This window comes from Carlito syrichta, unplaced genomic scaffold (assembly GCF_000164805.1).
Source record: "Carlito syrichta isolate Samal-C Ts95f unplaced genomic scaffold, Tarsius_syrichta-2.0.1 Scaffold301886, whole genome shotgun sequence".
Taxonomy (NCBI): Eukaryota; Metazoa; Chordata; class Mammalia; order Primates; family Tarsiidae; genus Carlito; species Carlito syrichta.
Window position 1 is genome coordinate 59,422 of NW_007245982.1, and position 72,089 is coordinate 131,510.

A 72,089-nucleotide genomic window follows, 5' to 3' on the forward strand; every position below is an offset into this window, starting at 1 on the left:
TCTTGTCATGTCCTGGGAGTTTTTAAGAATAGACTACTCTGTTTAGTGAGCAAATATTTGAGGTTGAGTAAATATGTATGCTGTTTCCTAAACATTAAGAGTAAGAGATTGTATGTAAATAAATAGCTCTTTTTGGGGTGTGTGTGTGTGTGTGTGTGTGTGTGTGTGTGTGTGTGTGTGTGTACACAAAAGAGAGAGAGCGAGAGAGAGAGAGAGAGAGAGAGGAGGGTGGAAAGAGAGAGAAGAAAAGAAAGAAAGGGAAAGAGAGAGGTAAGTATCAAGGAAATAAATTTAATTTCAAATGGTTGCTTGCTCATAAATGCCTGGTTGACCCTGGAAATCTAACTAAGTCAACATTTTGAATATGAACTGTAGGGTTCACCAAAGTAGGGAACTCTGAAGGCACTGTGCTCAGAAGGCAGCACCTGGCATACTTTAATTGGAGTTATTCCTGGCTGATTTGCTTCCACATTGGGGAACACAGAAGAGAACACTTTCCTCTTGCCATTTGCCCTAGGCCCTTCTTTCTGACTTATGAAGAAATATTAAAAGAACTCATATGTACAACTTGAGTAAACAGTGACTAAGAGGGGAAATGCTAATTATGTGCAAGAGTTTAAAAGGTACATACACTGAGGAGAATGAGAAGTTATTTAGCCTGGTAACTGAATATTGCCAGGAGACACAAAAGCACATTAAGCAAAGGGAGATTTATACTAAACACTCAATCCCAGAATAATATACTACTTGGTGATGTGAGCAAGCTTGTGGAAATTGGTTGAGATGTTTAAAATACCAGAATAGTAAAATTTGCATTTCAAGTAAATATTTCTGCAAGGGCAGAAAATAATAAATAAGAACAAGAAAAGGACCCAAATTGTAGCCAAGGAACTAGTCTATGGGAGAACTGAAGCAGTAGGTTGTATGTCAGTTTCTGGCCTGAGAGCTTCTTAGGGTTGAGAGAGTAAAAGGAAATGATGGCAGGATCCCTGGGTTAAGAGCAGCCAGGCAACGTGAACAGAAAGAACTGGGGGGAAAAAAGGTGCCCCCATGGAGAGGGACACATTGGGGAAAAGGGAAGGAATGAAACAGAAGAAACTAAGTGCAATTTAGAATTTTGAAGCTCAAGATTCATATGATACATTTCATGCCTTGAAATGAGAAACTGCACTTGCTGAGATGAAAGAAATGGCATCGTATTGTGCTTGTGTCCACTGGGGGCTCTGTTGGTTGCTGAAACAATAACTCCACATGGTGAATAAATCCTTAGGACATGGCCAGAGATGGCCCTGTGCAGCCCTTCCACAGCAGAGTACTCAGCATACCTTTTCTTCCCCAGGAAAATAGTATTCTATTAGGATGGTTAAAAAGGGAGTGAATCTTTACGCCAGCTTCTCTTACAGAAATACTTAGCTGCTTTTCGATTTTTAGCTCCATTCTCTTAAGCCGTATGAAGGGTTGAATCTGACTTTAGTATTTGCTTGAATTTCTTAATTCAGTTCAACTAAGTCTCAGTTCCTTCAGGCTGCTATAACAAAAATAACAGAAGCGTATTTCTCACAATTCTGGAGGCTGGGAAGTTCAAGATCAAGGTGTCAGCCAATTTAGTGTCTGGTGATGGCCCACTTTCTGATTTATAGATTTTTTTCCCCCTTATGTCCTCACATGGTGGAAGAGACAAAGGACCTCTCAGGGGTCTCCTTTATAAAGTCACTAATCTCATTCACCAGGGCTCCATCTATATGACTTAATCAACTCCAAAAGCCCCGCCTCCAAATACTTTACAGATTGAATTTCACCATGTGAATTTTGGAGAAGCAAAAAGATAACTCAACCATTTAATGAGTGCCTAATCTGTGCCAAATGCTATGCTAGTTTGAGGGGATGTTATGAGTAAGGCATGGTCCCCTCAAAGCTTACAATCTGAAGTTTTGTAACCATCCCTAAGATTATCCTTGTTCTCTCTTTCTTCTACTGGCCTCTTTACCCCTCTGGGAACAAGGTTTATAGGAAACGTGGTGGTGGGAGGAAGAGATTCTAAAACATTCTGAAATCATCATTAACTATTTTCTCATAATAATCTACAATTATTCTCAAAATAAATAATACTGTCTTACTTTCTGTTTAACCTCTGCACTTCAAAATTTTAGTGAGCATACACCTATTTCAGCCTGCTAAATAAAAAAATAATGGTCAAATTTGTCATTAACCTTTAGGTTGTTTACACTCTACTAGGAGATTCTTAGCATCAAATTGTTGGCTTGGTTCTCAGTCCATAGATGCAAGTATACAGGAAACATTTTTTTTTCTTCAAACTCCAATCCTGCCCAGTTAATCGAAGAAGTTACCCTTTCTGAGATTTCTGTGTTATTGCCTACTACATTCCACTTCTATAACATGCACAATTAGATCCAGTCACTTGCTTGAATATTGAGAAGGGAAAAATACAGACAGGAAAAAAAATTAACCTTTTATATATAATACCCAGTTATATACTATAGACTAATTCTAAAGCATTTTCAGTAGAAGCATGTGCTAGATAATGTGCAGAATTTCAGAACCAAATAATGTTATAATCCTATAATGTTAATGTTATAATCTGTTTTTTGTTGGGATTGCAAAGTTTTTTCTGAAGTAGCAATATTGACAATTGAGAGAAGACTTGAAGCTTGAAGTATTCCAAACAGTTGTGTTATAGAATGTTATCAAAGAGGCCCTATATTCTACTGGGAGCCTAGTTAACAGGCTTAGTTGACATATTTAGACAGTAAATTTGTCTCTTTGCTGGCTGGCTGTTATGTTGATTTGGCCATCAGGGAATTTCCAGAAAATGAAAACAGCTTGTGGTATCTGAGCAGAGCTAATAATTGGTACCATTTAGTGTAGGATGACCAGGAACAAGATCCCATTATGGTGGCAAGACTGTTTTCTTTTACACTGTCCACAACTGCTCTATCCTAACCCAAGTAGCAGTGGAGGTTTGAAATATGGGGGTGAGGAGAGTTCAATTTAGCTAGAGTTAAAGTCCATGGATATGTCTGTTCAAGCTCTGACCGAGCTCTTTCTGTTGCCCAACCTCATTTCCTCTTCACTTTCTCTTTCTGCTTTTTCTTTTTCTCCCCCTCCATTTCCTCTTCCTTATTTCTCTCTCTGTCTCTTCTGGAAGAAAATCATTCAATCAATTATACTCCACATGAAGGGAAATTTAAACAAACTTGCTTACCTTGAGATTTCTCTACTAAAATGTACACATCCTACTTTGTAGATCTTTCCAAACAGGGCCTCCATATCCCTCATCCCAACTTTAAGCCAGTAACATTTAGCTTCCTACCCTAAGCTCCAGGTAACACAAAACACACCATCAGCAGCACATTCTCATGGATCTGACTCATGGCCTGACAGCCTCGATGACGACATAATTTGATACAGAGCAGAGAAACTACAACTGCAAGACAGGGTTTATCCCATGATCCTTGTGAACAGAATCTCACATAATGTGGAAAAGGGTAGTAGGTTCTCAAAAAAAGTCACTTCTTCTAATAATCACTTTTGTGTAAAAAGCACTTTGCAGCATAGTATAATTGATGCTGGTGCTTTACCCATATTCCTTCAAAGAGCTTTACAGCTTGCATATTTCTTCCCCGCTACCACTTTGTTCCAAACCCTTAACCAATGACTGATGGGTGTGGCCATATAAACACTCCAGCTCCTTGCATCATGGTCAGGACAATGTTAAAGTAGAACTTGGGCTATCCCCAAACCTTCTTGAAAGATTGAGCCAATGTTGCTCTCTGTGGGACTTAGCTTGGCACTGCACCCTGACTTGACTTCTTTCTCTTCCAGGTTCCATTTTTTTCACTCTCCTACCGGTTTTCCTGGGGACATTTCCTGCTCAATAACATTCACAAGACTTGTTGTCTGGGGGGCCTGCTTCTGTAAAATCTAATGTCAGACACAGTACATTGCCAAGTTACTGAAAAGCCATGCAGATGTATTGCTTTTAAAAAGAAAAATGAGGGGCTCTGCTGCATATTTTAGACTGTAAAAAACAATCGTGCAAACCTCTGTTTTTCAGGAAGAGAATTTGAAGGAGAAGAAGAATATCTGGAGATCCTCGGCATCACCAGGGAGCAGTCAGGCAAATATGAGTGCAAAGCTGCCAATGAGGTCTCCTCGGCGGATGTTAAGCAAGTCAAGGTCACTGTGAACTGTGAGTATGGCAGAAGCCAGCAGGTGCTATGTGCCCAGGGCACACCTCCACCTCCAGTGAGCTCTGAGGATCCCATTAGCAAAAAAGCACTGTATTTCAAGCAGCAAGCAAACACTCCTCTGGCCAGAGATACACATTTATACATTGAACACATCCAAGGGCAGGACTTGGCCTTTGAATTTGATAAATCAACTCTACCAACTCTAAATATAATCCATAATACATTCAACAATGCACTGTCTTTTACTCAGACTAAAGAATTAAGAAAACATGCAGACAGCACTAACATTTCCGACAGTCAGTATTCTGGAAATCAAGGTCATACTACTTTAGAAAAAGCAATAATTTGTATCTGCTTTAACTGGAATTTCCATCTTAATGCATTGTTTGTCAGAAGGGAATGACTTAGGATTATATTTTATCCTTTACTATTTAACTAATTGGTCTTGGGAACATATTTAAGTCACCGTGGTCAGATACCATGTGTCTCTGATGTCTAACAGGGATGCCTGATGAGTTAATTTTAGTTATCTATTTGTCCCAAAGTATGGGCATTAGAAAGAAAGATTTCACTAAGATGCATAGGTAAGTGGGCATACTTTGAACTTCTCAGATGAAAGGATTCTTAGATGTAGTTCAAAAGGGGGTGGGGGGAGGAATCATATGATGTGTGTCACCCAGCAAAGGAATAAAGAGAATTCGTTTAAACTGTTCAGTTAGGAGTGACTTTCTACATCATTCAAATTCAAGTTCCTACCTCACACAATTGTGGCTAGTGACAGGGACAAAGGGATGTTCTGACTACTCTTCCCCTCTATGTGTTAAACACATACACACCCTACATACACACGTAGGTATACATATATTCACAAACATCTTAACCTGTATTTTTATCCTTTATTCTGTAATGAATTACTTTCTGTCATATCAATTTCTCCATGCAGTTATCTGTGTGCTAGAGATTCTGTATAAATTCTTTCTGTTCTTCTCAACAACTCTGGCAAGATAGATATAATTGAATCCATTTTAGAGTTTGAGAAACTGAAGCCCAAGGAGGTAAAATTGCATATTTAAAGAAACTCAGAAAACAAAGGTAAGAAAAGGGATTCAGAATCAAGTCCACTTGATTCTAAAGCTCTTGGGAGGAAGAAAAGGAGAAGAAGGAATTTTCAGTTCTTCATAGGGACTATGTGCAGCATTGGGTTAAGGGATTCACATTTGTCTTTTAATCCTCATAGTCATTTAAAGCTAGGAGATAAGCATTTAAGCCAGGAGTCATAGCGCAACTGTACCTCCAGCTACTTGGAAGGCTGAGGCAGAAGGATCACCTGAACCTAGCAGGTCGAGGCTGCAGTGGCTGTGAGCATGACACTGCACTCCAGCCTGGGTGACAGACTCCAACTGAAAAAAAAAAAAAAACAGAGAGATAAGCATCATTAGTCTTACTTTAGAAATTTGGAAACTGAAGCTTAGAGAGCTGAGGAAACTTGCTAAAGGTGACCAGCCTGTGCTGGGATGCACTGTTACCTGGGGCCTTGTTCCAGCCTTGTGATCCTCTAAAACAAGCAGCAAAATCTCCTTCCCACCATACCTAGAAGAATCCAAAGATAAGACTCTGCTGTACTTCATGGCACTTATTTCCGAGAAGCAAGGGGCTGCATTTCATGAGCTCTGAAGTGCTTCTATCCCTAGCTGTCTTCAATTTTTTTACTAATAGAAATGCCAGTGTTACTATTCTTTTCTAGTGCTGGGTGTGTTTCAAAGACACATTAATGATCGCAACGTTGTAAAATGCTTTAGGACCTTTTTTTCACATGAAAGGCAACTTCTCTGGATGTTTGTATAAGTTTATAATTAGGTTCGCTTCTTTTATGTACACATAACCACGCCATCATCTTCCATCTCTTTCCTGACTTTTGGAGTCAAGATTCATTTTCTCTTAATTGACCTTCATCTTAATTAGATTTCTGAAAGTCCAACTATAGAGTACATAGAAAATATTTATGCTTCCATTGTGTGAAACATCAAAGTGGTCTGGATTGCAGATGGTTCCCAAGATCAAAGCTACCATCTGAGCCCTATTATTATTAGCACAATTAGTCTGACATTCCTCCTTTTTGACTGTCCCCAAAGTGTAATTTAGAACAGAAGAAAATAATTTTTAAGAAAATACTTATATGAAAATGTGAGCATTTGCTAGTGATGAGTGAGCTGCAGAAGAATAGAGACAGAGCTTTGAGATTCTAAAATGACACCTTGTAACAAATTGTGTGGAAAACTAGAATGAGTTTAGTCAAACAAACAGTAAGTTCTAACCAGCAGGACCTAGAACGTGCCTGACTTTAAACAAATTGCTCCATAAGTTTTTACTGAAGTAGGTGAAAAACTCACAGGAAAACTCTTTCCTCTTAAGATTCTCCAAACTTTTCAAATGATATGATCACAAATCAGGAAGAATATTCTAATGACAATTTCCTTTGAAATCACCTTTTTACCAAGACTTCCTAAACTGTATTTACATTATATTAAAACTAGTCATCCCACCAGTTGTCCTATTCAAACAATTCAGCTTACTTAAATATAGTTGCATTAACTAGATGAAGTCTCCAAGATTGAATTATGGAACTAGGTCTGCCTAGCAAGACTCTTGCATACAGAGAAATGTCCAGGATCATCTTTGCCACTTCGTCTACATCTGCCTGCTGTGAAATGTCCCATTGTTTAAAATGGTTTATCTTCCTTTTCAAAACAGAGGCTTTGGAATTCTGTCAGAGGATCAGGATGGCTAAGATTACTTCCTGAATAGATAATTGTAATGAACAGACCCTGAGTACTACTTTAATAAAAGAGAAAGAAAGAAAATCCAGTGCTGGTAACTTTCTCCCACCAGCACTTCATTGACTCATGTATTCAGTTGCCAAAAGATATTTGTTACAGGGCACTGAGACTGAAGCAGTAAACAAGAGACAAAACAGTTTCTTCTGTTGAGCTCATTATAGTCTCTCCTTTTACTTCTCTTGGATAACCCTTCTCCGCAGTAGCTCTACAGCATTGCACATAGCCATGTTTACATGCAAAATCTATTTTCTAAGTTCTAGGCGGTCCTGAAATTTACAGAAAACTAAAATATTCACCCCAAATCTCCTCAATTTAAACTCAGTAGAATTTATGCAATAGACAGGACTTTCTGTATCTTCCACAGCATAGCTGCTAATATAAGACTTGGGGCAATCTGTTCTTTCATTGCAGGTTCTAGGTGTAATTCTTCAATCCTAGTTATCATAGTACATTAAAAGTAACTACTGTACTTTTGAGTTTGTCTCACACTAGTGCCCAATATACCTAGGTTAATATCTAGCACATAGTAAATGTTTAATAAACACAGACTATTAAGTGTATTTTGACTCTTTCTGTACTGAATTTTTTGGCTATTCCTGGAGAAATTCTTCTCCAAATCTACTTACAGCTTTCAAGCCTGCCCCATGCTCCATTGACTGGCTAATGTTCCCGTCATCAGCCTTCCCACAACTCTCTCTCCAAACAAGTTCACAATGTCACTCTTTACAACTTCTTTTTCTTGTACTTGTCTTTCTCCACCTTGGTTTCCAGAGCTGACCAACCCAACCAACACAAATAGTGAGGGACATGGAATGTTGACATTTCTAAATGTAAGCTCTCCCTTATATTTGATAGCCATTTATTTAGGGGAAGCAGAGGTTACCACAGAGTACACAGTTGGGGCTCAAGATGCCTGTTGCCTCCAAATAATATATATGTGTTTTAACTGAGTTTTCAGTGTTTTGATTCAAAACTATGTAATGAGGAAACTTTGGGAAAATAACTACTCAATATGGAACCGGAATGACCATCTTCTCTAGCTATTCACAGCTACACCTATCTAGTCTCTATGCTGATCTTTCATTTATTCTTGCATTTGGGAAGGACACATGCTAATATTTATAAACCTGTTATGAGTTCTTCAGAAAAAATACCCAGAAAGAATCCAGAGTGCTATAATTTTCTACTGTAATTTCACAATATGGACAAGAACCATAGTTTTCTGAGTACCCTCAGAGTATCAAGACTATCCTAGAGATTTCATATCCATTCACTGGAATCACCATACCAACAGTGGCCACCCAGGTGGATTGGTCCTAGTCTGCTCCAGCAAGGAGAAACATTTACTTTATCACTGGCATCATTTAGTGTTGCTTAGTTTGGTTTTATTGGTACATTGTGATTTTTTTTTTAAAGACAACTTTAAGTCAACTTTAACTTATTATTGTTTCTAAGTTCTCTAGAGACAATGCCTTTTTTATAGCTTGTACCCTCCCTCTGCCTCTGTTGCCTTGTTTCACCACTGTACACTAACCCTGGGAGATAACTGATATCATTCCCATGTTGAGAGAACAAAAACAAAGCTCAGTAGATGTCATCATTCTCTGCCACAAGATCAAAGAACTTGTGAGTGGTAGACTTGGGCCTCTAACCCAGGTCTAACTCTGGAGTCCTCTCTCCTTCTGTGACACCAAGTAAAGAACTGTACAATAAAATAACAAATATAATCATTTTAGATGTTAACAAGTACTCTCATATGAATGGCTTTATTTGATATTTACATTAAACCTGTGAGATAGGTAGGCAGGTGTCATCATCTACATTTTCAAGTGAGGAGCTGCAGAAAGACATCATATCTATTGATGACAACCTAAATGGCACAGGTGGAAATTGAACCTGTACCTCCTGACTTCTAATGTAAGTTTATATCTTCCGTGTCCCTGCAGGCTGTGCCATTTTTGGTATCCTGGAAATAACAGAAATATGCAAAACTTACTATTCCAGCACAGTCTCCTGAATGACATATTTTCTTTTAGGAATAAATTGTTCTCTAAAAAGACTAATTTAAATAGAAGTACCAGGGAAGAGAGGTTCACAGAATGGATTTCAGAATATGATCAACCTGAGTTCAAATTCATACTCCACCAAATACTGACTATGTGATTTGGACAAGTTACTAACCCTCTGTAGGCCTCATTCAGAAAATGGGCTAGTAATACTTACCTCCTAGTGCTATTATTTAAATGAAGAGAACATCTAAAGAAAATATCTAAAGCCAGTAGAATGATGGCATGTAGTAAATGCCTATAAATTCTTGATTCCAAATTGTATTCTTTTATACTGTTATTCCCAGTGTTAGTGAGATTAAATGAATGACATTTTGTTTCCTGGGACTCTGTCATTGTTATCCTATGCATGTGGATTGAGAGAGTGTTGTCACTGGTGATGTCAGAAGAAGAAAACCCCATTAATATTTTCAGAACATGGAATTTTGAAGTAATAAAAACTGGAAAAGTCCTTTGCCAATTGTAGGCTATTCCAAAGTCACATAAAGAATAACAATGGGCCACTCTGTGCTGCATTTTTATGAAACCACATTTTTATTATAACCATATTTTGAGCAAGGACATCTATTATTTTAACTGCAACAGGCATGCTGCAATATGATTTGTGATAATCTTTCTTAGCCTCACCTATACAGAATTCATTACAAATGAATTTTGAAATGCTCATTCTAATAAGCCATGCAAGAATAGACTGGGACCATGGTGTCATTTGAGAAATATTAGGAACAATGAGCTCATTGTACATTTATCATTATTCATGGATTTACCCTGGTACAAGGAATCTAGGTTTTCAGAGAAGCAAGTGGTTGGCCATTGTAATTGACGAGAGCCATCTTGTCCTCTCTTGACCCAAGATTAATGCACTTATAAGTGCTCAACCCTAGTTTACTGCTAGCTTCCCCATGCTGGGGTTTTTGAGGGGCTAATAAATATCTTACTACTTAGTCACTCAGATTCCAAACTAAATTGAGAAGTAAAGGAGTAGTCTGGGAGATCTAAATGCTTCCATCTTTGGAGATGAATGTTATTAGGGAGAGCAGCTTAGTGTGGTCAACTTACATTCCCAGGTATGGCAGCCCTGGGCTGGGGTTGGCCTATCTTCATAAAAGCAGAAAGGATAGAGTCCAAGTAAGACTTCTAACATGGAGAAACAGAGGAGAACCTCAGCTTCCTGCCAGTAACTTAGCCCCAAGAGGAAAAAGGGAAAGAGATGAGCCAAACAGGCCCAGTTTCTTCTTCCCAAATTTCTCAATCAGAAAAATCATTTATTCCCCATGGATCCCAGGAGCAGTAGGTACACAAAATAAGCAACTGCTTTATCAAAGAAAACATACAGAGTTAGCAAGAACTCTGTGTGAAACTGTACAACTGGTGCTCCATTCCTGGTCCCATGGTAGAGGGACTTGAAGGCATCTGTGATGACAGTGTGATAGTGAGGTGCCACAACTATGAGCCCCAGAGGTGGTAATGGTAGCAAGTGTGAAATCTGGTCCAGGTTTGGGACAGGTTCAGCAAAACAATACTCATCATTAAGTATTTTTCAGCTATAACTGTGTGGTTCCAGAAACTCACAATCACTGGTTAAAACTCCTTTACAAGTCATGGAATTGAGCAAACAGGAAAAACCATAAGCAAAATTATCTCTCCAGCCAACATTAATGGGCCACTGTGCTGCAGACTGGCAGCTTAAGAACCTAATATAGTGAAAAGAAGTGAGGATAGGAAACTAATATCACCCAGATGCCCAAGTCAGAAACCTAACTGTTATCTTTTAAACATTCTTTCTTTTTCTCCCCCTTCACATCTAATCTATTGCTAATCTTCTCTATTCTGAGGTCTCATATATCTCAAATCTCCCCATTGTTTCCCAGTCTCTTTATCACCAATGTAGTTTAGGACATCCTCTGGATTCCTTCAGCAGCTTCTCAATGTGCCTCCCTGCCTTGGAGTCAACACTTCATAAATGAGGAAATTGAGGCAATGAGACTCTGGGCAAAGTACTAAACTCTCGGGTGAGGAAGAACAATGACGGACAGGGCCTGGATTTGAGGTCCGCCCTATCAAACTATAAATCTAACCCCCACTCTTCTGTGTTTCAACCCTATTCTGATATATCCCCCACAACACCACTACCACTGGTCATTGCATTATCCTTTGAACTAATATGTTCTAATGAACTATGTAACCAATCATAGAAGGTAAAACTTTTCAAGGAATTGGTGGTGATCCTTTTAAGCTAGCTTCTTCTTTTAGAAGATGAAAGATGAAAGGTTTAAACTGGTTTACATTACCCAGGCCATAGCTCTGGTTAAGAGTAGAGTCAAAATCGGACCTCAGGTTTTCTGTTACTGACTGCTAATCCAGATTCTTAACCCATGGGAGAGATGAGTTCTAATTTGGTTAGTTAGCAATTTGAGTTAAGGGTATGAAAATATACTTGAATCATAATGATACCAACTGCCCATTTGTAAAGAATGGACGTTTTACCCGGGCTCGGTGGCTCAGCCTGTAATCCCGCACTTTAGGAGGCTGAGGTGAGTGGACTGCCTGAGCCCACGGGTTCGAGACCCGCCTGGGCAACTTGGCGAGACCTCATGTCTAAAATAAATTTTAAAAAAATTAAGCCAGGCTCAGTGGCTCAGCCTGTAATCCCGTGCCTTTGGGAGGCTGAGGTGAGTGGATTGCCTGAGCCCGTGGGTTCGAGACCTACCTGGGCAGCGAGACCTCATCTCTACAATAAATCAAAAAATCAGCCAGGCATGGTAGTGCATGCCTGTAATTCCGGCTACTTGGAAGGCTGAGGCGGAAGGATCACTGGAGCCCAGCAGGTTCAAAGGATAATGCAATGACCTGCGGTGGCCGAGAGCGGCCACTGCACTCCAGTCTGGGTGACAGAGTGAGACTCCAACTCAAAAAAAAAAAAAAAAAAAAAGAATGGACATTTTAAAACTAGAATTGTGATATTTTATCGCAGGAAGGGATGCTATAGATCATTAAAGTGTAGTGTCCTCTCATTTTATAGGTGATAAAACCAAGGCCCAGAAAGATAATGTGTATAATGCAAGGTCCACACAGCCAAGCCAAACTGAGATAGAATCCCAGGACTTTTAGTTTCCAATCCAGGGTTCTTTCCACTACATCTTATTTTGTGCTTATGTGAAAATAAGAAAAGTCTAGAGCAAGACGACAACAACAAAACCCTGCTCTGGCATGCCTGTTTACATACCATTGTTTTTTCAAAATTCTTTCCTAGCTGGATGCAGTGGCTCTCACCTGTAATTCCAGCACTTTGGGAGGCTGAGGCGAGAGGATTGCCTGAGTCCAGGGGGTTGAGGTCAACCTAGACAACTTGGCAATACCTCATCTCTAATATAATAATAAATGAACAAATTAGCTGGGTATGGTTGCTCATGCCTATGTAGTTCCAGCAACTTGGAAGACTGAGGCAAAAGAATCACCTGAACCCAGCAGGTCACGGCTGCAGTGGTTATGAGTGTGCTATTGTGCTTCAGCCTGGGCAACAGAGTGAGACTCCAACTCAAAAAACAAAACAAAACAAAACAAAACAAAACAAAACTCTTTCCTCTCTGACCCATTCCATGGGTTAGGAATCAAAATTAGCAATTGGGAATAGGAAACCCAAGGTCTGATTTTGATTCTACGGTTAACCAGATCTGTGACCTGGGCAGGCATCTCTACCAGTTTGAGTCATTTCTTTCTCATCTTTAAAAAAAAGGAACTAGCTTAAACTGATCATGAAAGTTTCATTTGAAAGTCTTTCATTATATGATTTAAACATTTCCAAGCTGATTGGAAAATAAAATGGGAAAGGAAATTGTAGACAAACCTGATGCTTTTGTATATCACTTTTAACTCAGAGGATAAGAGTTTTCTACAGATGGAAAACTTGGAAAATAGTTTTCGAACATGAAGACAAAATCTCAGAAACAAGGAAGATGGACCAGGTGCTGAAGAGCAGGGATTTAAATTAGTTTGTATGCTCAAGTTCGCTTCACTCATTTTCCTAAATACGTTTTTTCCTCTATTGTCTAAAAAGATTGTTTGAGCCTATTTTTCCCATGTGTACACAGCCAAGTTGCCATTTTCTGGCAAATGACCTTTGGACAGGAAAGTTCTTCTCTGCTGGAAGGTACACAACCTGCACACACACAGCGGCATTAAGCACGGGAGTTTAAGTCTACAGTCCTGTCACAGTCATGTAGACCTGTAAACACTTGTTCCACCCTCAACACTTAATTCATTGTCTGAATGAATCATCGCAAATTAGAACATCAGATGTGTTTCTGAGCTCACTTCAAGCCTATAATAATTTTTTAGGCTCATTCCTGGGCATAACAGTCAAGTGTGCAGCTGTCAGAGAGAGTAGAAGACTGTCACATCAGGAAGTCTTCTGTGCACTAGCATTGAATTCAAACTGCACCTCCGCACATAAAAGCAAAGTTTACCTGGGTCATAATGATAAGAAAACACATAAGAGAAAAGAAGATAAATCACCTTATACTTTGTTTGTTTGTTTCTGAGTTCTGGAACAATATCAAACCACACTTGCTGGGAGGAATTTAGCTCTCTGTTATTTTCATTAGACTCCTCAAAGCCATCTCAGTCTATAATAATGATGATGATAATAATAGTAATAAAAAAAACAAAAATGGTCAAATTATACATCTAAATTCCAAAACCCTTTGATAGCATCACTTAATTCATGAAAAGAAAAAATATATATACAAATATTAGCAATCTGTAGTTGGGATAACTGATGATCTACTAGAGAAGGGAAAAAGAAATATAGGTTCCAATTTTATAAAACCCTGTTAAGAATCATATTTAAGTAAACCAAAGCTGTGCTTTCAGTAATCATCTCTTATCTGTATTTAGTTTTCTAGTGATCAATCCCATTCAGCTGATCACATAATTCATGTAAATAGAGCTGTAAGACTGTTCCTTTCCTACCTGTGTCCAATCAAATTGTCCTTAATTCTTTTTTTTTTTTTTTTGAGTTGGAATCTCACTCTGTCGCCCAGACTGGAGTGCAGTGGCCACTCTCGGTCACTGCAGCCTCGACCTGCTTGGCCTCCGGCGATCCTTCCACCTCAGCCTTCCAAGTAGCTGGAACTACAGGCGCACACTACCACGCCCGGCTAATTTTTGATTTATTGTAGAGATGAGGTCTCACCAAGTTGCCCAGGCGGGTCTCGAACCTGCGGGCTCAGGCAATTCACTCACCTCAGCCTCCCAAGGCGCAAGGTTACAGGCTCAGCCACCAAGCCCGGCTAATTCTTTCTTGAGTGGAAATTCTGGAGCACTCTCTGATTGTGATATAAATCCGTGTGCTTGTCCTTCCTACAGATCCTCCTACTATCACAGAATCCAAGAGCAATGAAGCCACCACAGGGCGACAAGCTTCACTCAAATGTGAAGCCTCGGCAGTGCCTGCGCCTGACTTTGAGTGGTACCGGGATGATACCAGGTATGTTCCAAACCTATCATGTCCCACTTCTTCACTAGGTGGGCCTGAAGGTACCAGAAGTCCCATGACAAAACCAAGCCAGCTATAATGATGTAGAACTATAGTTTAGAACTTTTCCTTTTTAATATATCTTTATCAAGTGCTCTGGAGCCTGTAGCTCTTAAACTGAAGTCCCAAAGCACTCAGGTAAAATGTAAAAATGGTTCAGTTTGTAGTTTCCACCTACATGTCTCTCTTCCCTATAACAGAAACTCAAGGCCATTCCTGAGTTTTCTCTGCTGATTCTGATAATAAGATATTGTGCAATTAAAATGAGGAATGGAGCAGGGAACAACAAACTCTAAGCTACTTCCTTTCTCTCCTTTTCCTCCAATGTCAGGATGGGGAAAGAATTACTAAACTAAAATCTTCACTAGTATTTCTTTTTACTCTTCTTTTCTTTGAACTCTTAGGATAAACAGTGCCAATGGCCTTGAGATCAAGAGCACGGAGGGCCAGTCCTCCCTGACGGTGACCAATGTCACTGAGGAGCACTACGGCAACTATACCTGCGTGGCTGCCAACAAGCTTGGGGTCACCAATGCCAGCCTAGTCCTTTTCAGTAAGTATGACAAACCAGGGCAAACTGAAATCGAGTTCTTACATGGAAAACTTGAAAACTATGCCCTCATCTATTAAAGGTAAACTTATATAAAAATAAGGATATACTCATTGAATAAAAAATGCAGTGTCCTCAATCCATGTGCATAAGGAGAAATTTACAAACGAAGCAACATTTGTAAATATGTTACTTTTGATAATCGCCTTTTTTTGTTTTCTTTAGTCCATTTTTGTCCTAGTTGGTTAAGCTGAAAAACTATTCAGAGAACACAGATCTCTTTGGTGGCGGTCTCTTTAAGAGGCAGAGATGATGTAAGAGCCTGGAAATGGATAGCAGTTACAAAGTGACAGTGATAAGAGTGATTGAGGAAGAAATATTCAGTGAGAATGGATAAGGTGCTGGGAGAAGGGAGAAGCTGGAAAAAGAAAGTGTATTTTTAACAACACAAGAGGAAGTGTGGAATGAATGATTAAAACATAATATAAAATCTAAAGGAGGAAAAATGGTTGCAGAAAGGTTTCCATATGACAGTAGGAGACATTACTTTTCTGATATATTTTTGGAACAGAGATGGAAATGGTAGGAAAGATGAACATTTCTGAAGAACAGAGAAGATCCCAAAAGTCGACTGAGGAGGAGGCCGTCATTTTAAAGTTTCTGATGTTAGTAGCTCACCCCACCTTGGAATCTTGCCTTTTAGGAATATATTATAGTCAGGTCTCTGAGTCACCTGCCTTCATGGCTGGGTGACTATGAGCAGAGAAGCAAATGTCTCTGGGATACAGAAGGATGCAGAATGATATCACAGGAAAATGATAACATTTGGAATTGAAACAAGCAAAACAAAAAAGTTAACCCATATTGAGTCAAAGTTCATTTGGATGGACTAAAGAGAAAAAAAATCCAAAAAAATATACCATTATTTTGGAAGAACAAACCACTAACAGGTTTGTTTGTTTTTTCCTGTACAGATTCAATTGGAAAAAACTAGAAATACTATGACCCTCTTGCTTTATTCCATTTGGATGAGCCTTTAAGAAAAAAAAAACAGATTTTAGAACAAAAATCAATTTAAGTGAGAGTTCTCTTGAAATACAGTGGTAAAGTCATTTAAAAACTGTTCAAGATCCAACTCCACTTATCAAAAACAACAACCACAAACTACTCCAAATTTGGCCTTCAGTTTCTCATTCATAACTCTCATTGACTTCAGTCTGTGACAGTTTGATGGGACACAACTATACTAATGCTGCCTCAATATGAGGTTTAAAATTCATAACCTGTTTACTTGTCTCCAAAGACCAAACATCAGTATTCTTTGCTTCAACTAGAGATATTAATATCCCCGAGATACTTGAGAAGATATTTATTAAGAAAGGTAGTTAATTCATTCCTAACATTAGGGATTCCATAATTAGGGAGGAAAACCAGCCTCAACTATGAATTTGAGATTCCAACAAATCTAAGGTGACCTGGTTCAGTAGGACAACATATACTTAACAAGAAAGCTTTATAGAGATTCAAACATAGAAAATGGAACAATTAGATTAGTTAGAGAAAGTGAACAATTTTACATTTGCGTTATGGCATTTTTTTCCTCCCCCACCTAGACTAAGTATGCTAATAATATATTTCAATTAATTAATAAAAATTGTCTATAGACTAAGAGAAGGCAAAGGAAAGAGGTGGAATGATGGAATATTTGAGTAGAGAGAGTGAGCATGGACTAGGTCAAAGACAATGGAGATACGGCCAGAAGGCCTGGAAGGTCATCTCAAGCCCTATCATGCTGGTGCCCTATCACAAAAGTCTGTTGAAAGGACTTAACCCAGTAAAATTGAGAAATGTCAAGAATCTTACAGAATCTGTTTGTAAACTGAGAATCAGGGAATCAGGTTATTGTTTCCTGTTATACTGCCCTTTATGATTTGGTAGAAGTCATCCTTAATTACATATTTGGGAAGTACACAGTGTAGTGATTAATGATGTACTACTTCCCGGTGGGCCCACACTACCCTCTCCAGAAAAGCCCACACAGGCACTACTATGGGTCTACATTTAGCAGCATGCAGAGGCAACATATGCATCAACATTTGGCTTGGAATTGATTTCCCACCTTTATGTAAGGAAACATTAGGAGGTATGATACTTACTGAACAATAGAGCACAAAAGGTCATTAGGCTTTGAGGTGAAGAGGAGCTGTAAACATTGCAGAAAACTGGCAAATCTACTTCCCCATTTCTCAGACCCAAGGCTTAAGCTTGAACATTTTAAGGGAAAGCTCTGCTTCTTTTTGTAACTGGAATGGCACTCTTCCCTAGACCCCTACCACCAATTTGTTTGGAGAGGTGCATTGTTATGACTTGCATAGCTAGAACCCCAAGATGAGGCCCTATGGTAGCATAATTCACACAGGGCCAAAAAAGGAAAAAAAAAAAAAAAAAAGAAAGAAAAGAAAAAGAAAGGGAGGGAGAGAAAGAGAAAGAGATGGAGGGAGGGAGGAAACAGAAAGACAAAAGTGTGTGTGTGGGTACATTACCCACTACTTAGATTCAAAGTAAATGGGATTAATGGTGGGGGGGAGACACTAAGCAGGTGTCGGTGGTGGTACTTTTTCACAGAAGTGTCAGAAGGGGAGGCTGCTTGGGGGCTGGTGTCTAGGCCGCAGCCTTGACAGAAACACTGTGTGGCCAGCAGGGTGCTCTGCTGACCAAGCCAGTCGAGAGCAGAACAGGCAGCTGGCAAGCTGCTGCCAGCCAGAGGCAGCAGTAGGTAGAGACCCAACGCCAGAGCCCCTGAAGAGTTCACGATTATTCATCTTTGTTGGTGTGTCAGCACATTTGCAACCGTGTCCACCCCAGTGATGTGCTGACTTTTCACATGGTGTCAATTTGCGGTCACATACATATGTACCCTTCTCCACTCTCTATTCAAATATTGATCTCCAAAAGGGTCAAAATAATTGAACGAGAGTGCAAGAATACATTATATTCATAGAAATTTTTCCTAAGCCAGTGGAAGCATTCCTCTCTCAGTCATCTTGTTCTCCACACATTCTAGCACTGTTCCAAAGACCCAAACCACCTCAAGCTGTATAGCCAAAGTTATGCCTTTTAGATCTTTTTTTCATCCCTGGGCTAAGTGTTACCTTAAATAATTTTTGAATGTATTATTCCAATGGCACAATGTGTCAGGGCAAAGGATTCAGCTCCTTGATCCTTGTCAAACAGGAAAATATCTATCATATGTGTGAAGACTTGAACTTTGAGTGATGCCAAGAGAAGTTCCTTTGTCTGCATGTCACATCACAGATTCTGCTTTCACACTGATGACTGAACTGAACTTCACTAATAAACATAATATGTTTATTTTATCTCGTACTCATGTTGAGTTAGTTTTTCTTTTGGTTTGTTTGTTTTTTTAATGTTTTGAGACAGAGTCTCACTTTGTTACCAAGGTTAGAGTGCAGTGGCACAATCACAGCTCACCGCAGCCTCAAACTCTGCACTTGAGTAATACTCCCACCGCAGCCTTCTGAGTAGTTGGGACTACAGGTGTGCATTGCCACACCGAGCTTTTTTTTTTTAAGAGACAGAGTCTTGCTGTGTTGCCCAGGCTGGTCTCAAATTCCTGGCCTAAAGCAATTTTCCTGTCTCAGAGTGCCAAAGAGCTGGAATTACAGGTATGAGCCACTCCACTTGGCCAGAGTTAGTTTAAACCAATGGATATAAAGGAAGAATAAGGGTGATGATTTAAATGTTGTCATTTTTTCTCAAGTGATTGCTTACAAGGTAGCAGCAGTATGTACTGTGCTACATGCTTCATATACGTGATCATATACGTGAATTGTCATAACGACCCTACTATGTACTCATGTTTTTCTTTTCTTTTTTTTTTTTTAGAAAGTAGGATTTATCTACAAAAAAGCTCCCATAGTAGGAGGGGACCCGAAGGGGCTGTCCTATGTACTTATGTTTTTCTAATACACAAGAGGTTTAGTGTCTAGTGTAACTAAGTAAAGATGAGCTTGGGACTTAAATTTGGCTACTCTAGTTCAAGACTCCAGACTCTAGACTCTAGACCAACACATTATCTGCATTTGTGTAAATGGGCAAAAATGTTAGAAGATATGTTTTGTAAGTTTGTAGGTGAGCAGACATCTATTTTTTTCTCCTTTTTTTTCTTAGTGAGGTCTTTCCAATGACTTTGTACAGCTCTATCCCTTCCCACTCAAGAGCACTATATCTGCCACCTCCATTTCCTCTTGCCCACAGTAGCCTGGGTCCACCAGAGTAATTACACTATTGGTTTATCTTTGCATGTTGAAGTTCTCAACTAATATTCCAGCCTAGTGGCGAGCGGTGGGCTCTAGGAGGAAAATATTCCCACATATTAAAAGACAGTTCTACTGATCAGTTACCATATACTTTAGATAAATGTATGGATTACTAAGGTATTTTGAGGCTATTGAGTACAGAAGAATAAACACACAAAGAACTCTACACTGGGTCTTGCCACAACAGTGTGTAGGAGGTGTTTTTAATTTTTTTTTTAATTTTAAAATATCATTAACTTGTAAACCTATAGTTGACTAAATTTCAAGTACTACCTAAACAATTCAGCATTCAACAAGGTTTTTTATAATGAGGGTCTCTCCCTTTTCTTTACAAATCATTTAAAATTATTATCTGAAGGGCTTGGTGTTTGAATATACACTGCTTGATGATGCTGCTTAAGACTTGGCAAAGCCTTTTAACCAGCTACTTTTAGATGTCCCATAATAAAACAACTGGAACTGTTATCTACCCACGTGTATGAAAAATTAGCTGCAAATTCCTTAAATGAGCTCTCTGTGGATACAAAAGGAAATAGGTGGGGCACTGGGACTAGTTTCATTTCAAAAATAGGCATCCAATATGTTGATGTCCAGAAAGCCCGTTGAATCTTTGTAATATTCATAGGAAAGTAAAAGAAACTCACATCTGTGTTAACATATAACTTCGATGTACACACTCTACCCTCAACTCCAGTTTTGCCATTTAGATGCCCTTAATTCAAAGGGTTTTCTTTCTTTCTTTTTTTTTTTTTTGAGTCGGAGTCTCACTCTGTCGCCCAGACTGGAATGCTCCCGGCCACCGCAGCCTCGATCTGCTGGGCTTCAGCGATCCTTCCGCCTCAGCCTTTCAAGTAGCTGGAATTACAGGCATGCGCTACCAGGCCCGGCTGATTTTTTGATCTATTGTAGAGATGAGGTCTCGCTGCCCAGGAGGGTCTCGAACCCGCGGGCTCAGGCAAGGGTTTTCTTGTAAAGTGTTAATGCCCCTTTAGTTGCTTCCCAGCAGAACTAGCCCCCTCCTACCCCCACTTTATTTAGCAGGTTAGAAACTAAAGCTCAGAGTCAAAGGACTTGCTAAAAGCCACTGCATATAGTACTAGGGCCAACCTTAGAGTTCTGTTCCTAAAGCCTCCCAATCAGTTGCTAAGCATGTTGACCTCCTCAGGGATAAGCAGCCAAAGGAGAAGCACACAGCACATAGCACTATGGTTTCTGCTCTCCTCTATTTTTGAAAATCAAAAGTCGGGACATTTTCATTTTAAGCGGTATTTACTTCACTTGACACTTTTTACAGGAACACACAAACCCTGGCATAAACTATAAAACAACAGCAGAATGATGGGGGAAGGATAAGAATTAAAAAGTGGGAGAGGGAAGCTTCTAAGAAAAGATAAGTCAATAGGGTGGAATTAAAAGAATGAGAATCATAATGGGGCGGGCTAGGCCTAAATTGATGATCACAGGGTCAGGGTGGAGCTAAGATGGTAATAGCAAGCTGAGTAGCAGTTGGAAAAGCAATGAAGGGAGGGTGGGTGAGATGGCTCAGCAATATAAATGGTCATGTAGAAATGAGGGCAGAGTGCCTATACCCAGCTGGGAACAGTGTGATGAGAAAATATTAAGCTGAGTCATTTAAACAGTCTGAATAATAATAGTAATGATAAAAAGAAAATACAGTAGAAAGAGTATAATAAGGGACAGTGGTCTCCAACTGCTACATAAATACTGAAAGCAGTTTAGCTATTTATTTTCAAAGCTGGAAACTTAATACCAAATAGTAAGTAAAGATTTAAGCCATTTTTCTACTTGACACTTGTGTAACTAAGACACAATTGTTCACTGGGCTATTATTGACCTGCTGCCTCTTAATGGACTTAGGAAACTTTCACATTTAAGCTACAGCTTTCAGCCAAGCTAGGAAATAGCTCACACTGCAAGGAGACTGAGTTTTCTCAGTATCCAGATATATCAAGTGCCCAAAGTCTGGGTAAAATTTACTCCTCCTAAGCTTATGGTACAAGATGATAGGCAGGTCAAATGTGAATATGCACATATGCTTATATGCTTTTCTCTGTATAATTTTGATTTGTGTTGGTTTTCATTTCTCACTGGTCTTTATTTAATGTAGAAACGTGGAAAAGTGTGGGCTAATTATGTTACACCATAATGTTTGGCAGTAGCAAAGAATGCATTCTATCTCTAACATTGTCACTTTCTGAAAGAGCCTTGGAAGAGGATCTAGAGTTAAATTTGGGTTTTTAATGAGGTAAATGATGAAAGGGTACCTGAAAGCCTGAACTCTGTCAGCACATCAAGTTGTCAGTAGCTAGGTAGGAGACTTTGAGAAACTTTTAAGCTAAAATTCCAATGTTCAAAAGAAAAGCACTTCTTATTACTCAGCGGGATGTATCATCAAGTAACTTTGGTTGATCAAATTTCGGATAAGATTGTATTATAAAAAGAGGCGGAGATTAAGGAATAGACTAAAAATCAAATTATATCATGCCAAGAAACTTATTACCTTGACATTACTCGTGAACTGGTATCAGTAATGTGGAACTAAAAACCTGAGGGAAAAGTTGTGTTAGTATTTCCCTAAATGAATTTTCCAGATGTTTTGCTAAATCTGATATGAGCTGTCAGGTTTAGGGAGAGGAAAGATGTCCATAGCTACCAAAAGTCCATCTGTCATGAGCTAAAGAGACAAGAACGTAGACCAATATGCACCACCTTATTTGATCACTACTATTAGCACCCTCAACTCCAACTCTCTAAAAGATCTAAAATCTTGGTGGTGATTTTTCAGTGGAGGGTAACATCCTGTTTGTAGGGTTATCACAATTTGCTGTTGTCCCTCTCTTTTAATTTTTTGTAATTTTCCTTTTAATAATAGCTTTCTCTTGATACTTTAGTGTTAACAGGAGGGCCAGACAAATGTTTTATGGGATATATGATCCTGTAAGCATGGAAATTCATCTGTTTTATAATTGTTTGAGTAACTAAACATGAGAAAGATATATATATATATGTGTATGTATATATATATATATATATATATATGTAAAATCTCCATGATGCTTACTATTTTTTCCCCTTTAGAGCGTGTTTTACCCACAATTCCCCACCCCATTCAAGGTCAGTATGATTTTTATCACTGTAGCTCTGTTGCTGGGTCATTCTCCATCACCTATAGTGTGCACACAAAGGGGAAAAACACATTCACAAAATTCATATATAATATAAATCATCTTTTTTCCTTAAACCTTCAAAAGAAAGTCAATCAGTTGCCCTCACATCAGTTGATGGGCATGTAACAGATATGTCATCTGACCTAACTTCAAGTTGGTCAGCAGCTGGGAAGACAATATTAACCCAGAAAACATATTTTCTAAAATCACTATTGCATCTAACTATGAACTCACATATTTGGAACACAGCCAGTTAATTTCTTTAGTCCATAAAAATACAAATCCTCTGACTGACTACCCTCAGATCTGGACGTTTATACAATCTGAATCTGAAGTTACTGGTATTACTTGTAAAAATGAATATATATATTGCCAAAGGTTAACTCAACCAGATTATAACAAGGACATTACATTTTCTTAAAATCTTGGCCAATTCATGTTAATTTTTTTTTCCTTTTAAATATAACTATCTTAGAAAACACAAATAAAATAGACATTGTGTATTCGTTTTCATAAAATTTCCTGCACACTCAAATTAAATTTTACCTCCTACATCACATTTAGATGCAAGTTGCAGCCATGACTCTCTAGCTTAAGGCTATTTAAAGGCAAATTGGCAAATAAAATTAAAACAATATAAAAAATCTGAAATGAAACCAACCTACCATTGAAATTAAATTCCAGAAAAGTGATTTGCAAATAGCACTCAAAGACCTGAGAAAAAATGGAAACTAGGCCATGCGGGGCCTACTGTGGAAAAAATAAATCCAATTAAACAAGATTATCATACACACTATAAAGGAAATGTGCTGAGAATTAAAGGTAGAAAGCTACTGTTTTATAAGTTTGAAGATGAATCATGTTTCATTAACACTTGTCCAAACTAAAAATTAGAGCAAAATTGTGTGTTGATATTCAGTGTCAATAATGCAATGTTTTGCATGTATATATGTAGTCCCATATATATGCAAACTTATTTTAATTATATTTGAAATAGGAATTGTAAAGTTTCAAGGATCAACTAGACAGCTTAATAAAAGAGTTATTCTTAACTTTTAAAAAGAGTTCAAACTATTTTTAGTGTGAAATTTTAGAAGAACTCTTTTCTAAAACAATGAAATCTGTTCCTAATCCCAGGCACTAAAAATAAGACTGTTAAAATGTGCCTGTTGTATAGACTTGACATGAAATTTACTGTTCATGGACACTATCCCATTTTGAATTCCTGGCATGCCACAATTATTTTAAGACATTTATACACTGGTGTTGCTGTAGAGATTGACACCATTTTATCATGTTGCCATCTTGCAAATATCTTGATATGAAACACATGCATACACATTTGTCCCAATGGATAGCATTTTCAAAGAGGCCATGCCCCATCCACTGCGACTCTAAGTATCCTTTGTGTGGGAGTTCTGTAGCCACAAACTCAAATATTTATCTGATCATGCATTATGATATATGTAACACTGAACAAAGTGAAGCCAGACACTGTTCACAAAGGACAGCTGTCAGATATTAAAAAACAGTCTGGACTAGGGATGGAGCATGTGGGATTTTGTTGAACCTTATATTTCCCACAAACTGAATTGTTGATTGGAGAATGACCCTAGTTTGATTTTACATTATAGGTAGACTGTAGTTAGTTTTTTTAGTTTCAATAATTCTTAGCGAATATAGTTTATCTTACTACTAATACTTTGGGCTTCTGCTAGTGGAAACTGAAAAGCTGTTCATTGAGTCTTGGGATAGCTGGTGTGAGAGGTTGCTATAGAAAGATAGTCCCCTTTTAAGTTCCCTACTCTTTATAACAACTTTAACTTCCCAGGGATTGAATAACTTTTCTTCTCCTCTTTCCAATCAAGAGGACAACCCATGTGAAATGCAGTTTCCTATGGAAGGAAACACTGACAATAGGATGCTAAACCCTTCTTATGGTGTCAATTGAGTACCCAAACATCTATGAAAAGCATGCCTCACTGTGGTCATAACTATAGTGCAAGACACCTTCATTTAATTAAATATCACATATTGTCATCATCTATGTGAAATCCTAAATTTCATCCCTCAAGTATTAACGTGTCTCTTAGCAATTGGCTGATAAAAAATGGCCTGAAGCATTTTGAATCAGTTAATTTCCTTAAGGTGTTCTGAAAGTGGGAGAAAGCCATAAAGATGCTTTTCTGGCCCCTCATCATGCAGAAGAGAACTTTCTCTCCTAAGTTTTTTTTCATTTCAGCTGTTTCGTTGTTAATGTCCCTCATCAGAGAGTCCCCCCTCCTTGCCCCACTCGACAGGGCTCATCAAGCTGACTGGGTATGCACAGCAGTCGCAGCAGGAATGCAGTCCTAAACCCCTGCAAGCTGTGATTAAACAAAAACAAGGCCCAATAAATCAAATGCATTTCCCCTGGGTTTCCTTCATCATATTGCTTGATTTTCTGCAGTGATAATAATAATACTGGAATTACACCAAAAGGTAATCTGTATTGGCTGTGGCCAATCAGAAGTTTTCAAATGTCCTTTCCCCCTCTGCCCAAAACAAAACAAAACATTAAAACCAGCTTGCATCCCTGCTCCTTAGTTTAAAAGATATAAATAAAATAGTTTTCCATCCTTAATCTGTTTCTGATAGGTGTTTTTTTCCATTAATTTTAATTTAGGTTTATTTATTCTGAAATGAGTCCTGAATTGCATAAATTTACATAAATACATCTAACTCTATTGCGGCAGAAAATCCACTGAATTGTAAAATGAGAAAAGAGTCAGCTCCAGACATCTAAGGGAACTTTTCTCACTTTATTAGGCTCAAGTCATTTTCTGAGGCCCTGAATACGGGGCAAGGATAGCGTTTCTCCCCCTTGAGCTTACTAGAGCACCGTCTTTCTTCATAAATGAAGTGCACCCAGAGATGCCCTCACATTGAGAAGGTTCAGAATGAGGTGATAAAACCAGTCTCAGAAAGTTAAAATGAAGTGAAATAAGGGGAAAGGACAAGGACAAACAACCATTGTTTTGTTTATAAAACTCTCAAATGAAGAATTCCCTTGAATGTGGGGCTCTCCAGGCTCCTTCAGTCTATCCTTTTCTGATCACTGCCACTTTAAAAGAAAACAAAAAAACAAATCCTGGAATGTGTCTCACTTGTTTGCCTCCCATCTGATTATTTATCCCAAGTGAACAGCCTTTCCATTCACTAACCCCGTGTGGCAAGTGGGTTTGGGAAATGTTGAGATTATCTTCCAGGTTCAGGCATGGCACTGGGTTTGTTCACAGCTGCTTGCCATTCCGTCCCTGTTTTTCCATTGATAAAACGCATTGCACATGGCTGGGTTTGCATGATTAATACAGCTGTCCAAAGTTTTTTCTGAAAACAAAACAACCCCCTTCCCAAATTAAAGTTAAAAAAATAAAATGAAAATCCAAACCACAAACAAACCAGGCTTGCAGAAATCTGAAGTCAGCCCAGCACATTTCCTCCTGAAGGGAGACTGATGTTCATATGAGCCGTTTGACATCAGAACAGTTCAATTTTGTCTATGCAGGAGAAGGAAATACACCTGCCCTCACCTAGTACTCCCAGGAATGGATTCTTGGAATCAGACACCCATGTGATGAAAAGAAAAATGAGAGAAAAATCCAGAACATATCCTATGCTGTGACGATCACTGGGCAATTTCTAGAGTTTCATTCATTTACTGCAGGGTACCATCCTAAGTACTAGCGAAAAGACGCCTCTTTTCAGTTCCTTAATATAGCAGTATTTCACCTTGTCTAATAATGGTAATATTAACAATAATAACAATAGCTAACATACATAGTGAGCTTCTTATGTACCAATGGAGTTCCAAGGTATTTTGCATGTATTAACCCAATTAACCCCCAAAAACCCTAATAAAGTAACATACAACCTCTCCAACACTTTTTTAATGATCAAAAGACACCCAAATTTCAATCTACACCTTGCTTGCCCAGACACATGTATAAATCTATAATAAGTATAAATAACCATTATGTTTATATTCATGTTCATTAGATATGCATCTGTCCAGTGAATGTTAAACATTCACCTAATTTATTTTATGTTTTATAATGCTTATAATACATAAAACTCAGTTACTTTAATATCCATACCTTTTTACAAAGTCCATTTTCAAATATGCTTAACACAGAGAAAGATGTATACCCAACTCACACAGATTTATATGAAAGCATTCATCTTTTAAAAACATGAGCTGAGCTATCTGGCATTGGCACATCTAATTTCACACACTTATTCAGGCTGATTTACATACACACCTCTATTAATCATGGATAATTACTAGCATTGTTCTCTGTAATTCAGTTTTCCCAACTGTGAAATGGGAAAGAAATTATATTTTTCATGCCTACAAGCGCAAAGTGGTGTTTTAAATAACATACAAAAGAGAGCTTCAAGTTCCTAGAAAGAAGGCAGATTGAATTTAAAATAATCGTTTTCAGATACATATATTTCTTACAACTTTTAAAAGCACTGATATTTAGAGGCATACTTGTATCATATTGCATGGACATTAGCTAGATATAAGTTCAGAGTGCCTTTGTTATAATTTGATGTATTTTGGATTCTAAGGATGTCTGAAATGCCCATACTACTATGAAGTTTAAATAGAGAAGCATTCAAAGGCCAAATAAATTTTTCTTTATTTAAATCAGTATCCTAATATTACATTAAGAGGAGCTGCAAAATTGCACAGTTCCCTATTGTGTGCCGCCCCTACACACACACGCATACTCTCACACACTTTTAGTGGATGCCTATCATGTGCATTGCCACATCCTATTTATCCAAAGTCATCAGCCTAAAGGACCCAGGATTTTTGCTGGCCAAGGAAATAAAGCTTTTTAAACAGTGTTTCTGTTTTCTTGTTTGTTGGTTTTTAGGTTTGTTGTTGTTGTTGTTGTTGTTGTTGTTTTGAGACAAGATCTTGCACTGTCCCCCAGGCTGGAGTGCAATGGCACCATCATAGCTCATTGCAACCTCGACCTCCTGGGCTCAAGGGATCCTTCTGACTCAAGCTCCCAAGTAGCTAGAACTATAGGCACGTGCCACCACAACTGGCTATTTTTGTTTTAATTTATTTTTTATAGAGATGGGTTCACTATTTGTTGCCTAGGCTGAACTCCTGGCCTCAAGTGATCCTTCCACCTCAACCTCCCAAATGCTGGGGTTACAGGCTTGAGCCACCACAGCCACCTGCATTTCAGTTTTTAAATACATTTCTTCTTTCCCACTGAGTGGCAGAAACAAGGATTTCATTTCTCCTGCCAGAACTTAGGCAGCCATGTCAATACAAACCTACAGCGAGATCACTGGCCCGAATTAATGCACATGAAAAAAACTTAGAGACCTTAATACCCAATCCCGTGCCTCCTTTATTAAGAACAACAGTTTGATTTCCTCCCGATTTTCTTTAGTGATTAGAATCAAGTGAGATAATTGTATCAATATTTCCTGTGGAATCCACAGTTTACTTGTCAATCCAATGATTTTGCCCCAGCTGTAATAGGTGTGGTCTTCTGTGTCTTACCTCTCCCCACCTTTCTACTCTTCCTTTGCTCTGTTTCCTAAACTGTTCTTGTTCTCTCCCTGCTAAAATCTGCTAGCAAGGATAAATCCAAAATGTATTCACACCATTATTTAAATGTCCAACAGGGCCTTAGAAGTGGAGTTTCTCTCAGAATTTACATTTAGCTTCAAGCTAAATGGCTAAAAATCCTACAGTATTAATTTAAAGATAGGAGAATGTTTAGTCCTAGGACTACTCTTTTCTAATGCCTTTTTCTGTTTTCCTAGTCTGGATTTGCCTACACTAGTTGGCCTTTTCTGGTGATCTTCCAGTGCTTATGCTTTGCTGTGCTATTTAGATTTCTAGAGCCAGAAGGGATTTGAAGATGAGTATTTTTTTTTTAAAAATCCAAGCTTCTGCTAAATTTTAATTTGATGGAAATATTGCTCTTCTATGAGCTTTACGGGGAAAAAATCTTTCAAAGTAACAATTACATTTGGGGATTAAGTTTAAGTAATTGGCAGTCTTGTCTTTTTAATTAAAAGGAATAAAGCTGCCTAAGACGAGCTCAATGAGATTTGCAGTGAAAAATGTTGGCATGCTGCCCCAAAGGGTGAGAAGACCAGGATCTGGCATGGATGGAAAATGATGCAGCTTTCTCTAGTCTCTAGAGTGCACCCCAGCAGGACTTGCCTTGGTATTAGCATCTTGTGCCATTTAGCAGGACGGTAGCAGCCTCCTGTGAGAGGTATTGCTGAGTGTTGACAGGAAGGAAAGCCTTTCTTTGGGAGCTTAGCACTGAGTTTAGGAACACGGTGTGGAGCTATAACCCTTAAAAAATGAACCAGCACTTTGGGAGTACAAGACTAGCCCAAGCAGCATAGCAAGACCTCATCTCTACAAGAAATCAAAACATTAGCCAGGGGTGGTGGCTCACACCTGGAGTCCCAGCTACTGGGAAGACTGAGGTAGGAGGATCAACTTGAGCCCAGGAGGTCAAGGCTGCACTGAGCTATGATAGTGCCACTCCACTCCAGCCTGGGCAACAGAGTGAAACCCTGTCTCAAATTTTTTTTTAAAAAAGTGGTACTTAGAGTCAAAACACACAAAAAGAATGCATATTCTCCCAAGTATTAAATCAGCAAGATAGTTCTAGCCTCTGACAAATGTCATATCATAGCCCCAAAAGTATAAGGCTTAATTGTAGTTAGTGTCATGGTCTGTTTTTTGGTTCTCTCTTTGTCACCTGAAATTCTTATTCCAGATCTGTACTTCTTGATTTTCTTGACATTTTTCACCATATTCATTTTGCTTTGCATATACATGTTCTCTTCGACATCCTTCAAACAAAACCAAAAAAAAAAAAAAAAGTTTTGATAATATTAACATTTACTTCTGAACTCTGGTTCCTAGCCATGGAAGCACCACGAAGCCATTATCCCATCTATTTGGAGGAAACATCAACTTCTGAAGAAGCAAGATCAAATTAAAATGCCTAGTAACAATTTCCTTTATACAGTCTCTCTAGCCTCAAGATGTTTTTACATCATCTCAAGTTATTTGTAGGTATTAAATTAAACAAGCACCTTTATTGGGAAAAAAATAATCAGTGTAAGAGATCCCACCTTACACCTCCCCTTGTAGACTGCTGTGAAGAAGCACACCTGCCAAGTAAGGACACAGCATGGCATAATGAGTTTGGGATTCCAATTTAAGGTGTTCGTACGTACTCAGATGTATGACAGGAGTAGGCAGACTACTCACTAGGACTCCACGGAGAATTGTCAGCTTATATCCACCACACATCGGTGGGGGAGAGACCTTACAAGCCATTTATCATGCTTCCTAATTGGACCCTGGGGAGCCAAGCTCTGCCATAGATCCCTATACTGTTTTGCTTATCATTGTGCTGTTTGTAAAAGAAAATGCTCCCCACATCTCTGAAACACATATACACATTTAGCACCTAGACATTACCACTAACACAATCTCTTTAACTATAAATCACAGCTATCAGTTCATTCTACTTTTTAACTTCCCAATACTCACAGTGAAGATTCTGACTTAACCACCTACCTTCTAAACCATAGTTCCAGTATCTCTTTATGTTAACTGCCTAGAAGGACATTGCTAGGGGCAACAGAAGCATCCTGTAGCAAAGAGGGGGAAAAAAATCAATAGAAGCAGAAGGTAGCAAGGTAACTGGTAACTGTGCCTTGGCTGAGTGTCCACTGTGTTTACCATCTCATACTTTTGAACTCACACAGCAGCACGCATTCCCAGCCATGTTCCATGTTGGAAAGTTGCTGCCATTCTACCATAATTTCTCAACTATACATGTGGATTTTGTATGACTTGCAAGCAAAGAATGTTTCAAGAGCAGAAACAACTAAAAAAAAAAAATCCAGGCAGTAACTTGTATTTCTGTTGAATCGCGAGCTAGAGTAACTTGGGAAATTTGTTTTATTTTTCTCTATGGAGTTACAGAACACAGGTAAGTTCGTTGTTGCAAACTGTTAAGTGTAGCTGTGCTGAAAGGGGAGGAATGATCCCATTCACTGAAATATGGTCTTCCCTTGAGGGATCGACCTTCCCATTCTAACTCATTAATAGTGTGACTTCTTGTTCTGCATTTAGATGTACTCTCCACTTGCTTTTGCCTTTGCTTTGTAGAGCTTCTTTTAGAGTTCACCTTTTCTTTTCCTTATGATTTCTAATCATCAGGTAAAGTACACAAGAAAGAACTTTCATTCTTGATGAGCAGTTAAAACCAGTTTTTGGCACAGGTTAAGTTTATTTGACATGCACAATATTTTGATGACTCCATTCATTTAAAGAAATATTTATGCAAAGAAATATTTTTGTACCTGATAGACTAGCTGGGTCTTGGGAATGACAATGGAGAATTAGCCAGGTACAGCCTCTACACTAATAGTTTACAGACCAGATGGAAAAGTACATAATGAGTTAAGCAACTTCAGTCAACTTTAAGTTCATGTTAGGATACCTGTGAGGTGTTTGGAGCAAACAGAATGGGGCACTGTAGCTAGCCTAGGCTGGTCAGGGAAGGCTTCTAGGCAAACATCAAGTTGAAAACACAGAAAGGAAAAACAGAAGATGGGAGCAGTACATACAAAGCCTAGAATCCAGAAAGAGCTCATCTGATAGGAATTCAATATCAAGTTCAATTAATTTTTAAAATCTAGAAAAAAAATGTTTTTTCCCTAATAGTTTCTTCTCCTTTCTTGCATCTGCCTTGTTTAATATGAGAAAAAAAGAGATGTGATAAATCTGTGGAGCTAAAGGTAAGAGATTTCTATAGTTAACAGTAATCTATTGTACATTTCAAAATAGAAGAGAGTAATTCAAATGTGTCTAACATAAAGAAAGGATAAATATTTAAGGTGATACATATCCCAATTACCCTGATCTGATCTTTATACATTATATGAATGTATCAAAATTTTAAAAATAAAGAACATTTCTAGGGAAAAAAAATAAAGATTAGGGATTGGGTATATCCACATTCTTAAGACAAGGAGGAACGTTTGTTGGCTTAAGTGTATAGACACGCATTGATACTATATACTATTATATGGTAGGCGGCACTGTTTGGGGTTAGTTTTCTGGGGATACTGAGAGCCTATCATTCAACAGAACACCTAGAGAAAGCTTAGGGCCTTTCAATAGTGGGTTTGATGGTAGGTTTTTAATTTTCATTGTAGGACTAGTCAGGTTGTAAGTTGCCATCTCTAATTTCAGAGCGTAGCACCAGAACCTGGTTATAATGTTGGATTTGGAGTCGGTGACACAGCAGGAGTTACAGATAAACCACACTTGTTATTGAGGAATCCTGGAACTCCGAGGAATAATGTCACTGGAAAGTGTCCAAAGCAGAACTGCATTTCCTATGTTCTGCACTGTGGTAGTTAGTGTGATGGTCCAAAGGCAACTCAGAGCATACCAACACTTTTTAATCCCTTATCTCCTAATTTCCAGGAGCTTTAAAACCCCAGGAAATCTCACAAATTTACTTGTTATCTCTGCATTCAAATTCCGCAGGCTAGTTACCTCGATTCATGGTATTTGAATGGTTTTGATTTTAAAACATACAAAATGAAAATCCACATTACATTGATTAAAGACAGTCTTGCTGCTCTTAGGATTCTGAATTTTAAGTGTATTCTAAATGGATCTGAAATTCACAACTTAGGGCTGGGAAATAGAGAGGAGTAAGACCAGAAAGGACAAATATCTCCAGAGACCTATCAAAATCTGTGTTTTTAATCCCTCTTACCAAGTCAGATAAATAAAGGTACACAGGCTTTAAAGTATTTATAAAATACAACATTTTTAAATACAAAAATGTAATCTACTTTATGTTTAAACAACTAAGTCGATTTGGGGCTGAAAGGTAGTTCTTGATCAAATGAGTTGACTGGTCCCTTAATTTTAACAAGGGGCAAAGAGCAGGATTGTACCCATAGGCGCAATGTCACATTTGAGGCACAAGGGCAGAGACACTTGTTTCTTTTTTTAAGACAGAATCTGCATGTATGGCCCTAAGTACCTTACTCACAGCTTATCCAAATAAATTTACCTCTGGAATTTTTCTATCTTACACACATTTTTAGGTGGCATAGCCCAGGGAAACCCCTTTATTAAACTTAGTCTCTTGGGAATTCTTGAACATTTAAATTCATTGATTATTAAAAATTAAATCTCTCAGGCTGAATTAGCAGCTTTCACAGTGAGAGAAAGCTGACTTGGTGTAAGAGAGTTAATAAAGTCTCCTTTTTATGTTGAGAGTGTTTAGTGAGACTGCACTTTCTGTATCTGTATTGTCACTGAGAAGAGCCCACAGCAGTTAAAGTCAAGTCGTGCACCTACATTTAAACTACACGACAGTTACCCAGAACATCAAGCCTCTGGTTAGAAGGACCTCATAAACCCATATTTTTTAAAAATGACATTGCCATTTGATACTGTTAAGACAATGTTACTTTAGAAATTAGGTCTCACCCACCTCAACTTCTCTTTTGTTTTGCTCCATGGTATCACCCAACTAAAAAGTGAAGAAAAAAATTCAGTCTCCTGATAATGATGTCAGCCCAATGCCAAACAATAAGAAAGTGATTGTTTTCTTTGCTCCACATTTAGTTTTTTAAATGTGTTGATGTATTTGTGTGGATAGTTTTCTATTCTGATAATAAATGTAATGCATTCTCATTATAGAAAAATCTGAAAATAAATGAAACTATAAAAAAGAAAATAAAGATCATATGTAATCCCTCTCCTAAGAGATAACACCATTCATATCATATAAACGGATGTTTTGTCTGAATGTTTGGATTGTTAGTGTACTTTAGAATGTTCAGGTTAAAAACCTGAAGTCTCTCCTCTTTTCTACCCTTTTTGAGGCTGGGGATGTTTCTGTTATTTGCTCAAGGTTGTAGCAATGGCAGGCCCAAAAGCAGCCCTCCCTCTGGGGCCAGGGTCCTCTCCATAGTGACAGCCCACCCAAAGTGCTTTCAGGTGTAAGGCAAACCTGATTACCTTACAAGAGATTTCCCTAGGGTCATCTCCAAAATTCGCCATAAGAGTCTCAGACATTATCTCTCTAAAGTGAAGTGTTAATATTATTTATTTTATAGATTTTTTTAAAGCAATGACTTTATTTTAAAAACATTTTTTCCTTATTTCATTTATTGTAGAACACTTGTTTAGGAAGTTTGGTCATCCAATTGATGAAAATAAGAAATGAGGCTCAAATGTTTTATTCATATCTTATAATAATAAATTATACCAGCATTAATTTTAGTACAGGTTTATTCATTTCCCAAGGAGTTAGCATCATATGTCTAGGGTTGCAATATTCTGGTAAGTCTACTCCTTCCTATGTTATTATTCACTCCTGCATAGCATCAAACACCTGAAGTCCATTTCTGGTCACAATCAATTATAACAAGAAAAATCCTTAGCAGTATTTGAAAGTAAAGTGTAGGATTCCTTTTGACCCGAATCTAGCTAAGAAAAGCCAATATCCTTCTCAATTATTAATGACATGCTAAGAATGCTTAGTTTTCTCAGCCAGTTTTATGTATCTTCTAAGTCATTATGATGACGGTCAGCTTATGAACTAAAAACAACAGGAAGAAGGTTAAGGTTAAGATTCAGATCCATTTCTCTATTTTGACTCTTTCCCATCCTAACTAGATCAAGAATGATTACTTTGATTCTTAGTGAACATTATTCCAGAAATATTAGGCAATGGGGTTTATACAACTTGAATATAGTACACGGGAGAAAATCAAAAGCTCTAACAATGCAAATAGAAATCACAAGTCAAACCTTTTCTATGGCAAAAGAAAAAAATAATAAGTAGAAGTCACTAATCCCTAAAGCCTCTCAGTAGAGTGAAGAAACCTGTGAAAAAGAAAGTAATCGCTTTCAAAGTGTGACTTTTAAGGCCACTATAATAATAAAGGTTTTATTCTGCAAAAGCTTGACAAATAAATACAAGTCAGAGGACAAAACCCATATATTTCCATAAAGGAAATTTACAAATATTGTGCCTGAGGTCCTTGGCATCTCAAGGAAGGAAGTGGCAGCAGGTAAACATTTTTCCTTCATTTTTAAAAATTAAGTTTCTTGATAATCTTTACTCTGTCCCTGCCTCACAATGTCCGACAACTGGAGGATAAAAATCCCTCTTGAGTTTGGACTCTACCCCTTCTGCAAACACACATTCTTACTACCTCTCACCCAGGGGGGAAAAAAAGTGTCGTTAATTATTTCAAGTCCTCTAACTAATATGGTGTTTTCAAAACCTGCAGCACATCAGAGGATTGGCCTGATAGAAAGAGTTTTGTCACACATATAGAAGGAATGTTTTCTTTTCCAAATGACTGCAGCAGGTTGAAAAATGAAACATTTATGTTCAAGTAAACATCCTGGAATGTAGACAACTGTGCAAACAATATAAACCCCAAAACTCTACATATCCTATATATGAATGGGAATGAATGCTTATAAATAGAGGATTAGAGACAAGTCATCTCCTCACGGATTTGTTGTATCATAGAACTCAAAGAAAACAAAAATGTCAAATGTTTACATAAGCAAAGATATGAAAATTTCCTAAGACAATGAGGGAGTTTCCAAACTGTAGACTCTAGAGTTTCCAATGAAGCATCTTTCATCTTGGCAATACTCACTTTATTTGGGGAATGAGGGCAGGTGAGAGAGAACGAATCATACCACATAATGAGAGATGAGAGGTAAGATGAAGAATAAATCTTTTGGCCTTTGAACGAAAAAGAAGCTTGGGTTTTTATTTGTTAAGATTTACACGTTTATTAGTTGTGAGGATATTTTTAAATGAAGTTCAGTCCTCCAGAAAATTTTCTACCTGCCGGGATTTGGGAAGTGATGCAAGGACCTCCAGGTCCCATATGGCACTTCAAATGACTGTGAATTCCGTACAATAATCTTGCCTGTGGGTTAAGGCACTATGGTTCCAAAAAGAGAATATAATCTCCCCTCCTTAGAATCTTAGCTAGGGTGGCTCCTGAGGTATTAATTGATTCATTCGCTCTCTCATTCATTCATCTATTTATGCATTCAGACATTTGTTCAGCAAATCTACTGGGCACTTCTATGTTAGAGGAATAGCAAGTTGAGGATACAATCGTGAACAAGGGAGACATAGTATCTATGCCAATGTGAGAGGCTGAACCAACTGATTTTAATGGTGTAAATGTGTCCCAATGTGACTGGGTATAATGAATCTGAAAGTAAAAAGTCAAGGACAGATTAGCATAAATAAATTTGTCAAGGCACTTGCCTTTTCCAGTATTAAATCCTTTCCCCATTGCCTCCTTGTAAAATTTTATCAGGAACTAATATCTAAGCATATAATAATAATGCTTTCAGAGAATATCTAGAACAATTCTCTATACTAGAATCCACTAATGTTGTGTCTTGTATTGCTGCAGCAGATTTATTTTTTTATATTATACTTCAGGGCTGCACTGCCATGCTTACTTGTTAAGTGTATTTGCTGAAACAAGATCAGTACGTGGGGAAAAGTCTTCCTCAAAGGCATGGAAATAATAGGTTCCAGGTATGTCCTAGTGAGTGTGCCCTGGGAATCTCTACAGGAATAAAATTCCTAGCAAGGCAGTTTTATTCAAAATATGAGATTGCATTTTCACTAGAAAAGGAAGAATATTTTTCATTTGATAAAGAGGAAAAAAAAAATTTTTTCTTGTCTATCTTAATGCAAAAGACTCTTCTTGAAGAGCAACATTTCATGACTAGTCTGAGACTGAAAAAATGTTTTTATTTCTCCCACTGTTGCCACCTGGTGGACAGAGGCGATTCCTTTAGACAGCACATAGGAATATGTCTTAGTATTTCCACAAGATGGCAGCACATAACCAAGTTTTCGGAGAGGCTCAAAAACATTCAGGGTTTTGCTCCTCAAAAGAGAACATGCTGTCCCTACAGAAAAGGACACATAAGAAATCATGGTACAAAACAAGCATTCCATTCTCTTTTCCTAAGGACAAATGAATTCCAGGTTTTGAAATTTTTAGTATTTCTCAAAGAAGTTGATTTATTACAGGTCTAGGGAGGAGTATCTATGATTTAATTGGTAACTTATTTTGCTTTTTCAAGCTCTTTCAAGCAAATGTGTATTTTGTATGTGAATTTTTCTGCTATTTTATTAGCAGAGTGGAATATTGAGGAATGTTTCCATCTGTTCTTTTAATCAATTCTGTTTAGTTGATTAATTGAGGAGTGTCCCCTAAAATAACCATCTAGAACATGTAGCCTCTTATCCAAACCTATGCCAGTGACAGGTCCATGTCAAGATTGCTGGCCTTCTCTTGGCAAAATGCTGCCTGATCAATCTGTTTTCCTATCACTTTTTTGTATTAGGATCTCCCAGTGTTTTTCTACCATTACTGCAATAGATTTTTCTTTTTTAAGTCAGGGGTTTCGCTCTGTCAACCAGGCTGGAGATCAGTGGCATGATCGCAGCACACCACAGCCTCGACTTCCTGGGCTCAGGAGATCCTTCCACCTCAGCCTCCCCAGTAACTGGGACTACAGGCATGTGCTACCACACCCAGTTAATTTTTTTTTTTTTTTTGTAGAGACAAGGTCTGGTTATGTTGCCTAGGCTTGCAAAAGGTTTTTTAAAAATATATTTTATCATTTGGACTCGAACTGCCACGACTTACTTGTTAAGATATCTTTTTCTCTCCTCACTAAAATTGCACTAATAATTCTCTCTAGAAGGACTTTTACCACAAAACTGACCACTTATTTTTGAACACACCATTGTCAGTACAGATTGGATTAATTTATCTCATCGGAGCACAGATTTACAAGGGGCATGTTAAGTAAACTCATTTCTCAGATGATGAAACCGAGGCAAAGAGAGGTGAAGAGATCACTTAAGCAGAATAATTGGGCTTCCTGCCTACCCAGGTTCCTGAAGAATTACTTGGAATCATTCTCATGAAGACTGTGGACCAGAAAGTGTTCTTACTGGAAGATGATCTCCTGAAGGATTTAGGTGACTTTGAGTAAAGGGTAAAGTTCTGTGGCCTTGAGGGGTTCTTATAAATTTTAAAGTATGATAAACCAAGAGGCTTGACACAAGGAAGAAGGAAAGTTGTACTTTGCACAAGAGCAGAGCCTTTCACTTTCTGTGTGAATTCTCTGGGCCTCAGTTTCCCCGTATCATGACAAGCATATTCTCCACGATGCCTTTTCAACAATTTTTAATATGTCAATTTCAAAGAAAAGTTGTCAAAGCAGGTGTCATGAAAGGAAACAAGTGACAGTGTGTTTAACACACATCTGCAACATCAGTGGTCAGATGAGATGTATGAGAAGGTTGTCAACAGGTAGAGATGTCTGTTTTATGAATTGAAAGAACTTGGCTCTACTTTCAGGATGAGAGTGGCATCAGTTGCTGGCTTCTGCTATGAGAAACAAATTCTCACTCATCTTCCTGTATGAACATGTAGTGTGTTGCAATTGTTAGTTAGAAATAACTGAAAGTGATGGACTTCACAGACAGGACGGCAGGTGCTGATGCCTTCGAGCATCCTCAGAAGTGCACCTTGAGCTCAACCGGCACTCTTGATGCCAAAAAACCTTCAGGCTGGGGGCTCTTTTCCCATATCTGACCAGTATAGGGAAGCTCTCCTTATGTTCAGACACAGTTAGCTTTTAGGAATAGTGTGGCCAGCACAAGTTTTGCTAAAACTGAATTGTAGGCAAACATTTCTAGACTTCAGACACTAGAACAATCGTGCCCTTCTTTACAGCCATCTTAAGAACACCAGAGAATGGCATGCTTTTGGAGGGCTTCTTCTTGCATCGTACTTTGAATGAACAAATAGAAAACCTATTATGAAGATGATTAGTAGGTTGCACTGAGCCTTGGAAGTTTTACAAACCTAATTTCAAAGATCTGACCCTTTGTGCCAAATCTGAGAATAAAAAATTTAGCTACTCAAATTTTCTGTTTTAGGCTAGGAAAGTGCTTGGTGAATATTTATTTTTCTCATAGTTCAGTGATTCGAGATCTTCTCTTGTGGCCCATTGTGCATTCAGAGTGCCAGCCATGCATGGACCAGGCAACAATAGTAATCAATAACAGACACAGTTCCTGCCTTCATGCAATTTGAAGTCCAGGGGGAAGAAACTCATTAATCAAGCATCATTTTTTTGAGATGAGATCTCACTATATTTCCCAGACTGGTCTTGAATTCCTGGCCTCAAGGGATCTTCCCACTTTGGCCTTCCAAAGTTCTGAAATTACAGGCATAAGCCACTGACAAATACATTTGAAGTTAAAACCAAGATGAGTGTTATGAGGGAGAATAGCACTTATCCTAAGGGGATTTACTTTTATCAAGGAGACCAAGGAAGACTTCCCTGTGGAAGTACCAATCAAATTCCAAAGGATAAGTGAGACTTCCAGTAGAAATGTCATGGGGGCCATAGGCATTTTGGCAGAGAAGACATAGTCCCAAGAAGGATAAAGGAAGGTTAGAGATGCTGAGCAGAGATGATAGACAGCGAGGAGGTGAGAGGGTCAGGGAACTGTCGAAAAAAAGTCGCAAAAAAGCATGCATAAATTTCAAGCAGGACTGTAAGGTGACCACATGTCCAATTCAAAAGGCTGTCTCCGGGAGAACAGTTCAGTCACTTTACTTCTTTAGTGAAAACATGTTACTCAGTAATGGAGAACTATGTCCTGTGGTCACAGAGAAGAAAATCTGTATCCCACAGCCAATTTGGGCTTCTCTATGGGGCCACTCGTTAAGTTGGTCCTGATATTCAAAGCGATATCCTATAGAAAATTTACGTATTTGCTTCTAAAGACCTAAGAGCATTGCAGTTTACTTGATAAAGATACTTAAAGGGAAAGCCAAATATTTGACCTATAGGGGCTCTTCCAACCCTGTGATTTATTTATACTTTTGACAAGTATTTACTGATTACCTGCTGCCTGCCAGGCTCTCATCTAAGCATTAGGGACACAAGGGTTGACAAAACAGACACCGTTGCTGCCTTCATGGAGCATATACTCTAATGGAGAAGACAAACTACAAGCAAGTAAATGCGTAGCAGAATGTCAGGTTAGAGATGGGTGCTATTCAGATTAGTAGAGAAAGGTAGAGGAATAGAGAAGAAAACAGATGGTACTATTTTTGAAGGGGAGTCCTTGAGTTGGTGACATTTCTGCAGAAATCTGAATGAAGGGACTGAGTGATCCATACAAAGATGTGGGGGAAGAACACTCCAAGGAGATGAAGCTGCCAAGGACCAAGGTTTTAAGGGTGAAATGGACTTGCCCTGTTGAAAGAACAGCAAGAAGACCAATTAGCTTGAGTGGAGTGAACCAGGGGCAAAATGGTAGAATGGGGTGGGGGATCAGACACATTTTATGGTTCCACTAGCTTGAAGTCTAGAGTTTTGTATGCTCCACACTCAGAGCACTTATGCTTGTCAACACACATAACACGTAGCATCAAGTATTGGTAGTTGCAAATCATTTTTTACCACCTCCAACTGCACAATATGTGTTCCAACATGATATCTTTCCATCTGCCTTTCTTTCAATCTCTACCAATAGCTGTTCCTATAAAAATGTTCTTTCCTTCTTTTCTCTTATTCTCCTTTCAGTGGAGAGTACCAGACTACCTTTGGTGTTTATTCTCAATTGATAAAGAATTTTTTTATTTGTTTTGTTTTGCTTAATGTTTCTTTTTTTAGAAATTGGCACCACCGTGCACTTCAAGCAAAAAGGTATGGTTCTTATTTCTGATTACCTTCTATATGTCAAAATTAAAATTTTGCAGCAATGTATTGTGGTCTTAGAGACTTGAGTTCATTTCAGTTGAATAATTTGTGATAATAATTTCCATAACACGTTTGGCACTATTCTTCTCAAATTGTGAGCTTTCTTATTTGCAAAAAAAGACCCTGATCTAATTCGTGTCCTCTTTATTGCCTTTGACAGTTACTCATTTTTAAGTCTCTGTAACTAAAAATTATTTTCTGCTCCGCTTCCTGCCCCCCTACTGTTCTTATGTTAAGTATCCATAGTTCATTCTGGAAGGTCTATATTTTTGGAAATGCTCACTGCCCAATGACAGGGCTCTCAGAAGAGACACAAAGGCCGTGTTACAGTCTCTTGTTGGCCTCAAAAAATGGACGCTAAAATTCAAACAGTTACAAATTCAGAGGAGTCCTCTTTATAAATCTAATAAATCATAATTCTTAACAGAGTGTATCCATAGACTAGAGGCACAGATGCACCTGTGTAGCCAGACACCACCTTCCTTACACCCTCAGGTCATCTACTTGATTACAATTGTCCCATATAAAGACATCTCCCTGTCTGAGTCTCAAAAAGGCAAGACAACCAAAATCATTCTCAATGGTGAAAACCTATTATTGTGGGACTCAGGTCCTAGCAGGGATCAAGAGCCATGAGATTATGAGCGCTCCGTGGCTTACTCCCAAGAAAGGGTAGCACCTTGTTTATGGCCAGTTCTAGCAGGTCCTCATAGAAAGAAGCAGGGAAGCAACAGTCAGGAATGTATACTTGAAAACACGATCACTTGAGGCCTTCAAGAAGGTATACAATATTTTTCTTTTCAGTCTTTCTTTTCTTCCCAATGCCATGATTACCAAATATATTTGAATCTTAAGTGCCTAGGGTTATATGTGATACCTTAGAGCTTTGGTATGGATGAAGAAACAGAGCATAGCATCTTTTGTCTTTAAAGACCACCAAAAAAAGCAGCCAGTGTCACAAAGGAGTTCTAAAGCCTAAAATTTCAAAATTTGTGTGCCAAAATACTTGATGCTATGTTCATGGAAAAGATGCGATGATTCCAACCTTATTGTGAGAATCCTTTAGCCTTATCAAAATTTCCCTTAATGGAGAGTGGGCATAATACACAAAGGGTTATGAGGAGGAACCTAGATTTAGTTCTAAGACCCATGGCTCAAAGAAAACATCAATACAGCAGCCCACATCTTGTCCACAGGAGATGTCGCTCCAAGACTCCCAGTGAAGACTCCCGTGGATGCCTGAAACTGTGGATAGTATGGAACCCTGTATATACTATAATTTTTTCTATATATACCTATGATAAGGAGTCACGTATAAATTAGGCCTAGCAAGAGCTTAACTACAATAATAATGATAGCAACAATTATAACAGTATTCTGTAATAAGTTGTGTGAATGTTCTCTCTCTCTCAAAATATCTTATTGTACTGTACCTCAGGTAAGTGAAACCACAGAAAGCAAAACTGTGGATAAAGGGGGACTGCTGTATTTCCCTTCTAATCTGCTCCAATTTGGATATTATATACTTTAATCTCCAATTCATTCATCCCAAGGATGTTGTAGTGGCGGGAAAAAAATGGCAGGTGGCGCCAAAGTCAATCTTATCAGGCTTCCCTCTAAACCTGGCTTCCAGGGACACCAACATGCCTGAGTCGGCTAGGCTAGATAATATCAAAGGGAGATTTTTAGGAAATTCTGTTGATTAATGTTCTCCTTTGTTTAACAATTGTATACATTGTTTAGATTTTTGTTTTACTTCCAGTCACTCGATCAGCCCTTAACAATTCTAAAAGAGAATCCAAATTTAAACTTCTCTGGCCTTCTCTTATATGGCTGAAATCAGCACAGGAATAACATTATCATTTACCTTGATGTCTTCGTGACTGAAAGGAATACCCAAGGAGAGTATGATTAATGACACTTTGAATAAATTTAGTCCCAAATCCAGGAAATGGGACCTCAGGAGAAGCAACAGAAAACTGGTGGCCAGGTTTGGATTACAAATTCAAATGTTTCTCCAAGCACATGTGTCCTCTAAAACAGGTATTGAAAAAACCACCTGGTGCTTTCTTTGAGATTTTACTGAAATATAAATCAATTGGCTCCGGATCCTGAATTAGATTTGTAGTGTAGAGACTTGCCAAAAATTTTTCATTTTCCTCAATTTCACAATGTTTTTATCAATCTTGCCCTTAATAAAAATTCCCTTTTATTGTTATGGCAGAGTGCAATCCAGCATTCACTGTGATCCAGAATCTTACTTATTCTATCTCTAGGGTTGAAAACCTTGACCTGGTGTGTTGACTCACGGTTTGCAGTGTTGCTGCAGCTGAATTTTGCCCCTTAGGGTCAACTTTAAAAGCCTTGACCCAATTCACAAACCAGTACCTTGGAGTCATAATGGTATTTCATCTTTTTTCTGTAATCCAAACTTCTGCATTAATAATAATAATACCAATTACTGAATGTTTACCAGATACCACACATATTAGTATGTGTGTACATATAACACATATATAGATGTGGTTAAAAAGCAAGATATGATTTTTGTCTGTTATATGAAAATCATGTAGCAAATTTTTGAATTGTGTCTCTATTTGCCCATCTATTCTTAAGGCTAATTTATGTTTGCAGACTCTTGCCTTCATTATATCTGTCAGTATATGAAAGCACTTGCTGAGCCTGGCCATCTGGCGTGGGAAATATGATTTATCATTTGCATATCCACAAATAAGCAGAAATTTCATAACTCTGAAGTAAAACATAATTAATGATTTTGCTGATTATTCTTCCCTGAAATAGCCATTAACTGAAGTAGTCTCCTATGCAGTCACATATATCTATAATTGCATACACACTTGTGATGATTTCCCGACGATCACCCTTGTATTTTTAAGCCTATTTATTTACTCTCAAAACCAATTATGAAAAGAGTGAGTCATATAAGCACATTAAATAGCTATATGAGAGCACTTAATAAATAATAATTGATAGCGATGAAGATATCTTTAACAGGTGCACAAAATGCATTTTAAATACAGTCATGTGTCATTTATTGACTGGAATACATTCTGAGAACTGCATCCTTAGGTGACTTTGCTATTATGTGAACCCAGAGTGTACTCACACAAACCTAGTGGTATAGCTAACTACATACCTAGTTTATATGGTACAGCCTATTCTTAGACTAAAAGCCTACATGGCATGATACTGTACTGAATACTGTAGGCAATGGTAAGTATTTGTGTATATAAAAACATCTTAACATAGCAAAAGTACAGTAAAAATGCAATACTGTAATCTTATGAGACCACTGTTGTATATATGTTCCATCCTTTAACCAAGATGTCATGTGGTGCATTAGTGTATATGATAATACTATTAAGGATAAAAGCAAAAGCTATTAACATAGTCATAGCAGGATTCCCGATGATAACATAGAATAGCATGTGAAAATAGCAGTCAATTTTGAGTTATGTGTACTAAGAGACCAGTAATATGTGTGTATATTGTGTGTGTGTGCATATATGAGTAACAATTTTGAGTTATGTGTACTAAGAGACCAATAATATGTGTGCCTATTGTATGTGTGTATATTTGAGTATGTATATAACATATGTACTTCTTTGTGTGTGTATCTATATATATGCATACAGGCATTAGCAAGGATGTTAGATGTGTAGCCCGACTCATATATGAATATAGTATATTTTTCAATGATAGAATTTCTAGGATATTTAGTCCCATCAAATAAAATGATAAGATAGTCTTGTTTGCCTTCCGCAGACACCAATTAGCAGCAGGATGTCTGAGAGAGAATCTAGCCTGTCCTAGCACGGAAACCTGAGGTGAAGGAAATAAGCCAAATTGGATTCTTTCTTAAAAGCTTCTGTTTCACACTATCCCTCTTGCAAAACAGAAATCATTCTTTCTGAACCCTGCATGGCCTTGATTTTTGTGTAGTTTTTCTCTGTTTTGAAAACCTTATTGCTACATCTATACAAACAAATGTGCCCAGGAACTCATGCCATCTAGTGTATACAGAGAAATGAAAAGCTTAGAAAAATAACATTACCACCAGGTCAGAAGCCCTTGGAGGTTGCCACTGAGAGCTTGAAGGTCCCAGAAGTCCAAAAAGGGTGAGAGTGGGAGAGGGACACACAAGGAGTTGTTTAGGAAGGACGTGAGCTGAGACTCAGGACACCTGAACTGAAATGTCTGGTCAGCAATTACTATGAAGGTGCTTTACTATCATTGACTCTTAATTCCTTATGAAAGGCATGGACCTGAAAGCAGTTAAAGTGCCTTTTTGCTAATATGGTGCTACACCCACTTATAAAATAAGAGAATTAGTTAATTGAGTATTTCTTTATTCTGCGTTTTCATAGCTTTACAAATGAAACAGTGCATTTTATACAGTAACTATGTTACTAAACATTTGTATTTGTTCAAATTTTTATATTAAGTAACAATTTAATATTCTCAAAAAGGCATTCTAGCAAAAAAAAAAAAAAAAAGGCCTTTTGAAAATCAGTTTTGCAAAAATAAGTTGCCTCTTTATTTTTGTGTGTGTGCTGGCTATTTTCTTTAGACCCAAGTTTCATTTGCTAAATGTTTGGCAAGAGACTAAAAGTACCCCTTCACTGTGTGTAGTGGTGACAGGCAGAGATTCTGAAGCCAGACACCTGAGTAAAAACCCAGTTCCTCTACTTATACGCTGTGTGAGCTTGGACAGTGGAGTCAGCCTTTCTGTATCTCTGTCATTTCACTGTCAAGTAGATTTCATCATAGTACCCACCTCACAGTGTGGTAGCTTGTGTATGTTTATAAAGCATTTATACCTTGTAGTAAGTGCTGTATAGTTGTTTGTTGATTTTCCTTTGTTGTAGCTGTTGTTTTTATTATTTACATAAAACATAGGTTAGGAGACCATTCTTGAAGTCGACATTTTTCCCTGTTATTCTACCTCCAACTGAGAATGTTTATAAACAGTTTTGGGAAAATTCACATACCCGAGGATGCTTCCACAGTTCCTGCAAACCATCATAATTTAATACACACAAACACACATCAATCAACCTGCATATGTGCCCTCAAAACTTTAGTGACCCATAATTATAGTCACACCACACCAGTTTCTCTTTTGAACAGCATTATTTAAGTGTGCAGTCTTAAATCCAAATGTTACTATAGTAAAAAAAATACTAACTTTTTCTCCCCCCCCCCAAATGTTATATGAGCAAAACTATACAGAAGGAGAAAATGAAATAAACAAAGCTCGTTGACCAGGCCTACAATTTCTGCCCCAACCCTTCTCTTTTCATTGACATACAAGCTCCTTCTTCACCTTCCTCTTCAACCTACTCTCCCTCTCAGACCCACACCCACATCCCCCAAATTGTGTCCTCACTGGGAAAACTAGGGTGGCGACGGGAAACACAGACTGTCATTCTAGGCTCATCTGGGTGAGCTCAAATCTCAGTTCTGTACCAATTTTGGACCTGTCTCTTAACCTCTCTAGATTTGTTTATTTTTTTATTGTTGTCTTTGTTTTATTTTTTTTTTAAAGGGACACATGAAAAGTTTGGAGGAAATCATCCCTTTGTGGTCCCTTGAGACTATACCTTGCTAAGATGCCATCCAGCCACAAATGTTACTTTGAAACCATTCCCCTCCGCATTAAAAAATAATGACTGCTTCTCCCTTGGGACAGAAGGGAGTCACGGATTGGTTCCATGTTTTATTGATGGAAATGCTGTGATGACCTGGCTGGAGACTCAGTGTCTGGTTGCAAGACCCTCACCAATGCTCAGAATCGTAATGATCAGAATCACAAGGCTATGCAAGGTAGAGGATGCAGAGGTGGCTAGGTGAATAGGAGCTATACCATCAGACACATTGGAGACAGCCGATTTAGGGAGTTCACTGGCAAGAGCATCCTGTATTTAGAAGTGTTTCAGCCAATGACGCCCCTTACAAAACTCGTAGCCCAAAGAGGAGAAGGACATAGGCAAGGTTTCAAGATCTTCTTGTGTTGCACATAAATGCGCCAACTTTGAGTTACTCATACCTGGTTAGATCCTACCTCAGTGATGGTCAGCAGTCAACTGTAACATGGAATAGGCCACATGTAATTCACTCTCTTTTCTCTCTCTTTTGCTCTGCAGGACCTGGGTCGGTGAGAGGAATAAATGGATCCATCAGTCTGGCCGTACCACTGTGGCTGCTGGCAGCATCTCTGCTCTGCCTTCTCAGCAAATGTTAATAGAATAAAAATTTAAAAATAATTAAAAAACACACAAAAATGCGTCACACAGAATACAGAGAAAAAGAGAGAGAGAGAGAGAGAGAGAGAGAGAAAGATGGGGGGGAGACCGTTTATTTCACAACTTTGTGTGTTTATACATGAAGGGGGAAATAAGAAAATGAAGAAGAAAATACAGCATTTAAAACAATTTTACGGTCCACCAATAAAATATTAAGTCTAATTCAGGATGGAGAAATTGCTACCAGGATATGTTTATACCTACTAAACAAATGTGTGCTGTGTAAAGACTACATCATGCTAAGGACATCCGGATGTTGTAAAAATAAGACAAGTACCAGATGGATATTAACCCCCCAACACACACTTTATCCTTCTTTCCTTCATCCTTTCCATCTGTGGGAAAAAAAAAAAAACAAGGTCTTGCCTTTGGCATTTATATTTCCATAATCTTTTTATTCTGTTTTTCATTTGAGCTGACTTGTAGCCATTTCAGACTATCAATGGAATCCTGTGTTGAGCCTTTCTCTGGCTTTCCTGCCTCTACTATCTCTCCAACTTTAAAGATCATTCCCTCTCCTTCCAGTGTGTTTTATTTCCCCCACTCCCATCCCAGATATTCCCCTTCCCTCCCTGGCCTCTCCTCACCTCACCCCTTCCCCAGAGCACTAGTCATGCCGCAAATGCTAGGAAGTGCCATTTTAATTTTCTCCACTGTGCGCGTGTGCTCAAGTCTTTTGCTCTCATGTGGGTGTACATGTGTGTGAGCGTGAGTGTGTCTCTCTCTAAAGCATGCCAAGGGAATGGTTCATGTGTACATAGACTCATTGTGCTGTAGATACTGTCTTGCATTGTAATTGTGAGATGCGGCTGTAATAAATTGCTGGGGGAGATGGCGGGGAAGGAATCAAGGAGCAGAGTCCCGCCCCCCATCCATGGCTGTCACATGACATCGGCGTGTATTCAAACCAAGCCGTGCCCCTTCCTAGGGCCGGACCCCATAATCCTCCTAGTTCCATCATCAGAACCCAGTCGGGAGTCACTCAGAATATCACTGTAAATGAAAGTGCCTACTATCGATGGAGTGAGCAAACAGTAGAAGGAATCAGTGACGTGGATGAGGTGACCTAGGAGAGAAGGTTTCAGATCTCACTCTCGTTTCATGAGTCTGAGGGATCCATGCTTTTCCTGGCTTTTTACAGGCTGGACCCTGCTCTGCTGCAAGAGTGAGCAGCTGTTGTTAAATTCCTAGAAACAGGAAGGTCTCCAAGGGTTAACTCCCAATGAAAGAGTGATGAACCACATGGAGATTCTAAGCAGCCCTGTTTTGCCTCTTCCCGAATCTTCCAATAACACTGCGTTTGCCCCATGGATTCCCCTGAGCAGAGATCGTTTCCTATTTCAGATAAAATGTAGCAAAAGTGAGCAAAGCAAGAGAACTAGGCAGATGTGGCAAGTCCCAACCCATATTCTGGAGATACTGTCAGAGCTCTAATACAAAGCATTGGCCATCATGAAAAGGTATCCATTCCGTGTGCTCCTCTACGGATTTTTTTTCTGCTGTTCTAGACTAATACTCTGTTTGGTTCCCCACATCGTCACCCTTCTGTTCCAATGATGGTGTTTGTAGCACTACTGTTCATAGTGGTCTCTCATTATTCTAGGTCAGTCCACAAGGAATTGCATTATATTCAACTTCCTTGCTCTATTTAGATTTACTGCTGTAAGAGTCATCTTGACATTAACACTGAAATATGAGCTAGTTCCTTAACCAAGAGATATGGACAACTTGTAAGAAATGTAAGCAAATATTGTACAATTACCACAAAGCTTGGCATTACCACGTCACCAAAAGGTTTTCTAAGGAAGGGTCTTGCAGAGAGAGCTGGCTCTCTGCATGTAGGTATCTTTGTCAGAAAACCAACCTGGCTCTCACTTAGACTACAGGAGGCACTGGAAGTAGTTGAGTTTATGAAAGGACAGAGGATTATTATTGAGGTTATAATTGAATGTAATCCTTCAGAGTCAAATGAGGTAGCTCATTAGGTTTTGGAACCTTGAAATAGCTGTCACATGATATGAAATGGCAAACTTCATAACTGGAAAAGAAGACAGAGGAAGGAGTGAAGAGGATGAAAGGAAAAGGAAGGAAGGAAAGAAGGAAGGAAGGAAAGAAGGAAAGAAGGAAGGAAGGAAGGTCTGAGAAGCATTTTTAATTTCTTCTAGGGGATTCTATTGTTTGTTTTCAAAGCTTATCCCAGACTTCTTTCATGATTGTGAAGTTTAGACATGAAACAGAAGGATAAATTCATCTTTGGGATGTGTAAGAGTATTTATGGAAGATTCTAACATAGGACAGAAAAGACATTCTTAAACCAAGAAGGTAGCTAGTAACATACAGGGAAGGCGAGCCATATTCCTATGCAGCATCAAATTGACAATCAGGAATTTCTCTGAACAGTTTAGTCTTCTTAGTACAGTAATAAAAGATGATCATCTTTGATCATAAGTGTTTTCCGTATAGTAAAGAGGCAGACAACATTCAAGTGAAAGCTTTAGAAAAGTACATGCTAATTTAGGGTTATGCAGGAAGAGAAAGGTAGGAGTTAATTCAGATGTTTAGTATCAGTTTTAGGAACAGATGCTGTGACTTGTCAACAGGCTTTAATGATGTCCTTTCTTATTGTCTCCACCTTGTCATAAGGACAAGGTCTTTGTTTACAGAGGAGCTTCCCCACTGAAAGGCAAGTCTTTGCCATGTCAGCACCATTTGTTTCATTGGTTTTAATATATCGGACCATATGTTAAACATAACTAAACATGTATTTTAAAATGTGGTATTTGCCCATATCTCTAGCAGGATTTGGGAATTTTAAAAATTTGCATCTGGCTCTTGTTTCAGAGAAAACATTGTCCCTAGAATCTCATTGGTTTGAGGGTATCTCTAAGCAATGGAAGACAAAGTTGGAGCCTGCAGGCTTACACTAAGAAATCAAATCTCAACATGAGACTTCTTGGAATTTAGGTAATCATATTGTTGTATTTCCCCTAAAGAATCTTGTCCATTGGCAATCAAAGCTTAAAGCCCTGTACTGAAAGGCACCAACTGGTTGGCAATAATATTCTGAGAGGAGTGAAATGCACCAATTAATCTGATTGGCTGATATATTCAATATCACTTATATACAAAATATAACTCTACCATTCATAAATCAAAATTATTAGGCCCAAATTTTAGTTAACAAAAACAGAAAAGACCTTGATCCCAGGGCACTTCCTGAAGACTGAGAACTATTCTAGGTTTTACAAATGCAGAATTGTAATTATATTCTCTGAGCGATTGTTGATCAAACAGTTTTGCCTTGTTAGAGGACCAGTATTGCTTGTTTTGAGACATAAAATCCCTCTCTGTCCTAAAAGTACTAAGGCTTATGGAAAAGTAGAAATATTTTCTATCAGGAAGAATTCTCCCATTGACCTTTGCCTTCTCTTCTAAGTCAGACAGACTTCTCCCTCGCCTTGGGCTTTTTTTTTCTTTTTTCTTTTTAACTACATAGTCAGACAACCGGGGCTATTCATAGAGACCTTGTAAAAGTACTCGTGATTTTCATGTTCTTGGAGGACAGAAACAAAAATCTGTTTCTCCTCCAAAAATGGACTTACCTCCTTTGCACACAAGAACTAAACTCCTCAGCATGAAATTGAGTTATTACTTACCAAGTTGTTAGCTTCTTGCATACTTCAGGGTGGTAGGTTCCATCCCCAAGTTGGTTGTGGTTTGACTGTTTCTATTGGCTAGTCTCCCTGAACTTCTCATTTTGTTCTTTGCAGGCTTTGAAATTATTTGTGGAAAAAATAATATATATGTGTGTGTATTTTTGTTTAATCTTATCTTTGCAGATACTATATTTACAATAATGTATGTATTATAAAACAAATTAAGAATAATGGTTTAAACTTAAAAGGAAGAAAAGAACTGAATCTGGTGTCTTAGAATAAAAAAGAGCTATGTTTTATTTAGTGACATGGAGCCCCACTTTTTCCATTTTGTAATTGTTTGCTTAAAAGAAATTTGTTTATAGATCTTGTTCAATGGGATTAATCATGTCCTCATTTCTCTCTTCATCCTCATAAACTTTTAGCCTGAATTTAGTCTTGGTTACCAATAACTTTTTAAAAATTTTTTTGTAGAAATGTAAGTGCAATGCTATATCTGACCTACAAAAACTATTAATATCTCCAAGACAAATGTTAAACATACCACAAAAATGGTAAGATAAGACCTTGAGTTAAGAGACACAAACCCGTTTTGGAAGACTCCTTCCTTAAATATTTAAAATATTTCTCTTCCAAAGACTACATTTGCCCCAGTGATGTAAATTTTCCATCATAGTTGGCATAATATCTGTAAACATCTCACTAAATGCAAAATGGAGTTTACATTTATATGTATACTAGCAGAAGAGAAGTAAACTATTCTAATTTGCATGTAGCTATGCTGTTCAAATGTCGCCAACTGAAATTCAAGAAAGAATTTGTTTTCACACAGCAATGTACATCACTTTCCTCTTGGCAAGGAAACTGGTGCTAACGTTAGGTTTAGGTTTAACATTTACACCAGCGAAAATGTTTATGAATATTATGGAAAACTTTTTTTAAAACCTTGATTTCTCTTCAGCACATTTACATACCGTGTGCTGATTAATAAATTAGGCACCAATCATGTGTAAATCAATGTAAATCACTAGTTTATGTACATAATATAAACTATGTAAACTTCATTTTTCATGCAGTGCCCAACTTCAACTAAACCTATGATTCTCAAAGAAAAAAAATCAAATGAAAATATAAACCAAAACATTTCACAGGTCAGAATGGGAAGAAGTATGACTAAAGCCTCCCACAGGAGGTTGCCTCAGCCAAAGGAAGCAGACCCACAGGGACAGTGAAAGGCTTACTTCCTGCCCAGGTCACCAATTTGTTCTTTCTGGACCTAAATGGAGATTCTCCTGTTGCTGGGGTTATCTCACCTGACCCTAAAGCAAGGGAAATAAAGAGAAAGACAAAGGGAGAGGTTTGAAGGGCTCCTGTGTCTGTTGCCTCAACTCCCAGGTGTCTTCCTGTAATTTCTTTCTCACCATCTAAGACGTCTTATTTAAATAGCTCCAAGGGAGTCACCTACATCTTTGTGAGCAAAATATTACTCAGTTTTTATTTTCAATTTAACAAAAGCATTGGGAAAATTTTTCTGTCATCTTGATTCTAAGATATTGTGTGATATAAGAAATAGGATATATCCTGGAGAAATATCTTGGCTGAGTCATCCTAGAACATATTTACTTTTCCTGTATCTGGTAGCCCTATGTTTCTACACATCTATCCTGAATATTGCAAATGAGGGGCAGAATTATTTTAATTGGGAGTATCTCTCTCAGGCATGTTCTCTCTGAGTCTTTTTGAAGTAACTGATGTGTGTAACAGAATGGCAACATGTACCTTTTCTGCAATCCGAATAACTGGTACATAAAGAATCATCAAGAAGATGACTTCAGGAAACATCTGAATTTCCTGCAAGGACTGTTACAAAAAGAAATTTAGGTCAAGTTAACATTAGGCTTAGGTGCTCTCTTCTACCCAAGAGAACACAAGAATAAAAAGAAAGAGAGGGAGGAATTTTAAGGGCTCATGTGTTGCATCAATCCCAGATTCTTCTTAGTATTTCTTCCTCACCATCTAAGATAAATATCAACTTCAGAGTGAGGTGGAAGTTGTTTTGGATTGGGAGCCAAGAAAATTGGGTTCTAGTTCCAGATTTGGCCACAAAAAAGCTGTGTGACATTGACAAGTCATTTAACCTTCTTCAGTCTTGGTTTTCTCATCCTGAAAGTGAGGGATTAGATGACATCTCTGAAATCTCCTCCAACTCTATATTCTGATTCTGAATAAGAATTTGATATTCATTTAGTGCTGTGCCCCGCTAATCATCCCAAGCAGCAGTTTGTCATCTCTGGTTTAATCTCTCTTCTTCTCAGGACCATCATTCTACCATATTCATTTCCAAAGCCCAAACTTCTAGAATACAGACTCTCTGAACTGGGTCTATAATTCTCTTCTGATCAAAACTTTGTAGCAAAGTAGAGAAGGGATACATTTAGAGTATACTGAGGGCACTGAAATAGCTGGGATTGTTTCCTTGTGTATAATATGAAATCTAACTGTTGAACTACATTCTAATAACCTTTCATAGGAAGGAAAATAGCCAGATTGGGTATTATGCATGTAACAAATGAGGAAGTTGTGCACATAAAAGGAAACGTCAGTTTTCTCTCATCCTGGACCAAATGTCTCATTATAGTAAACGTGTGTCCTTGGAAACTCTTTGGTTGTGCTGATGGCAGTAAGCATGTGGTCCCAGGCAGGTTCAAAAGGCTAATCTGTGAGAGACAGGCAAGATAAATATATTTTGTTTGGGGAGGAATTTCTCCTGGGATAAGTTTTTCACAACTTGAATTATAGGATATGAAATCAAGCAAATAGATGAAGAGAAAACATGCCTCATTTTCAAAAAGTATTAGTCATGCCATATAAAGAAGACAAGCTACAAACAAAACAGTAATAAGCACTTTTTAGGAGTTTACAGAATTGAAGACAATTAAGAGTTATGAAGGCCAAAATTGTATGGGAAGGTTAAGTTCTCTGAGAAGAGGGTAAGCCATGTACTGGATGGATTGAGCATAGGTCCACCAGTCCCATGCTATCCTAGAGGCTCAGCTTGGAATCTGTCCAAAGGTATCTTTTCATTTATTACCTGAAAAACCTGAAGGAATCTGAGTTTCCAGGACACTGAAGAGCAGAGCTTATTCATAACTTCCCAGCATTAGTATCACTTTGTGTAGATAAGAATATATCACGTGCTTAGAGTAATCATTGAAGCTCTCTTTAAGTGGGAGAAAGACCGCAGGACATTCCCCATTTCCATGGTTATTTCAGGTACCTCCTTTGGGGTAGTGCTCCTGGATCTACTCCTGCAACTGCATTCTTCTCCACACAAGCCCTCTCTATGTAAAGCCAGACAAGGTAAAAATCTGCTTCTTGCAAGTGAAAAAAACACACGGAAGTACTAGCTTCGTGGCACGCAGCAGCAATCCTATGCTATCAGGAGCCTTTTTGGAACCCACTTCCCTAAGTCTTTGCTCATCACCAGAGAATGTAAACGGTTCATTCTGGTGACCTGTGACCAAGATCTCCCTAAGTATTTACTGGGGGGGGAGGTTAAAGGGAAGAAATCGTACAGGGGGAGAGAAGCACAGGAGAGCATCTCCAACTTCCTCCTCCTCACCCTACCGCTTCACCCCTTCCTTCTCACTGCTCTACTGAAGGGTGTATAAATCCTGCTCTTGGTTAGAATTCTTCTTATTAACAGTGTTATATACATATAAATATATATATATAAATATATTCCTTTTTTCAGCCTTGTAGACATGAACTGATATTCCCATGATGATACAGAAACATGGCCATTTTTTGTTTGGGTTTTTTGTTGTTCAAGGTTTTTAATTTTTGTTTATTGGGTGGATTTTTTTTCCTGGGTACTAGCTCTGTGAAGGAAAATTTAAAAAAGCAGTGTGTGTAAAAAAAATCAAAATTTAAAAAAAGCTTTTTTCTTTTCTTTTTAAATGTATTTAAATTCTGTTTCTCTCTTCTGTTACTTTACACGTATGAATGCTCTGCTCTTCTGTGATCTTAAAGCAAAATGAAATAAACGTGAAAAGGAGATGTGTCTTCATTGACCTGAGTCAGTGATCTTGTGGTTGACTGCACTGTTTCTTGAAGTTTTTCATGAATAAGAGAGCAAAGGAAGCCAATGATTATGAATATCATGTGAAGAAGGGGTGGGCAAGACAGTGAAGACTCACTTCAAGTTTTTCTAACAATGTCTCTTCCACCACAGAAAGGAATGTGGTATTTACAATAATTGTCTTCACTTAAGAAAAGAGATTCTCTGAAAGTGGTTTTTCTTTTTCTTCTTTTAGGGGACGTAAGAAATAAGCACAGATTACCACTGGAAAGCTATGGATAAAGCATTAAGAAGTTCCTGATTGCTAAACTTGAATGAGACCTTGGGATAGAATACCAAAAAGCATTAAAGAATATACTCGTCCTTTAAATCTCCATAGTAAGGGTTGTCTCTAAGGGTTAGTTTTAATGAGATCCTTCTACCTGATAGTGGTAGGAGAAACTAAGTTACCATCAAAAGCCACCTATTATTTCTACTTGTGAAAATGCAGAGGTTTTTTTATTCTTGCTGAGAGCTATCATCTTCAAAAAAATGTTCCCAGAATCTCTTTAGAATCCATGTAGCATTGAACAGGACAGGCAGAAGAAGTCAAGAGAAAATGAGAAATAAGCAAACCACAAGCCAAAGAGGGGAGGTTGGCTAACCATACATCAGAAGTGACTAGAAGGAATGAAGTTCTGCTCTTAGGAGTCAAATTGGTTCTGAAATATCTCCAAGAGAACAGATTCCACTTGAGTTGGCTTGAGGATGTAATGGGGGAATGAGCACTCATGCCGGGCTTCAATAATGGGAAAATGATTCCAAGCAAAATCTAAACTCCTGGCCCCCTCTAGTTCAGAGAAACAGCTTTATGGCCCAATCTCACACATTTGAATTGTATATATATAAACCCTGAAAATGACCTTCTGCAATGAGCTTACCAAAACCAAATTCAAGATTAAAGACACGTCCTCAAATAAGACTATCCTCACTTCAGATATCAACTGCAAGTTTGGGGTCTTCAGACCAACCTCATTTCTGACTAGCTGACTACAGATTCAGGGGTTCTCATGACTGCTTCAGGTTCAATATTTTGCTAGAATGATTCACAGAACTCAGGGAATTATACGTAGGATTTCAGTTTTACTATATAGCAAAGAATACAAATCAGAACCAGCCAAAGTAAGAAATATATAGGGCAATGTCTGGGTGAGTCCCAAATGTGGAAGTTTCCATTGTTCTCTTTCTGTGGAACCAGGACAATAAACAGAGTATTGCCAAATAGGGAAGCTCACCTGAGCTTTGATGCCCAGAGATTTTGTTTGTTTGTTTGTTTCATTACATAGACATGATTGATTGACTTATTGGTCAAACAGTTGAACTCAATCTCCAACATCCCTTCCCATGCCTAGAGTTCAGGCTATCACATGACTCAAAGCCCCAATTCTCTAATCACATGTCTGGTCTTTCTAGCATGTCCAGCCCCCTTTCTAGTCATCTCATTAGCATAAACTATCCAGGGCCCCTCAATGAGTCACCTCATTAGCACAAACTATCAAGTGTGGTCCAAGGGGTTCAACAAGAATAACAACAACAACAAAAAACAACCATCACTTGAAAAATGCCAAGGAACTAGAGGTTATCTTCCAGGACCCAGTGACAAAATTCAACCAGTCTTTTTTTTTTTTGAGTTGGAGTCTTACCCTGTCACCCAGACTGGAGTGCAGTGGCCGCTCCCAGCCACTGCAGCCTCAACTGCTGGGCTCCGGCGATCCTTCCCCCTCAGCCTTCCAAGTAGCCGGAACTACAGGTGCATGCTACCACGCCCCGCTAATTTTTGACTTATTGTAGAGATGAGGTCTCGCCAAGTTGCCCAGGCGAGTCTTGAACCCACGGGCTCTGACAATACACTCATCTCACCTCCCAAAGCACTGGGATTAGAGGCTGAACCACTGAGCCCGGCTCAACCAGTCTTTATTATATTTTTTACATTACCAATCTTGTGAAAAAACACCTGGAGTCTCTAAATTTTCTGAGATGGCCTGAGATTTTACTTCCTTTAAGCCACAGACAATTCACGATCAGAAAGTCAACACTACCTTGAGGCTTTGCTGTCATGAGTTCCTCAGAAGAAATTCTATCATATTTCCTTCCATCTTCTATTCCCTGTACATCTACCTATTTTTAAAATATAATTAAAACAGCATGTGAGAACTGGAGAAAAGGTAAGTCTATGATTCTATCCTCTTAAAGAAAGGCCATGTCTTCTTCATCTTACTTATTCTTTCTCGGTGCTGTGCTCATAGCACAGGCTTTGAAAACATTTGCCAATCAGAATTAAGTTGTGTGCATTCAACCAGCTACACCAACAACTGTACTTGAAATTCTTTTCTATCAATCACCGCAGCCTTGCCATAGCTGCTGAAGAATTCTGAACCCAAATCTATAAAACAAAAGGTGGTTTCCTCCTTCACAGGCTAAATAAATAAATAGTTACACGAACATGAGAGACTTTGTTGCCTATTAGCCCAAGACCGAAGTCTTAATGTTCGTGGTGTGAAGAGGAAAAGGACTTCTCTTCATTTTTCTTCTTCAGTTCTTCTCTGCTTCTCCCTAGACTAGCTACTGATTAATTGGGATAATCTCTTATCAGTCAAGGCTATGTCCTCCAAAAAGGACCTCAAACTGTTGAGGATCTATGATGAACCCTGGGAATTGTGTTTGAGAACATGCACTAGGAGACATCATTTATCTTAATCACCTCTTTTACAGAACCAACCATTCTCAATGAGAAGGCACTGTCTTCTCATTTGTCATGTGCTTTTATCTTATTTTACTTTATTGGTTTTTTTTTTTGTTTGTTTTTTTAGAGTTGAAGTCTCACTCAGTCGCCCAGACTGGAGTGCAGTGGCCGCTCCCAGCCACTGCAGCCTCGACCTGCTGGGCTCCGGCGATCCTTCTGCCTCAGCCTTCAAGTAGCTAGAGAACTACAGGCGTGTGCTACCACGTCCAGCTAATTTTTTTTTTTTTTTAATGTAGAGATGAGGTCTCACCAAATTGCCCAGGCGGGTCTCGAACCCACAGGCTCAGGTAATCCACTCAACTCAGCCTCCCAAAGTGCAGGATTATAGGCTGAGCCACCGAGCCCAGCTGTCATGTGCTTTTAAAATGTGACTTTGGTTTGTATATAAAGCAGTATACATTTTGGGAAGCCATGCTATCTTTACTTTGTGTCATTTTGCCTCCTGCTTATCCTGCCCCTTATTGGGCCTCCCAGATCAAATTGGAAATTTATTAATCTTATAGCAAAGGCTCCTATTCTCCCCACCCCCCACTCACCAAAAAAACCTCCGTCTCGGGTTCTGTCTGCCCAAAAAGAATATGTCTACTAGTGGAAACAAACACCATAGATGGACCCTGTTCAGAAACTCAGGAATGGGAAAAGATGCTGGTCAACCTAAGAGAAATGGTGCAGCTACAACTCCAAACAGCTCTGGTTTGAGAGTCATCAGACACTGACAGGCAATCATCACTGGGATAAGTGCTGCAGTACAATCTCAGCCACTACAACCACAAGCTCCCTCCAGTGACCTCTAATTTTAACTCTTTGACTCCAGATCCTGTAGTAGGGACATTTCTCTTTGTCTTTTTCTTTTCTGGCTCTTAGAACTGTATCACTGAGATTTTTCCTTATTCTTAGTATATAAACCCCCAGCCTCTATACTACCAATCATGAGATTCTAAAGCCTTTAAGTGGCATTGGTTTACCCAAATATATTAATATCAGAGCAAATTCTCAAAGGAAAAAAAAAACCAAACAAAACCAAAACTCCTAGAATCAAAAGAACTAACCAGGGAAAGGATTGACACTCCTTCTGGATGAAGACACTTCCTAGGTGCAAGACAGCTGAGTTGTACACTTGAAAAAGCTCCTTATAAACACTTCCTGGGTCTAGTCAACTGCTGCTCACTTAGCCCTTTCCTACCAGCTACACCTCCTTGAACCTACTTAGCCAGGTCGTGCCACCCAGCCAAGAAATGTATGAGTCAAGATGAGGCATGGGTCATACCCATGAAATACACAAGGTTCTTCCAAGACATAAAGGCTGTCTGCCTAACCCTCATTCTCATCACATATCTACATTCTGAGACTTGGAGAATCTGTCTCAGGTTATAACTAGTGATACGGCATGGAAAGACAGAGATCTCGCTATGCATCTAATCATTCTTTGTGTTACCCACTTCATTTTTCCGGTAAGAAAACCTAAGCCAGCTTTCTTCTTGTTTTCCTGAAAGAATCAAATTCTTATTCTAAAATAGCAACAACCTTATAATTTTCCCTCTTTAATTCTGATTTGTGATAGAATGATATTTTCAGAAAGATATTTATCAACTAGTTGGATTGCCAAAAACCTTAGTTACCTAATTCTGTCTCACATCTTAAATGAATATTAAGAAGAAATGAAATTAGAACAAAAGAGAGTTAGTCTCCAAGTGTGGTTAGTGTTCAAAGCGCAGGCCTGCAGTCCCTGAGCTGCTGTGAACAGAAATTATATTGGTTTTCCTTGTTTAAAGTAGCGTACGTTGGCAACAGGTTCCTCACCTTTCCAAAATCCTTTTGAAAATAAAAAGTAATAAAGCAAAAGTTAAAACAAAACATCCTTGTGGTTACAATCACTGTTTTCATTAACATTTTAAATGGTGATTCTTAATGGTACATTTAACTAAAGTTAACTTATCCATGGGAAGAGAGTGTAGCTGTGAAGATCAGCATCTGTTGAATAAACTGAGACTTCACATTCAGCGATGCATGATTATAACACCAAGAATATTGCACGCTAACTGTAGACTTGTTAGAATTAATTGCAGCATCTAGTCCCACTTAAAACCTTCTACATCTATAACATTTGCTAAATACATTAGCCTTCTTGAAATAAATATGCCCCCAAATATTGTTACACAAGTAACAATGGAACGAGTTTGAGATGGACTCGTGTGTCATAGCAATAAGGAGAAGAAATTAACAATGACAACCCAGGACTAACAATTTGGCAATGGAAAGCCATCACTTGTTGACAGGGTGTGAAATTCAGCTCAAAAAGGGAGAGTCACCAAGAAAGGTGTGGCAGTAACACATAGAAGGTTGCTTCAAAGTAGTGAACAAATTGTTCAATGAGAGTGGAGGAAAATACCGCAGAGAGGTGAATACACAGATGCCCATCACTGTGTTATTTGCTCACTCATTAGTTCATTCTCAAATATTCATGAAAGAACTAGCCAGGACCAGGCATCATGCTAACCCATTTGCTCCCCCAGGGCTAGCTCCTGTCCTTATGGAGCTTATGTCTGGCTAAGGAGACAGACATTTAACAAAGATTTATAAGTCAATCCTTTCATGATGCAAATAAAGTACTTCAATGACCCTATCATCATCCTGCAATTTGGCCAAACACATTAGGCCTACACATTGAGTCTCAGTGGAATTGAGGTCACTAAAACACAGGGCTCTGAATACTTTCTGTGAATGAAAAGGGCGGCTTCTTGCAAGGTCTCAATTTAAAATATTTGATTCTGAACTGTACTTCCTACTTCCGTCTCTCAGAATGTGACACACACCACACACACACACACACACACACACACACAGAGAGAGAGAGAGAGAGAGAGAGAGAGAGAGAGAGACCTGCCTCCTTTAGGTGTTTCCTTGGCTTTAGACTCCACATTGACCTTTATTACTATTCCCTCTAGAATTCTCTCCACTTATTACCTGTCACTAAATAATGGGCTTAGTTTTGGCTACTGTCTTATCAATGCACTGTTCATTCATTCATTCATTATTCAAATATCTGTGGTTACTTATTATCTTCTGGGCACTGTGCTAGGTGCTGGGATATTCTGATGATGGAAGATAAATTTTTCCTCATCTCTACCTGTCTACTTAAACTTCAGATTGAGAAGAATGTACTTGAAAATGAGATATAATTATGAAATTATAGTCACAAATCAGCACTGCATGTTGAAAGAAATGACTAAGACTCATGTGTAGTTTGCCAAGGGATTGCTTTCCTGAAGAGGATAGATCTGCAAAAGAAAGTACTTAAATGGTTTTTCCATTTTCACAAAAGCCTACAACCATTGAAAACTGGTTGAGGGAAAAGAGGAAGAGGCAAAAAGATCAACTAAGGATAAATTGTTGTCATTAGCACAAAAGTATATCACAAAGATATATCACAAACCCAAATCAGGAGTAGAGCTGAACTCCATTTGGAGGTTAACATGGTACCTCCATGTTAGAGAAGGAGTTAAAAGAAATAGATTAATGAAGAAGTTGCTGATAAACTATTTTCAAGCCCTCACATTTTATATGTAGTATTTTCCTTAATCTTCATATGAATTCTGTGTGGTTATTTATATTATTTGTCTTATTTTATATAAGAAAAAGCAGAATTTTTTTCCAAATTAAATCATTACTCACAAGAAATGCTATGGTTTTTATGTGTCACCTCAAAAGTATGTATTGAAAACTTGATCCTCACTGGGCTGGGTGGCTCAGCCTGTAATCCTGTGCTTTGGGAGGATGAGGTGAGTGATTGCCTGAGTCCGCGGGTTCAAGACCCGCCTGGGCAACTTGACGAGACCTTGTCTCTACAATCAAAAAATCAAAAATCTAAATCAAAAAATCAGCCAGGTGTGGTAGCGCATGCCTGTAATTCCAGCTACTCGGAAGGCTGAGGCGGAAGGATCGCCGGAGCCCAGCAGGTCGAGGCTGTGGTGGCTGGGAGCAGCCACTGCACTCCAGTCTGGGCGACGGATGAGACTCCAACTCAAAAAAAAAGAAAACTTGATCCTCAATGTATTAATGTTGGGAGGTGGGGCCAAATGAAAGGTGACTAGGCTATGAGAGTGAATGCATGAGTGCAATTGTCATGGAAGTGGGTTCCTTATAAAAGGGGGATGATGAAGCAAGCAGGCCCTCACCAGATGCAGCCCTTTGATCTTGGACTTCCCAGCCTCCAGCTCCATAAGCTAAAAAATGTCTATTCATTATAAATTGACCAGTCTGTGGTATTCTACTATAGAAGCACAAAATGGACTAAAACAGGAAGTAAAGGGACTGAAATTCAAATTCAGATCTGTCTTGCTTCATAGACATTGCTCTGAAACACTACACTATCTCCTAATACAAAAAAAAGTTACCAGTCAGAAGATCAACTACAAAAATACTACATATTGAAGCAGCATGTATTTCACAGAACTTCTTTACATAGCTATCTTAGGTATCCAAATACTAACAATTACATGGAAAAATAACTAATGGTAGACCACTAACAGCTCATGTTTCACAGATAAGACAACTGAGTCTCAGAAAATTAACAGTGTGGCTCAAGATCACACAACCAGCTGAATAGTGGAACTCTAGCACCCAATCTCTGGGCCTTCTAGGTCTACTGTGATGTTTTTCCCACTACAGACTTCTCTGTCCCTATAGAATCTGGAAGAGTACTCTCAGAAGCCCGTGTGAATATTCTTGGAGACTGTTATAGACTAAATTGTTTCCCCTCAAGTTTATGTGTGGAAATTTTAACCAACTCCTAGGACCCTATGATGTATATGATTATATTTTGAGATAGGTCCTTTATGGGAATTAAAGTTAAATGAGTAATAAAGGTGGATCCGAATCCAATTGGCCTAGTGGTTTTTATGAGAAGATGAAGAGACATCAGGGATGTACATGCACAAAAGAAAGGCCATGTAAGGGCATAGTGAGAAAGCAGCCGTCTGTAAGCCAAGGAGAGAGTCCTCACGAGAAATTGAATCTGCTGATACCTTGATCTTGGACTTCCAAACTCCAGAACTACAGGAAATTAATTTATCTTTCTTAATCCACTCAGACTGTGATATTTTGTTATTGCAGCCCTAGTAAACTAATACAAAGAGTGAGTTTACCGGTCTATGTGAGTTTTTGCTGAATGTTCTTACTTTTCACGCTGAGGGTGACAGTTACTGTAGAAACATGTTTTTCTACTCTCACTTCAAATTTGAAAGCAAACCAGAGTCCTATAAAGTGGTAAAGTATATATACACATACATATAACTGTGTGTGCATTTTTTTTTTTGAATCAGAGACTCACTCTGTCACACAGGCTAGAGTGCAGTGGCATGCTCACGGCTACTGCAGCCTCGACCTGCTGGGCTCAGGCAATCCTTCCGCCTCAACCTTCCAAGTAGCTGGAACCACAGGCGAGCGCTACCATGCCCAGCTTATTTTTTGATTTATTGTAGAGGCGAGATCTCACCAAGTTGCCCAGACTGGTCTTGAACCCCTGAATTCAGGCAATCATCTTGCCTCGGCCTCCCAAAGTGCTGGGATTACTGGCTTGAGCTACTATGTCTGGTCATGTGTGCATATTTATATGTATATCTGCATTTCTAGTATCAACAGAAAATATAGTTCCTACTCCCACTCCATAAGGACTTAGATTCACAGATTTTATAAATTATTTTTGACAAGCTCTCTTTATGGTATAGCAGTTGAGCATGGAACTGAACAGGTGAGCAGGGAATGAGCAGTTCTCACTGACTACTATCGCAGACTAAACTTGGCCACAGCTTCTGTGAAATCCACTTAAGAGTGTGGGTTCCTTAGCTGAAACCCTGATAAAGTATCTTAAGCAAATGCACTAAACAGGTTCAAGCAGAAATAAGTATAGTAAAGGAATAAAAAGGAAACTGAGGAAGTAAAATGTAAATGTTCACATGTTAAGAGAGTCATTAAGCAATTATTTAATGATTTGGAGATACATGGTTAACTGATTCTAAAATACTTGTGGCAATCATCCTTTTTCTCCAGGACATTGTTTTGCCTTAACTCTGGAGAGCATCTTCTGAGTTAGCAAAGCATGTTCACATAATATGTTATCGGTTTTGAACCTCACAACAACTTATTATTAATAACTCTCCCCATTGATAATAGCAACATTACAGAAAGATTTTGTATTTTGAAGTCCCATTGCATTTTTCTCTTCCTGTTGTTTATGGGAATTATAATCCATATGAATAATATGAATAATAGTTATCCAATATGAATAATAGTTTATCTTCAAACTGAACTCCTGCCTATTCTCAAAAATATCTAGCATGTCCTAGGGTCAATGAGGATCAAACACCAGAGATGACCACTCCTTTGAGAGCTTTCTCTGGATGAACTACTTAACATAGACCAATGAAAAATCCATCCTCCCCGTGCAGCCATACAGATAGGCAACCACCCCTAAAATAAGCTTGCACTGACCAAAATATTTTCATGAAACCATTTGTTATGGTAAATGTGTTTGGGCATTACTGCCCACACCCATCTGCAATGATTTATCTCCTGCCAAAACCATTTTTAACATCCCGTCCTGGCTTTCGAAATGTGACCTCACCCCTCCACTCACCAAATCTGGAGTAAGATTAGGTAGTGTTGGCAAAATAGTAACTGAGACTGAGGCATAGGAAATACTTTTTAACCTTTTTATCACTGTACCAAACTATAGCTAACACAGACCCTGCAAAATCTCTTTGTTTTGTTCTTTTAGAGAAGATAAAAACGATAAGGTCAAGAGTTGCAGATGTGATTCAGAAAAACCCATTTTTGTGGCAATGTGTTACTGTTCGGGCTTTGTTTGCTTGTTTGTTGATGAGTGGGTGGCAGAAACCTTTTTGAGAGTGTTTGCCACATGCATTTGGATTCTGAGCAGCTACTGGTCTATTTCCCAAAGGACAAGCGAGCCCATAGAGGTCAGTGGAGAGAGAGGGGAGAGAGGGGGAGAGAGGGAGAGTGCATGCTTGTGAAACGTGGATCAGAATAACAAAAGCGGATGTAGCTGATGGCAGCAGGGCAAGGCGGGAGTTAATAAGCCAGCGTACATGGAGGGTTCTGTCAGACGCAGGGAATGTATGGCATAATTGTTTCTGCCTCTAATGATCTTAGTGATGTGGGAGACATGAGAATATTAAAACAAGACAGAAAAATGGAAACTCATTTCTAGCAGCTGCCAAACAAAATGGGATGTAAAATAGGAGAGAGGTATATTGAAATGTTCACAAGGTTCACTTCACCAAAATGAAACTGTACCTCCCAGGGATGTCAAATCTTCCCCTTTCTTTCATGCCCAAGTCCCCTCCCATCTCCCATCAAACTGTTGCTCCCTGTATTCTTTCTGCATCCTTCGCTGTCACTCTATTCTCTCATCACTGTCACTGTGCCTCTCTTGCTTTTTATGCTTTCTCATTTTTCCTGTTTCTTTCTCTCCTCTCCATTATCCTGTCACCACAAACATGCTCTTACAACTGTTTTCCCCCTTGCTTCTCTCTCTCAGCAGTTTTCCCCTTGCTACACACACACACACACACACACACACACACACACACACACACACACACGCACGCACACTCATTCATTAACAGTAAACGGATAAAGGGGAACCACATCCCCTAACCTCAGCAATTGAATGGAATGGAGCTGTAAAAATTCTCCCTTTGAACAACACCAGAAGCCGTGCTCTGTGGTCTGAGGGCGGGCAGTGGTGTCTGCGCAGTTGCGAAGCTGACATCTGCCGCTAGGGGGCAGAGGCGCGCGCCGGCAGGCCAAGGCCACTGTCATGCACACCACCAAGAAGGTCTTGGAAGGCGGGCGCGGGCGGCTGCTCACTTGCTGTCACCCATCACAGCGGGTGACAGCCCGCGTAAGGATTCTGCCCGCATCCCGGGCAGCCGTGGCTAGGCGCAACGAATAAGCGAGCGATATCTGACGAGTGCGGGAGGGGCGATTTCCGCCTCAGGCTAGTACAGATAGATATTTTCCAGAAACAAAGAAGTGCGTCATGCTGCCTCCGATTCGAGAAAGAGAAGGGGCAAAGCTGGGAGATCCCGCGTGGCTCCCGGCTACAGGGCGTCTCCCCTCCCCTCCTGCTGCTGCCCTCCTTCCTGGCCCCGGTGACCCGCGCGTGCCCGGACCACTCGCCCTGCTCCCCACTTCTCTTAGTGTCCCTCTTCTTGCGACTGGACCTGTTACCCCTGTCGCCAGGTCAGAAGGAATCTAAAAGGCAGCGTCGTTTGGCACCCTGGGGGCAGTGATGGAACCGATCTGCAGAAAGAGAGAGGGAGGGAGGGAGGACGGGGGGGGGGGGGAGAGAGGGAGAGAGAGATAGGGACGGAAGGGGGAGAGAGAGAGAGAGAGAGAGAGAGATGGGGACGGAGCGGGGAGAGAGAGAGAGAGAGATGGGGACGGAGGGGGGGGAGAGACAGAGAGAGAGAGATGGGGGGAGGGTTGATTTTCAGCCCTTCCCCGGGGTGCGGCTTCGAGCTGTGAGTCTGGTGAACTCGGCGGCAGGTGGCGGCAACGCTTCTGTTAACCTGCAGCCTCCGCTGGCTGGGGGTTGGAGCTTTGCAAATATTGGTTATAGGTCAGCTCCCCGACACACACACACGCGCGCGCGCGCGCACACACACACACACACACACACGGTCCTGGTGTCTTGCTGAGATTCTGCTCCCTCTTACTCCAAAATAGGGTAGAGAAGGGTAACAACGTCAATAATAGTAGTAATGAGCACTTATTGAGTGCTATGTTCCAGGCATGTGCTGTTTTTACAGTAAAATTATTATTATTAATTTTAGTAAGATAATAAATATTAGCTATATGCCAAAGTAATGTTGATAAAAAATGAACTTATGTATCTTATTTCTTTGGTTTTAAGTTGAGAGTATGCAGACTTATTTTCTTCCTTTCCAAGGAGGTAGCCGCTAGGTCTGGTTCTCCATAGTTCTGGAGGCACAAGAGGCATTGTTTATTTATTTTAGAAAATGTAGTTATTTAACTACCTTTGGGCAGGTTTCAGCCTCCAGACTGATCTTCTCCCAGCATATCTTTTAAAATGGAAATTGTCATGTAACTGTCCAGATTTACTGCATCCCTTGAACAAGAGAACATCTGGAAACCCAACCTACATGGCAACTGTGGGTGAGAACCAAAGAGTTGTTACTACCATTATGGACCGGGGCAAGTGACTCTCCAGCTTGACACAATACCCACTTTACCCTATTGTTTTACACCCAGCTTTTCGCCTGCGTGGCATTTATAGGCATCTGAGCCTGGGACCCTTAGTCTTCTAGGAACTTTGGAGACGAATGATCAGCGAAGAGGGAGGGTCTATGAGTTGGAAAGGAAGTGTGTGTCCACACTGAGCAGAGGGCAATTCAGGATCCTGGGAAGAATAATCTGGTAAAGTGTGTCACCAATAGACCTTCACACTTATTCCACACAGTACCCTAGGGGTGGCTAAGCATTGGGAAAGAGGAGTGTTGTGATACCTGAGGCCCCAGATATGGGAGCGGTGGTGGCAATCCCATGCCTTAACATGACAGCCAGGAGAGGAATCACTGGCAGAGCTCCCTGCCTTGGGATGGACCATGTGACTGTGATCAAGGAGACAAACAAAGGGCTTCTTATGCTTAATTTGATCCTTGTACTAACCCATTGAAGTGGGCACCATTGTTACCCTAATTTTATAGCTTAGGAGAATAAGACTTAGGGAATTTAGACAAAATGCTCACAATCACATCACTAATAAAGGATGGAGTCATCTCGGATGTAGGCATGTGTCACTCCAGCTCAGGGATTGGCAAACATTTTCTGAAAAAAAACAAATAATAAATATTTTAGGTCCTGTGGTCCATACGGTCTCTGTCTGGAAGACATCACCTTAAGGAATCGAGGTGAACATCACTGGTAATGGAACAAACCAAAATCATGGGTCATCTCAAAGGAGGCAGTGAAAAGAATAGAGTCACTGCTGTGATATGTGTACTCATGCATAATCATGGAGATACATAGAGAAGCCCAAATTGAGGCTCATTCTACAAAATAGTTGGCATGTAATTTTTAGAAATGTCAAGAGCATAAACCTGGAAAGACTGAGGAAATATTCCAGATTGAAGGGAACTTAACAGAGACATGTCCATTAAATGCAACACAGGTTCTGAACTAGATTATTTTGCTATAAGAGCCATTGTTAAAACAGTTGGTAAAACTTGAGTAGAATCTGGAAATAGGATGGGAATAAAGTACCAGTGTTCATTTCTGATTTAAGAGCTGTAGTATGGTTATGATGGATTCTCTCTCTCTCTCTCTCTCTCTCCCCCTTCTCTTCCCTATATAGAAATATATAATAGAGAATTCAGCAACTTATTCTCAAATGACTCAGGGGAAAAAAGTCTTTGTACTGAACTCCAAATTTTCTGGAAACATAAAATTGTTTCAAAATTGAAAATGCCTATTTAGCAGAAAAAGAAAAGCATATTAGATTATGAGTTCCTTGAGAGCAGGAATTGTGTCTTATATTTCTGTCAAAACTTTTATAGGAATTCATAGATCTGAACATGTTGTAGATATCAATAGATATGGTTGAATAGAAGTTTGTGGAATAAAACGGGCAATGGGACATTATTTAAAATGTCAGACTATTACAAATGTTGTTTCCTTTATTTTTCAAGAACCAAGAAAACACTCAAGACATGAAAAAATCTTAGCTATGCATACATGCCTGAACAGAATTTGATGTAGAAAGCAAATTAAAAAGTACAACAAAATTAACATTTATGTACTTAATTATATAAACAATTTTGCTTCTTGGTAATCAGACATAATAGTCTAAGAAAGAAATACTAAACACTATTTGAAATATTGTTTTTACAAAATATTCAATGGGAGAATGATTTAGAAGGAGGAAAGTACTCTAGGTGATTTTAGAGGGTGGACTCCAGAGGAGATGACAGACTAACGAGTCTGTTAGTCTGTCACACAGTCACATCGTCCAGACCTTTCAAAAGGATCTAAAACAAGAAGAATTCACAGGACCCTATAAGGTGGATAGAATTGCAGCTTCAACTCTTAAAAAAAAAAGGAAAGAAAGAAAACATGAAAAAAACTTACCTATGCTCATTTCTCTGGCATAGTGGCAAGTACAGAAAAGGTCAGACACCACCAGTGGTGCTGGATGATGCTTAACATGTTGAAAACTATACTTTTAATTCTGCCCCTCACCACCTACCCCTATTCCAGGCTTCTCCATCTCTGAAACTGACCCTCCATCCATCCAACTTCTCAAGTCAAAAATCTGGGAGTCAACCTCGACTTTGCTTACCTTCATTCCATCTACTAACTTCACCAATTCCGTCACCAAAATAGATTTTGAATATTTTCAATTCTACTGTCACCACCATAACACAAGCCTGATCAGCTGTATCGAAACTCTAGCTATTGCATATATATCAGTTATGGTTCTTAAACCTGTTTCCTGCTTTCATTTTTTCCCCTTCTAATCTATTCTCTGAACAGCAGCCAGAATGCTAGTAGCAAAAAAAAAAAAAAAAAAAAGATAAATCGTACTATGCCTTAAGTGTATAATATCTTATCTGTATTCGGTAGTATTATCCTGGATATCAGCATAAGTTTTTTAGACCAGAGCAGATTATCATTCATTCACACAAACAACACACCAGATACTCTCTGACCTAGTTCTTACCCAACATAGTAAAAACTAGTTACTATCCTACCTGTAAGGGGGCATTTATATAGGAACAAGAGAGGCAGCTGTGTCCAGCTTTACAACCCAGAGATGTCTCCTTGGTCCTGGGTCTTATCCCCTCCTAAATGTAAACAAAACTTCCCAATTCAATAGATCTCTCTAGTACGTACTCAGGACTTGTCTCTGACTTTTCTCTCATCTCACTTTTGTTTCTGCTGTGTTCCATGCACACTGCTCTTCTTTCTGAAACACATGCATTATTCCTTCCTTAGGGGCTTTGTGTTGTTCTACAGCCCTTTGCGAAGCTATCCCCTTCTCACCACTGAAGATTAAGTTCAAATACAACTTCCTCAGAGAGGTCTTCCCCGACCACACACACAATACATTGCACCCCAGCATCTCTCTTACACCATCCTATTTTATTTCTTTCATTCCATTTAGAATTATAAAAAAAATTCTTACTTATGGGATTATTTACTTGTGTTTGTCTGTCTTCTCAACCAGACTGAGAATAAAGACTTATCATTTACCACTGTGTCCCCAAAGCACATAGCAGTGCCTGGCACATAGTAAATGCTCAAAAAAATGTGCTGAATGAATACATATTTTACAGAATTCAGTCAAATCCATCTGAGCCGAAAAAATCAGAAGCTCACTCAAGTAAGGGCTAATTTACACACCTTCAAAACTGCAAAGAGAGTCAGTTTATTGGTACATCTGTACCAACCCCCAACTCCCGTGGCCTATATTATCAGAGGACAGGTGCCACATGGAAAGTGCATGGGCTTTTAGTCAGAGTCTTGAGTTCAAGTCCCAACTCTACTACCTACATTCAATGTGATATTATATATCTAAGAAATCTGAGGCTTTTAGAGATGCAGGGACTTGTCTAATGGAGACAATAACACCGACTTTACAAAATCTTTGTAAATATAAAATGCAAAGTGCTCCACTAAATATCAATGCCCTTTGCTTTTCCTGTGCCTCCCCAGCATCTGTCCTCTCCATTCCCTCAGTAACAACTAAAGAGTCATTCTTGAGTCCTCATTGATCTCCATCCTACACCGTCCAACAATCATTGACCATCTACCTAAGTAAGGGATTGTTCTACATATGGAGGGTCTATATGACACAATTCTAGGCATGAGGTAAGTGTAATCTAGTGAAGTGGTCACAAGACACAGATGCCTGCATTTCTGGTTTCCTGTTCCAAACTTCACCGACTTAACAAGGCTTCCGTGGAAGTCTGTAACCTGCTATACTCTAATAACTCAAAGGCCCTTGATCAGCCTGTGGTGATAATGAACTTGTTTTATAATTTCTGATTTAAAATTAACACATAAGTAAATTACCATAATCCAATCTGTCTCCTAGTATTTCCTACAAATAAATATTTAAATAAAGAGTGAATGACTTGAAAGCCTAACATGTTGAATAATGTAATGTGCTTTGGGACCAGACCCTATTGAGGAAGTTAAAGTCAGAATCGGCCACAAGTCCACAATGGGAACTGTTATTTTTTCCATAGTCATCAAACAATAATACTCATTCATTAAGATCCCAATAGGAGTGGGCTCCAAACTTTTGACTATGTGTATGCATAGTCTGGGGGAAAAATAATCTGAGCATGTATTTTCAAACATGTATATTTATAAAGTATGCAGCTGCATTTCTACATTAATGAATTAGATACAATTAAAAGCATATAAAATTAATAAACCTTTTAAAAGGATGGAAAAATATATAAATAGAAACTCCATTATTTTTGTGCATGCCCTGCTTTAGAGACCACTGATAGACATATGTATTTTGAAATATTCTAACAGGTGGAAAGGTTCGTCCTAAATGTTACAAAATGAGCAATTGCAAAAATAAACTGCTCTGTGCCTTGGTATGACCAAGGAGATGGGATGAGAAAGGGATGGTAGATCTATGACCTCACCCCCCACCTTGTCATGTTCCCCAGTTAATACAGAGAAAGTACAGCACAAAGACGAGAGGAGGAAAGACTGCACAGAAACTCACTTTGAACATTAGGTACTTTCTCTTTAATGACTAGACAATGAATATAGTCCAGTTTGGAAAAAAAGACTGAGCTGTGGTAACAATTTGTATCAGTTAAGGCTGTGGCAACTCCCATGGTTTTGGGTTTTAGTGAAGCCACAGAGGTTGGAACCTGGCTTTCAGCAGCTCCCCAAGCACCTGGGTAACATGGATTGAAGTATGAGGTAATTATCACTCTGTGGGGCTAATTCTGACTAAGGAGAGGTAGAAAAGGAAAAGGAGCCAGCAGATATATCTCTCTTCTTCCCTGCAAGAGACTTCTGTTCCCGCTCTTTCTCCCCACAAGAGACTATTCTGTTCCCGTTCTTCCTCCCCACAAGAGACTATTCTGTATTAGTTTGGTCCAACCTGCTTTGTCTAGAAGACATGCCACACAACCAAGAAATAGGCTGTGTTTTCTTGAGAAGTGTGGCCAGCTCAGAAACATATCATATTTAGAAAGATGGTTTGGTCATGTTTGGAACCTCCCCTCACTTACAGCCCTCACATTTACAGAAGGGTCACACCTGAAATTTGTACCAAGTGTCCCCACACATCCAGTCATGTTCTCTGGACAAAAGATTCAAAGGCCATCTCTTCATCACTGGAAAGTTGCTTATAGCAGGTCAGAAGAAGAGCTAGGCCAGCTTGCTTTCCTGGGGGCTTGGGCAATTCAAATGAATGATGTTTATCATGTGTGAATGCTGCCAGTGTTCATTCCGAAGGCTAGAGTACCTCCTTTGGGCCATGATGGTAATGCTT

The 72,089-nt window shown here is 38.9% G+C and overlaps 1 protein-coding gene across 1 annotated transcript; it reads left to right on the plus strand.

Annotated features, from left to right (window-relative positions):
* The first annotated feature begins 2,887 nt into the window (after nucleotides 1–2,887).
* Nucleotides 2,888–47,171, plus strand: LSAMP (limbic system-associated membrane protein). Its single transcript, XM_021711145.1, has 7 exons — nucleotides 2,888–2,993; nucleotides 4,076–4,210; nucleotides 14,482–14,602; nucleotides 15,055–15,203; nucleotides 22,640–22,675; nucleotides 40,586–40,618; nucleotides 46,840–47,171. The coding sequence occupies exons 1-7, from the start codon at nucleotides 2,888–2,890 to the stop codon at nucleotides 46,935–46,937; spliced, it is 678 nt and encodes a 225-aa protein (XP_021566820.1). The 3' UTR covers nucleotides 46,938–47,171.
* Nucleotides 47,172–72,089: the final 24,918 nt, after the last annotated feature.

What these genes read in the sequence shown, in the direction of transcription:
- LSAMP (XM_021711145.1), top strand. Translation starts at nt 2,888, where the DNA reads ATGACCAGGAACAAGATCCCATTATGGTGGCAAGACTGTTTTCTTTTA. An exon ending in TGGAGGTTTGAAATATGGGG is followed by an intron (nt 2,994 to 4,075) that starts GTGAGGAGAGTT and finishes TCTGTTTTTCAG; the next exon opens with GAAGAGAATTTGAAGGAGAA. An exon ending in CGTGCACTTCAAGCAAAAAG is followed by an intron (nt 40,619 to 46,839) that starts GTATGGTTCTTA and finishes TTTGCTCTGCAG; the next exon opens with GACCTGGGTCGGTGAGAGGA.